We start from the raw sequence: 70772 nt of genomic DNA, 5'->3' as shown, positions 1-70772 counted from the left end.
CCGTCTGTCCAGGCTTGAGTGCCGGATAGACCCAGGGTGAAGCCTGACTTCCAGGTTGAATCAGCAGAAAGGAGTCAATCCCCTTCTGATGGGATGAATGGCATTAAACACTGAGAGCCTCATCTTCTAATCACATTACCTCACCCCAGGGGGTGTTTCCTGGCCCATTATCACATGGCGAGGTTGGCTGGATCTCCATTTGTCACAGCAAACATCAAGCATATGGTAATGGTCCCGTAAAACATGCCCTGTTGGGTCTTAATGTCTATTTAATGACACCTGCTATGAAGGCTCCCATAACTGAACTTGTAATGGGAGATAAGGGGATATTAGATTTTGGAGAAGGAGAATTCTCTGAATGACAGGCTGCCTCTCCCCAGGAGGCTGATGCCTTGCTAGGTGGAGTGGGAGTGGCTGGTATGAAATCACAGGGCCTAACCGCAGGAGGGCTCTAATAGATGGGCTGGCCCAAAGCCCTCTCTCTTCTAATGGGAAGAGTGGGGGAAGCTAAGGCCCTGAGGGAGGGAGGGGGACCGAAATGGTTCCAGTGGGGAAACTTGGAATATCAGCTTGATTTATGTTTCTTCTTACCAGCCACTGATCTATGTTCAAAACGAATGCCAAACACTCTATTTATTATTTGGAGCCGGGAAGACAAACTGAAGTGTGCAGGAGTAGGAAATACCTCAAGGGAGAGAATTTATTTTTCTCCTTCCCAAGAGTTTGAAATCTTCCTACTCCCTTCCTTCTCTTCCTCTCTTCTTTCCTCTGGTGTTCTTTCAGCATCTCTGGGTTTAACCTCAGGTAGGGAGAGGCAGAGTGGATCCTAGAGGACAAAAGAAGCTTTTGGAGAGGAAAGAGGAGAAAGATTTCACTTCCCTTCCATGTCAAAATCTTACCCTTGGAATGTTGGGAGAACACTTAGATCCTTCCTTCCTTCCTTCCTTCCTTCCTTCCTTCCTTCCTTCCTTCCTTCCTTCATCATAAACTGGGTTAAATGCTGAGATGCTTACTATGGCAGACAGTGTTTTCCAAAGACAATTGCATGAAAGCTTTCAGCCACATGCTCTTCTATAATGTGGCCCCATCAAGAAGCAGATCCTAATTCTCCACTCCTTGCATCTCTGTTGGCTTGTGACTAACTTGCAACCAACTGGATGTGGTTGGATGTGACACTGCATGGCTTGTGAGGCCATATGTAGCTTCTGTCCGGTTTCTTGGGATACTTGCTCTAGGGAAACCAGCTACCCAGGAAGTCTGACTAGAGACTCTCGTCAACAGCTCCCAGCTGACAGCCAGCATGAACTGCCAGCCATGTGTGGGAGCCATCTCGCACTTGCACTTGGGGGACATCCAGCCTACTTGAGCCTTCACGGTGACTGCAGCCTCAGCTATGATGTGCCTGCAAACTGCATGAGGGAGACTCCAGGCAAGAACTGCCCAGCTGAGCCCCTTCGGGAGTTCTTGACACACAAAACTGTGAGCAAATAAAACAATTGTTTTAAGCCTCTAGGTTTGGGGGTAATTTGTTACACAATAGTAAATGGAAAACTCAGCCCTTGTACTTGACAGATTTAAATTTAATCAGAGATTGAAGACCCTCAACCACTGCCCCAACTATGACATGATATAGGTGCTTTCACAGGGAAGCACACACGGGAGTTTTCCAGACATCCAGGGTGGAAGGACATTCAGTGGGAAAGGTCTGCCATATGGAAGGGCAAGGAGATATCACAGAAGGCCAGGTAAGTGCCATCTTGAAGCCAGGACCGGGGTTTCTGGCACGGCCCTGAGCTGGGGAGCAGTATACAGTGGGTGTTCAGAACCACTGCCTTAAGACAGCGCATCATCCTAGCATATGAATTAAGCCTATTAGGAAATCGGTTAAAACATTTTCAGATTAAATCCAGCAAAAATATATTAGAAAATAAAATGTAAAATTTACATGATTTCTTAAGATTAAATTAGCAAATTCATTCTAACCTTGCTGAAGCCTCCGTGAAAGTACAGTTTTAGAGCTTCGGGGCCCTTCGATGGAAACTTTGAGAAACTGTGTGGTTGAGGGGTTGCTCTCAGGAGGTTTGCATCTGGGGTTATGATGCAAGCAGATCCATTTTGGGAAGATTTCTCTGGAAACAAGAGTAGAAAATGGTCTGGGCAAGGCTTAAAGCAGGAGGCCTGTTCAGCGTTGGAATGTCCAAAATAGAGGTTCCATGGAAAAAGAGGACAGTAAGGATAAGACAAAGAGTCCACTTGGAAAGACTCCCACCCAACCTTCCAGGTCCCTTTATCCAAGAAGTTTTCATCTGGTCTGAACTGGAAGCCCTCCTAAACGGTCTGCCAGCTCCTTCATCATACCACCGTCACAGTGCATGGTCATCACAGCAACACCGATGGCATTTAACAAATGCTTTCTGCATGTCCAAGTACTTGTTTTCAGTTAGGAAAATGTTCGTATGTATAAACCGGAAATCTGCAAAAGATTGGCTTAATCAAGAACTCTTCCTCCCATGTGAGCAGTCTAGAAATAAGTGGAACAGAGTTTACGTAGGTGCCCAAGGGTGTCATTTGGAAGTCAAGTTCCTTCCAGTTTCTATCTCCATTACCCCAAGTATATAGTTTTATTCTCATGGTCTCAAGTTGGCTGGATGTTCCACATATGGGTTCTTGGCAAGAAGATAAACAAAAAATGTCTCTCATGAAGTTTTGTTCTTCTTTTTTTTTTTTTTTTAAATTCAGGAAGGGATGTCCTCACCAAGATTTCCATCTACTTTTTACTGACCAGAACTGAGGCGTGTGGGTATCATAGCTGCAAGGGAGTCTGGGAAGGTGAGTATTTTGTCAGGATGCATTGCCATCCCAACAAAATCAGGATAGTTATTATAATTTTATGAATGAAGCAATTGAGGGATAGAGAAGTTAAGTAATTTTTTAAGTGTTACATGGTTAATAGATGGAGAATCTGGGAATGGCATGTTTAACCATCTGTCTCTCCTAGGAGGTTGTAAGTGACCTGAGTGCGGGGCCATGTATTTATTCTTTTACTTATATTGGTATATCCTCATCACCTGGCATAATATTAATGGGCTTGATGACCGATTGGATGTTTTTTGATAACCTAATGCAAATCTTTACTCATCTCATAGCTGGATTCCCTGTCCTCCATCTCTCAACAATGGAAAGAGAAATCAGGAAAAGTCTTCACCCCGGCAGGCAATTCCTCTTAACTAAGGTCAGCTTGGCTTTGGTGTGAGGACTTAGTTCTGCTGACTGCCAGCCCAGCCACGCTTGGCTGAGCACACCAGGACTTAACAGGGTCTGAATTGTTTCAAGGAGTGTTTTTAACAAGTTGTAAATGTATTTCATCAAGTCCCATTGCTGTATATAATTGATGCAGCTGATGAAAAGCAATCATGATCCCATGAAACATTTCTGTCTGTTTACATCTCATTTCCCATCTTCCAGAAGGATGCACAAAACACACTTTAAGGGAAATGTATTTGATATTGACATATGGTTAGACTGTCTTGCATTCCACTTCCTCACTGGCTCATGTGATATGTGAAAAAGAAAAAGGCAATTACTATACCTTTTATTTTTTTAAATACCCCCAGATAATTGCCTTTAAGTATAAACAAGGGCATTTGCAAGAATGATTATTTTGTCTCCACTTGGTTTACTTTAGGATAAGAAATATAGCAGACACCTTAAAATATAATTCTTTGCTTACATGTCTATCTCTGTTGAGGGTATGAACAAATGAAAGAACAAAGGAGTAAACCTTCTGGAAAACAACCTGAACAATCTCAAAGCAGAAGTTTTTCTTGTTTATAATGATGCTTGAGTTCATCCAACAGTCTGTACTGGCAGCTGAACTTAAGGAGTGAGAACAGTGAACCTGAACTGGCATGGTTTTATCAGTCAGTTAGTTCTGGACGAATGGTACATAACAACCCCCACTCCCACCAAAAAACACCCTCAATGGCTTAAAACAATAAATAGTTAGTCTTGTAATCAGGGATCTGCTGGATGACTGCAGCGTGGCTGATCTAGGCTGGGCTCAGCTGGGTGGCTCTGCTTCAGGCTACAGGTCAGCAGGGCTTGGCTTCAGGCGCACTGTAGAATCAGATCGGTTTCACACGTGTTTCTTCTGAGGCCCAGTCTGAAGTGGCAGCATCTACCTGGCATATAATCTTTTCAGATAGTTCATTGCAGTGCACAAAAAAAAGAAAGAAAAGAAAAAAAGCAGCACACTCAATCGCACAACATTTAATGCCTCCAATTGCATCATATCTGCTAACATCTCATGACACAAACCAGTTGTGTGGTCAGCCCAAAAGTCAAGGAGTGGGGAGGATCATGTGGCCATGGAAAGTATATGCAAGTAAAATTTTTTACTAAGTACTGAAAGAACTGGAAGGAAAAGTTCAGTCTACCACAACTAACCCGTATTGGTAAAGAAGAGGAAACAGGTAAACGACACAAGCAGGAAAAAAAAAAAGAAGTTGGGAGCAGATCAGTGGACAAAGAAGGGGGAAAATATCTGACACATTTAGGGTACTGAGTCAAAAATTTAGTCCCATGAAAGGGGAAGAGCCACCACAGTAGACTCTGAGCATTCCTGAGGGACAGATCTTAAGGCATCTTAAAGATCCTTCAATGTAAAATGTCACAGTAGCACATAACTTACTCTGTAAAAAATCAGTAAATAAAATTTCTTGAGAGTCATTAAGTATGTTGATAAGAGCAGAGACCAAAAGACTGACGTGGAGCTGTGGATGGCAAGGAGTCAGCTCGATGGGTGGTGGCAGCACCAGCTGTGTGTGGCACTTTCTCCATGCCCGGCCAGCTCACCCCTCACCCAATGCCACCTGGCCTCTGCAGTCTGGACCCACTTTTCTGACACGGCTCTCAGCACGTCCTCAATGAGTTTCTCCCTGCCAAATCCAATGGATACGTGCCAGCCCTCTTATTTTAATGCTCTGTAGCATGTGACATGGTCAACCGTTTCCTTCCTGAAATTCCCCACGCCCTTGGATTCTGCTTGGTGATTCTCATTTCCATCTTCCTCCTATCTCCCTGAACATTTCTTCTCAGCGTCTCTTCCAGGCTCATTCGAATTTGCAAGGAGGAAAATGGTGGCAATGGTGTTACAGGAAAGAAGTGCGTGGCAGTAAATGGTCCCAACGACTTGTGCCTTGGAATCAACTAGTGCCTCATGCTAACAGTGTCTGCTGTGGTATGGAATTAGGTGGATGGTGAGCTCGCCACAGCCAAGGCTGCATTAGAACACTGACCCGCCCCCTCGCCTACAATAATAAATGCAGACAGGAGCTCAAGCCTGTATTGGCATCACTGTCATTTCTGCTTCCTTCTGAAGGAAGTTTGTGGAGTAGACTTTGTACCCAAATCATCTGTGTCTCCCACGCAGCCCCAGCACAGGGTCTGGCAAGTAGTAGGTATGCTTTCTTAATTGCCTCAAGTTAGTATTTCTTGAATACACTGAAGGGAGGGAAGCACAGCCTTGAGACATAAGGTTAAAAAATAGGCCTCTCCCACTCCACGACGACCTTCAACCTACCTTTCCACTCCATCTCTCACCACCCTTCACCTGCCTGCACTCCACTAAAATTGCTCCCATGTTAATCTGAGCTTGCCCACCTCTGCCTTAGCTCCTGAGAATGGCTATTTACTTCCCCACCCTGCCTGCATCCCTTCATTTTTCATGGTTCAGGTCAGATGCCACTTCTTCCAGGAAGCCCTTACTGATATCCCAACAGGAAGCTACTACTTTGCTTCTGAACTCCTGCAGCTCTTTCTCTGAAACTCTTCCGGAGTGTTTATTACTATCCACCTTGTACCACCCTTACTTCTGTCTGCTGCCTACATACATCACCACCTGATCACCAGTCCCTTGCAGGAGGGAGTTTCTTTCAAGTTTGGCTTTTCCCCACCATTTAGCTAATGTTTTGAATAGAGTAGATCTTCAGCAAATAGCTGAGTAATAAACAAATTGGGGTGGGAGTAGCAATCTGGAAGAAATCTGATATGTTCTTCAAAAAAGAGTAAAATTTGTTTTTATTGAACCCATCTCCTCTTTGCAGAATTATTTTGTGGTCTCTTTCATTGAGCCAATTATGTTCATGAAGATGAATTACAACAGGAGAGAACCCACTTGCATGGATTACTGTGTGCTAACTACGTAATTAGGGGCCCGTGTCTAGGAGGGGATTTGGTTGGTTGGATATTTCCATCAGAAAGAAAACCACATTATGATCCATAAAAAACAATGAGCAATGACAATTTCATTTTTATTGGTCATTTAAAAACATTCACTGATAATTCTCCCATGCTTAATAGGCATATGTTTGTTTCCTTCAAAATATACCCATAAACTTGTTGCAAAAACCAGTCTTACACAATTGTTCATCCTCACGTCCATCATAAAACCTAAATGGAAGTCTTTTGAAGACAGAAAGTGCAGAGTTCACCGGGGGGCCTGTGAACAGGGGGTACAAGGGATCCTGAATCAGCAGGTCTCTCCGGAGCAGCCCTAGCCAGGCCCAGTACGAAGGGCTGCATTGTCCTCAAGCCAAGGGAGTTTCCGCACCAGAGGATAAATCCTCTGATTTGCATTTGAATCAGAGCAAGATGAGCCCTGGAGAACAGTATCCCCTTCCCTTTTATACAAAACCAAAAGGAGGCTTTAGATCCTTTTAGGAGACTTGAACCCTAGGGCCAGGTCAAAGGGAGACAGAAGGCAGGCAGTAAGAGCGAAGGACCCTGGCTGGCTGACTGGCTGAATGTTTGCTGGATGGATAGATGAAGCTGAGTTGAGTGAGATTTCCCACATCCTACCCCTTGAGGTTCTGGCAGACACTATGTACCCAGTTCTTACAGAAAGACCAGACTCTTGAGCTCCCAGGCAGGTGATTACAGCCTCAGACCTGCTTCTCAAGTTCAGGAAGGAAAATGCTTTCATGTTTTTTTCCAAAACCACTGTAAGGAAATGATTTCAATCTTCCTAAGTGGGAATTAAATCCTATCCATATGGAATGGGTTTGCTTTTCCTTCTTGCTCCTTTGGGCTACGCAGCTCTGTTTTCTGGCCTCTGACTGACCCCTGGCCCCAAGGTCTCCTTTCCAATCCTGTGCCAAGGCCAGAAAATCATCAAGGATGAAGATGGAGATTGAGGAGCTCATTGGCAGCCTCCCAGAGGGAAGAGCCCAGCTCTCCAGCCTGCAGGACATGCTGGTTTCCCTTCAGAAATAAGATCCATCAATTGACTAGTGCTTTGAAGTGCTGGGGTGCTTGACACGTCAGAGTGTGAGTGTGTCTATGTGTGCGTGTGCAGCAAATGTCTGTGTGTTCCCATTCCTCCCTGTGTGGGAAAGGTGGGGAGAAGGGCAGACAGGGAATGCTCCAGGGCTCGCCCCCTCTCTCCTTTGGAGCATCAGGCAGGGTGGACACCAGCAAGCAGGTGGGCCACTCCTGGCTGAGCCCCAGGTGAAGAAGGCCTCTCCGTGAGTTAAGTGTGTCTGCCACATGCTCAGCAGCGCCCACGCCTTCTCTGGGCCTGAGAGACGGGTTATTGCTCCTACATTCTTGTACCAGTAACCTCCGCTCTGCCGGCACTGCAGTTCCCCGCAGGCAAAGCAGTAGCTGCAGCCTGGCACAGCCGGCTCCCCATCTGCCCTTTCTCTTGTTTCTTATATCCCACTTGGCTCTCTTCTCCTCTCCAAACATTTCCTGTCCGTGACACGCTGACACTATGTAGCAGCCTTGGGACCAGTGATTGTCCCTGTAGGATCATGTGTGTGGGTGGATGAGCCAGAGCCACACACCCCTGCTGACCAGGGATCACCAGAGCACCGGCCTGGACCTGAAGGGATGAGTCGTTCTTCTCTATATCCTTTGGGAGCATGTTTGGAATGACACTCCTGCTGTGGCTTCTACAGTGTGCATTGGTGGGATTGTCCTGAGTGGGAGGAGGGCAACCATAGAGTGAAGAAGAAAACGCTCGCTGTCACTGCTTGGATTCTAGAAAACACCTTGCTTTATTTTAGTCAATGAGGTGGATAATTTTTCTATATTTGTGTGACTTTCCCTTATTGTTCATTTGCTCATGAATGCATCTGATTATTCATTTAGCAAACATTTAGTGAGAACCTAAAGAAGCCAATGGGTCAGAGTGATTCGCTCAGCAACTCAGCACCCTGGTTTTCAAATCCCAGCTCCAGCATTTCCCAATCTCTTTGAACCCCCATTTCCTTATCTATTAAATAGGAGGCGTAAATGTAGTATCTGCTTCATAAGACTGTTCTGAGGGATTCAATAAAATCACATTTTAAGTCCTCCATAAATGTTAGTTACTATCACTGTTGTTGATAGCATTGTTGTTACTATTACTTTGAGCCAAGTGTCCCGGGGGAGCTGGAGAAACAGTGACAAACAGCACAGCCTCCGCCCTGCAGACAGCGCTGTCCAGCTGCCAAGACAGGTAGGAAGAGAACCAATGCCAGTGAGGAGGAGAACGATGAAAATGGAACTGGAGGTGGGGTCCGGCGGAGAGACCCACTCGTCCTGCTTCAGGAAACAGAGAAGCCTCCTTGGAGGAAGTGGGTCCACTCGAGGTGGGCCTTGAAGGACATTTAAGACTTTAATAATCAGAGAGAGGGGAGAAAGATGTTTCAAGGAGATGGACGAGGATAAGCAAGGGCAAAGGACAGGGTGGCCAAACGTAGATGGAAGACGACAGTCACACGGAGGACGGTGCTATGGCCAGATGGCAGAGGGCCTTGACTGCCAAGCCTAGTGGGGCATTTGGGGTTTATTCTATTGGCTGTGGGGCGTGATTCAGCATCTTAAGCAAGGGAGTAATGGGATCCAATCATTGCCAAGGGTACAACTTGCCATTATGAAAGTAAATACGTTTACCCGAGACTCTTGAGAAAATTGGCAGGAATAAGTGGCCAGATTTTCAGCACTTTGCCTGTGTGAGTTTGCTTCCTGCCACAGGCAAAGGGGCCAAGAATAATGATGTCATGGGGGCCATGGGATGCCTCATGTGCAGGGCAGGCAGCCAACTTGCACTTGCCGGACCACGAGGCAGAAGTGAAGAAGAAGGCATTTAGCATGCCCAACTTCCCCCCAACCCGGATAGTCTCAGTGGGCTTCTAGAGATCTGGGGAAATTATACATGGGAAACTGAGGCAGGTGAGACCAATACAAGGCAAACTGGAGCCAGATGAACCTGAGTCTGAATCTTTATTCTGCCACTTAATTAGCTCTGTGACCTTGGAGACAAATTGTACAACTTTTCTGAGGCTCTGTTTTCCTCATCCGTATAAGGGGAATTCTATTTCACAGCGCTGTGATGAGGACTCGGGGAGAATGTGTGAACGTTTTGGGCATATTGCCAGGCATGCAGCAAGTGCTCATCAAAGGGCAGCTGGGAGGAGGGGCTTTGAAAAGGCTCAGCACACCAGCCTTTCCTCCTCCTTCCCCAGCTCCCTCCCTCAGTCCTCCTCACCAGCCGTGCCCTGCTCAGGCTGCTGTCTCTCCGTCCCAGGTCTGGCTAGACAGGGGCAGGAATGAAAAGAGAAGCAACCTGCCTTGGAGGCTTTAGAGTCAGATAAAACCAAACCATATCATGCATTTTTTACCATTTCTCTCCTAAGAGGGTAAAATACATATCATAGATCTTTTTTTTCCCAGGACCTTTGAAATTCTTGCTATGAACGATAAAGCACATCAATGAATTTTCCCATGAATATTTATTGAAGTAGCACTTTTAATACAAAGCCATTTGAAGAGTGAAACTCCACAGAAAATGCATTTTGTGCAGCCATTGATCTTAAAATATTTACTATGAATATGCTCATCCTAGAAATATTACGCACTGCTTTTTATTATCTGCTCCGGGTGAAACTGCAGGGATTTGGGCTAGATGGGCTTTACAAGCTGAACAGCATTGGCAGGATGAGCTTCTGGACTGCATTCAGCTTGCTTTCCAGCCCTTGGTTTGTCGGTTTCTGGCAAATGTTCTATAGACATCTCTGGGATTCATGGCAGATTATGAAGGCGGCCTGAAGATTCACGTGTAACATGTGAGTTCTAAAAACAGATTGTCATAGACTCAGGAAGATGAGCTAGAAGGAACTTAGAGGTCACCTTGCCCAATGCCTTCCCTTCCACATGAAGGCGCTCTTAAAGACTGGATGCCATTTTGCAACCCACCCATCAGACTGGGGAAAGTGGAAGAGTGGGAACTCCCACAGTCCATGAAGATGCAAGGAAAAAAGCATTTCATACATTCTGGTGGGACTATGAATGGTTACAGATTTTTGGAGAGCAGGTCACCAATATCAATTCAAATGAAAATGTCACATACCTTTGAGTCAGCACTTTTGCTTTTGGGGCTCTGTCCTCTAAAACTGAAAGCACTCACATACTGATGTATGTGTAGCATGATGCTCGTTGCAGCCTGGTTTGTAGTGGCCCCAACAAGAAACAGCCTGGGTATCCACCAAGAGGGAAATGTGAATAAATCACTCCCCGATTCTGCAGACTGGTAGTCTTCGGGGATTTTGACTGCTTATTTAGTGATAGCAGGCACCTCCAAAATATGGATATATATTTGTATCTATAAATATCCCAAATATAGGATAAACAAATTCAAAATGGAAATGGTAAAGAGATGAGAACAAAATCAAAGTTAGGGGGCCCCTGTGAACTCTGGCCAGGAAGACAAGGTCATGAGGTCAAAGCCAGATGGCGGCTCCACCACCAGCCTTGAGTAATGGAGAAGAATCGAGCCTCCCACAGATGCATGGACGGTTAGTGGCAGAGCCAGCTCTAGAGCCCAAGTGGCCTCAGACTCCTAGGTCTGGTGATGTCTCCCCTCCTCAGAGTCGTCTCATTCTCCACAACCACGGACCGATGACCCAGGGCACGCGTCACTCAGTGACTCATGGGATTTGGACAGGCAAGAGGTATCAAAAAGGGGTGTTTCTGCGGGAAAATGGCAGAGCAACTGTCAGAGCAGAATATGGCTTTTTAAAGGAGTGAGAATAGATGAAGGTATCTCTGGGTTATTTCATCAGTTGTTCGTCTGCAATCAAAAATCTGCCTAAAACCGTTCGCTTATGGAATTCACTGTGCAGTGCAGCTCTCCAATCTGAAGGCTTGCTGGCACCCTGGGCATCAGACATCCTGTCCCCGACCCTGCGCAGTGTAGCAAAGCTCAACCCGCTGATGACAGCGTGAGAGGCGGGGAGAGGACGGAGAGAGAGAGAGAGAGAGAGAGAGAGAGAGACTGCTTCCTGGCAGATGGTCTTGCTGGGACCTGGAGGGGCAGGAGATGGAACCAGATTCAGGATAATTCTTGATCAGAACTCAATAGCCTCAGAGATGGTCCTACTACCCTTGGCTACTGGGCTATTTGAGGAGAAAATTAAATTATAATCCTAACACACTTTGTACATCTAGAAATTTGTTATCGTAATTAAATGCTAATAAGGTGTGAGAGAGTAAATGGATAGTTTCCTTAAAGATTACACTCCACCACCCAAGGTCAGGTGGAAATGATAAGTAATGTAGTGGTATAGTCAGGTCGCTCCGGCTGAATAAATGCCGTGATGAAAGCAAGGAGTCATTCAGTTCTCTATATTTGAACATCTCATTAGAATCGGTGTCATTCAAAGATGTATTGGGTGGCAAAGAGGTGACATTTAAGGTCTCTCACAGAAAGCCAAGGCTTTAATTATCTGATGGAGGTTAATGTGCCTATGGAACAGGGTAAGCCTGGGCATAACAGAAAACGATGCATTATGCAAAGAGCAGGTCTCACGGGTGAGCCTATGGGGTGGACCGCCCCACCAGGAGGTCTGGCCAGAGTTTTTCTGCCCTGGTGGTTCCCTGCCAGGATGAATGTGGGGACCAGGACAGTTCTCCTTGGTGTAAAGGAGTAATGGCCGCAGCTGGGAGTGAGGGAGAAGACCGCAGGAAATGAATCCCTACCCTCAACAGTAACGTAGGCAGGAGCCTAGTCAGCCTATGGGTCCAGAGAAACATTGTGGAGAGGCAGATGGCTGTGGCATGGCTCCATGCAGGGGAGAGGCCATGGGCAAGCAGCAGCAGGGAGGACTGTGAGGGCCTCGGCTGGACGGAGTGCAGTGGACGGCTGCCTCAGTGGCTCCCAGTGAGCCCCGCTTCGGGTATAGTCCCCTCTCCCGGGTGTGGGCTCAACCTAGTGACTTGCTCCTAACAAATACAATACAGTAAGAGTGATGGGATGTGACTTCTAAGATTAGGTTACAAAACCGTAACTTCTATCTTGTGGACACTGTCTTTAGCTTGCCTCACCTTCTCACTCTGATGAGGCAAGTCACCACACTGGGAGACGCCTTATGGGGAGGCCCACGTGGCACAGAACAAAGGGCCTCAGTCCAACAGCCCACAGGACCTGGATGCTGTCAATGACCCTGGGAGTGAGCTTGGACATGTCCACTCCCAGTTGAACTTTCAGGTGAGACTGCAGCCCACTCAGCTTCTTGATTGTAGCCTCATGAGTGTTCTTGAGCTGGAGGACCCAGTTAAGCTGTGCTGATTTTCTGACCCACAGAAACTCTGAGTTCATGAATATTTGGTTTAAGTTGTGGCTTTAAGTTATGCCTCAGTTTTGGGTGTGATTTCTTACACGATGACAGATAACTAATGCAGTGAGCTTTAGAGTCTCTGCTGATGCTGGGATGGGAGGCTCTAGGCTGCCCAGCAGGCAGACCCTCCTTTCTCTGTCTCTGCATTTCTTACCCTCACCCCATCCCACAGAGAGAAAAGACCCACCTGTCCCTAACCTCACCAGCGGGGCTGGGAGAGAAACCTGCATTCATTCCTGCCTGAGTCAGGGCATGGGAGTGGGTCTGGGGAAGAGAGCCTCCAACCTTCCTCTCTTTGCCACTTATGCAAACTCACTAGCCCTCCTCTACTGCTCTCAGAAGTAAAAGGAGTGGAGGTCTCTATGGTATACCTTGGGGCATAAAATAAATAGGAGGTTTTTATTTAGAAGAAAAAATGCTTTGCTATAATAATGATTATCTTTAGGGAATGTGCTGCAGAACTAAGGAGGTAGAGAAGCCCACCTACCCCAAGGCAAACCAGAGGGAGCCCACCTGCAATGGAGGCTCCCGTGTGGAGCCAGGTGAAGCTCACACCATTAGACTGCCTTCCTGAACAGGGCTCTTGAGGAAAATCCTGCTGATTTTTATCCTGTTCTTCTCCAAGCGTCAGGAACAGATGGTTGACCAGGAACTGGTATAGTAGTTCAAAACAACTCTCCAAGGGGGTTTGGGGGTTGCCATATTTCTTCACCTTTTTTTTTAACCTGTAGCACTAAACAGTTATGGCTGAACTCAGTTCCCAAGATTCTCAATAGGTAGCTGATGGAAAAATTCAGCAACATACTCTCAATTCACAGAGAAAAAAAGCAAGATAGTATATTTGAGGAAGGTGTTTTATTTTCCTGAAAAATTTAAAAAACCAGGTGATTTAGGATTTTCGTGCATCCCTCCTTCTGGTTCACTAAAACTCCCTGTACCTCTGGCTCATCTGCCCCGTGCTTGAGGCAGAGCTTACAGGGATAGAGACAAACTACAATACTGTCTCTGCCTCCAGTGGTTTAAAATCCAGTGAAGGAAATATGTGAATGCAGTTTTCAAGTTAATGAAAAATGTTGGTGAATTGTTTATCAAAATTTAAAAAATGAAGAATGGAAGCAATGAACAAAAATGATCATAAGGGTATTTTATTTCGGGGGGAGCCTGGACCAAGACTGGCTTCTCACGTGAGGTTTGGTCTACTATGATACATTGGTGAGGGCCTGTGCTTTGAGCAGGGACGGAGATTGTTCCTTTTCACCAGACTGTGTAGATGAGATAAACAGAATCTTAGAATGCCAGAGCTGGATGAGGCCTTTGACAACTGCTATTTCAAACTTTTCATTATTTTAATGAGGAAACTGAGATTCAGAGAGAGGAAGACCCTTGTCCAAAGTCACATAGCGAGCAAATGATGCTTTTAGAATAAAATCCAGGACTCTCACTCCAAGCCAGTATTGTTTTGGGATGCTTTTAGGCCACCTGAAGGTATCAAAAGTAGATCTTGTTTTCATGATCAAGGATCTGGTCTTCATGATCTTGGTGGATAAAACAAGCACTTGCTCTGTGTTTCCTCCCTGAATCAAATGTGTACAATAACTTAGCTGTGCCTGAAAACAAGAAGAGAACCAGAGTGGATCCCAAACCAAACAAACTCTGAAAGATAGAAAAAGGAAAGATGAGGAAATTGGCACCCAGGACATTGCTGGGAGCTGTGCCTCAGAGGGCTGGGCGCTCCCACCAAGAGCTGCAGTTGGAGGGCAGGAGGTGGTCTGGGGGAGTTCGCATGGCCATGGGTCGAGGCATCAAACCCGAGACAGCCAGGATGGTTGGTCCTTGCACAGTTCTCCTCCCGTCTTATGAACACACAAATGCTAACATTTTGATGAAAACGCAAACCATGAAAAAGACAGCAAAATCGACAAATGGAAAAACTCACACCCAAAGATGCAGAAGTAATAGAATAACCAGCAGAGAACATTTACATATGTATATTTAATATCCTCAGCTATGAAGGGGCCTCATCCATGAAACAAGTTTTAATCACTTACAGGTCTTGGGAATAAAAAACCATAATTATATTTAGAAGTCAACAGGTTGATTGAAGAGAAGAATGCACACAGTGAAGAGCAAATTATTGTTTTTGACTATCAAAGTGAAGAATTCTCCAAGAACCCAGCACAGTGGGATTGAGAGAGAGAAAATATGTAAAAAGGGCTGCAATGTGGAAACTAGGTTTTGTAGTCCCGGTGTCAGTGTGGAGGAATGCCAGAATGAGGAATTAGAGAGGGAAAGAGATGGCATTATTCAAATCAATAATAGTTAATGTCCTAAAATTAAAGAAAGAAGTCCAGATATTGAAAGGCCCACTATGTGCTGAGCAAGATAAATAAACAGAGAATATAGAGGTGGCCAACATGCGCTGGGGATATTCCTAGTGGGTCTGTTAATGACAAGGCAGTGGACTGGGGACATTAGACCTAATCCTCCTGGATGGTTCTTCAAAACATCTACTACACTCAGTGCCATCCAGTGCGCAGCGTTGCTCTGCAGACCGTAAGGAATGCACTAATTTCTGGACTTGCTCCATGTTGGTGTTGTGATGAGCAGACCCAAAGACGGTCCCCAATGGTCCCCAGTTCCTGGTGTTCATATCATTGTGTAATCTCCTGCCCTTGAGTGTGGGCAGGGTCTGTGACTTGCTTCTATCCAGGCTACAGCAAAGGTGAAGAGATGGCATTCCTGTGATTTGTAATGTACGTAACACTCTGCCTCACTCTGCAGCCAGCCCTGCCAAGAAGCCCACAGCCGTGTTTGAACTGCCTAGGAGAGGCCCACTTACTAAGAACTGTGGATGGGCTGGAGAGACTGAGAGCCTCAATCCTATAACTGCCAGTGACTTAATTCTGCCAACAGTCTGCATGAGTTGGATGTGGTCACTTCCCCAGTCAAACCTACAGATGAGAAAGCAGCCTGACTAACACCTCGATTGCAGCCCAGTGAGATCCTGAAGCAGATGATGCATCTAAGCTGTGCCCAGACTCCTCACCTGCAGAAGCTGTGGGATAAAATATGTGTTGTTTTTAGTTGCTCAGTCTGTGGTAATTTGTTATGTAGCACTAGAAAACTAATTCAGGTGATTCTGGTGAGTTGTGATCTCAACCTTTGGCATGTCTGATGGTACAATGCAGATGGCTGCAGGCTGCATAGAGAGGGAAGTATGTGTGCCTGGTACCACAGCTCTGCATTCCCAGGCATTCTCCCAGACATGCTAAGTGTGTGCCCTGCCTTCCAAAGTGGGACTGGATTGCTGTGTCATCTGGATGTGGTAGCTCTGCCTGTGGCAGAAGAGTTATCCAGGTGAATTGATGCCAAAGTCAGGTGACCAGGCTCTTGTCATTTGTAAAGCTCAGGTAGGCTGGCATGAGATTCAAATGGGCAGTTGTCTGTCAGCAGCTGGAGCTCATGCCTGCACACACATGTACTTATACACACACAAACACTGCCGGGCTCAGGACCACCAAAGATGCTTGTGGATTAGTATCGTTTGGGATCAGGGCTTTTCTGCTGCCTGGGATGTTTGTGACTCAGGAAGAAAACCCTGGGCTCCTTTCTTATGGCAAATTATGGTCCATCTCTCTGACTGCTCTCCTGTGGAAGGGCCTGCACCATCTGAGCAAGTTTTTAAGTACTGGGAATGCTTGATAAATGGCCCTTAAAATTGAATTCAGGTGCCCATGGAAAGTGTTTGCAGTGAAATTAATGGGGTCGCTTCCAAATGAGCTTAATGGCACACTTGCCTCATTTCCAGCAATTTCTTGAGGAGTTACAAGAATGCAGTACTAGGGTAATCGGGTGGTTTCATGGAAGAGGCCTCTCTCCATCCCCATCTCCACCGCTCACCCTCACAGCAGGACCTCGGAGGCGACCCTTTCCCATTTTGAATCTCATTGTTCTCATCTGCACAATAAAGGACCTGAACTTTGGGCAACATTCTCAGAAACTATATCTTCCCACGCCCCATGGAAATGATAATGTTCACTTCACTGATGCACATGTGGAAGTTTGTCAGACTTCATGACTTGTAAGAACACTGCTGTTATGAATCATCGTTGGCCACACCATCGAGCCCTGTATCTGTCACTGCTGATGTCTGAATCTAAAAAACGTCTCAAGTACTGAAGACACCTTGGAAAGTTAATTCATTTAGCTCATGCTTATGCTCACAGCACCAACTAGAATTGTTTTTATTTTTGTTGCCATCAAGATTCTTTATTTTACATAAACAATTGTGCTTATTACTTAGGATGGAACTGCTCGTATTTCCCATGGCACAGGATCAGATTTCTGTTTTTGCATGCAAGAGCTCTGAGGAGGAGCCCAAATCTATCTTCCATCACAAAAGGGAGCACTGGGGGCAAATATACTCACATTGATTCCCTAGGATCCTTGGCTTTCTCTATTGATTTTATACACCTCCATCCTGGCACACTGTGTTAGAGTCAGACACCCCAAGGAGAGTTTGGATATAGGGGGCATAACTCCGTCTGTCCCTCTATCACAGAGCAGGGTCAAAGGGGGGAGGACAGAAGAGGGTAACTCTCAGTTTCATCCCTCCTCTCCTCCAATGGCAGCAGTTCTGCTCTGCCCCGAGCTTGCATGTCCCACTCAGCAAAATCAAAGCTGTATGACTAACCATACCTACCCTCCTTAGAAGGCAGTTTATTGCCCATCAGCTCTTACTTAAAATCATCTCTTGAATGAGGTGTCACCTTCAGTCCAAATAGCTTATCAAAGCATACCACATCATATTCTTCATGAAGAGTTATAGTAAACGCAACAAGGCCATACTTTTTACAATTAAAGATGAGATAGTCCTCTCATCTGCCAAGTGGAGATACTAACAAAGTATTGGTTAAGGATTAAATAAGACAATTGATGATTTGGACTGGACAATCAAGAGGAATGATTTTCTAAGGATATACAGGTGGCTTCACGGTATACTGACTTAAAAATGCTGCTTGTCCTGGCCAAAAAGCACAGCCTCCTATTGAGCATTTCACACTCAGCCCCATTCCTGTAAAAAGCAACTTCCTAATTCTACTAGCTCATACTGATCTGAATTTTGGTCTTTATCTACATCAGCCAGAGACAGAGAATGTCAGGACCCCAGGGCCTTTCAATCCAAGCCCTTTGGACCACTGCTCTGGGCTGTAAGTAATAAAAACTCAACTCAACTTAAACAATAAGGGAATTTATTGGCTCACGGAAGAAAACTATCCAGAGGTGGGGCCAATCCCTGGCAAAGCTTGATGCTGTACTTAAACAATGTCACCAAGTACCTGGCTTTTTTTTTTTTTTTTTTTTGTCTCTTGACTCTCCCTTCAATAGTGTCAGCTTCAGGCTGAGAGTGGTTCTTTTCTTTTATTTAAATATTTTATTTATTTATTTTTAGAGAGAAGGAGAGGGGGGGAGAAAGAGAGGGAGAGAAACATCAATGTGAGAGAAACATTGATTGGTTGTTTCTCAGATGCACTCTAACCGGGGACTGAACCCTCAACCCAGGCATGTGCCCTGACTGGGAATCGAAATGACAACCTTTTGTTTTGTGGGACGATGCTCAACCAACTGTGCCAAACCACTCAGGGCAAGAGTGATTCTTCTCCATGGTCCCAAAATGACCACCATCAAGACTCAAGATTACCTACTTCCTCTTTCACATCCAGCAGGGTGGATAAAAAGACCCTCTACTCAACATTCCCAGAAAAAGTCTTGAAATTCCCTCTGGCTGCATTGCCTTAGCTCACATTGCCATATCTGAACCAATCGCTGTAGCCAGGGAGCTGGAATGTGCTGTTGACTTAGTTTAGGTGATGCATGCACCCCTGGAAGTGATGATAGAGTCAGTTTAACCAGATCATAAAATCCTCAAACAGAAATCAGGGGCTGCTGGGAAAGGAAATGGGGGAATGAACACTGGGCATACAACCAACAATATCCATCACGTCCCTTGTTTTGTGGATGGAAAACTGAGACCAAGATCACAGCAGAGAGGGCTGAGGCTACAATCTTGTCCTCCCATCAGCAGACCATGTATTATTTCTACTCTACTTCTACTTGTTAGGCCAACCTGCCTACTCCTGAGTGCTGATCAATGTGGGCTCAGACCAATCAATTTCTTCCTAAACCTGAACAGACCGGAGGCATCACATTCAAATACCTCCAACAAGTTTCTAGTAAAAAGAAAACAAACCTATGCTCCAAGGATTTTTGCAGCCACAAAGATCAACTCCAGCACTTTTGCCTCCCCTCTTGGGGCCCCCTAAGTACCAGTAGCTCCTGCTACTTTTAAGGGGAAAAAATGCATTCTGGTGTGCAAACATTATTGCATATTCATGCACTCAAAATCTAATTTTAGCTGCAAAAGACTTCATTACAAGATGCTCACATAATTAAGCAGCTTTCTTCCCAGGGTTTGAAAGCCTGTCTATTCTTCTCTCTCATTTCCACATCACTGGGATTATCAGAATGTGTTTTAGTTTCTTAAAATTATACATTTTGGGTTTTCCAAATTAATCCACAACAGGAGATGAAATCCATGAAAATTACGTTTTAACACAGGCTTGTGTCACTCCACAGTCTTCCTATTAAAGATGGAATCTGTAGACAGTCAGGGTTTCACTGTTCATAGGCTCCTGATGCGTTCATCACGTTTCTCCCCTAGATACAGATCTGCTTTTACTCCTTGGCTGGTTGGAACAGTATTCCCTTTATGGAGAAGCCATGTGCTATAGACAAGACCTAACCTGGACATAAACAAAGGAAAGGTGGATCCTCTCCCTGTGCTCCGTTCTCCTGCAGAGGCAGGCCCAGGGCTATGGCTGCTGAGAACCAGCAGCAGCTGGTAGGTCCTTTGCACCTCTTCCCTCCCCTCTTTGCTCAGCATGCAGAAGCACCTGCCAAGTGTCAGGTCCCTCACCACACACAGTGACTCAACATGACCTGGATGCACCCTGACCCCATCATTCTACTCATCTGCATGCCTGGCTAAGGTGCAAGTAAACTATGGGGCCATTGGGGCAGGTAACACTCCACCTGGAAGGAGAGGTCCCTGAGTACCTGGTTGCTAGGAATGTACCCATCCACCTACCAGGAAGCATGGGCTGTGCTGTTACTCTCCTGACTTGTGGGGTGGGGAAGGGTGTGGCTTGGCTGTGGTCCAGGCCATCTGTCCAGCCACACCTCTGCCTTCTCCAGCCCCACGGCTTTTGAGTCTTCTACTTGAAGATCATCGGGGTGGGTGGCTAGGGAGTGAGGGCCATGGCCATGGAGCCAGTCTCGGGAGGAGGCCAGTTTTCCTCCTTTCCATCAGGTGGAACTATGTCTCCTCTAAGACTCTGGGTTTGCTCTGGGGTGCGGGTGTCCAGGGCAGTGTGGGAACCCATGGTGGGTCTCTAGCGCTCCTAGAACTCAGGAGACACAGTATCATCTGGCCTTCACAGATTTGACCGTGGAGCCATGCTCAGCCAATACACATTTACAAAGGCCTTGGTGTTTCCAGCTTTGAGCTGAGCCAGATGATGCTGTGGGAGGGTCTTGAACAGCCTCAGCATCAGTGTAGGTTTGGGGGAACCTCAGGAAGAACTTGGGGGCCACCAGGAGCACAGATGCTCGAGACCAGTCATTGGCAAAACCAAAGGCTGGGGAGGCTTCCCCCTGAGGACGGGTGGCTCCGCTGGGCCCTGCAGTCCTGCCTGCCTTCACTAGGGGTAGCTCTCAGCTCCCAACCACTAACCAGGGAGCAGAGGGTCAGGGCCTCCCCACGCCCAGTTTTCTCAAACCTCTTGCCCCATTTTCTCCTTGTGATGCAGATTGGCTCAAGCTGAGGAGACATCAGATGAAGGGCCCAGCTGGGGTTACTCTAGGCCTGGGCAAGCTGCAAAAGGGCTTTGGGGCTTCCCACCCACCCTCTCCCTCTCTTTCCCCCAAAGGGTCAGTGTGCAATTAGACTCTCTACAACTCTCCTGCATCTTGCTGTCCTGGGCCATGCTCCTGGGTCCGTTCCAACCTTTAGACCTGAGCCCCTGGCCTTCACAGCCTCATTCCTGAGCCCAAGACATGTAGCAAAGGGTGACCCAGGAAGGTAATTAGCATCAACACCTCTGCCCCTACCAGGCTGAACACTAAGCGGCTGTAGAAGGACTGAGTTCTTTTCTGGGGCCCACCTCTGTTCTCACCCACCCACTCCCCTCCTTCTGCTGCAGACTTGAAGAGAGACACACAGCCCATGTCCCTTTCACCTCTTTTGCAAAACACACCAGGTTTTCCAAGCCTCTGAGCCTTTGCACATGCTGTTCTCTTTGCCTTAATTATCCTTCCCCTCTGCTCTGCCAGGATAATTCCTACCGATTTCTCAAGACCAGGGCAAAGTCGCTGAGGCGCATTCCCCGAAGACCCAGGCACACAGCTGACCACTGGGAGACTGCACACACATGTGCTCCTCCACCACTGGGCTTCTTGCTCCGTTTGTGAAGACCCCTCCCCTGGCCCCACCAGAATGAGCCGGGGGTGCAGAAAAGGTGCCTTTCATGTAGTCTTCTTCTCCCAGGGCCAGCACACAGCAGGTGTCAGCATCTTTGGGTGTCCTCCCCGTTTTGTGGAGGGAATGGATGAACGAGTGGGGAGGATGGCAGCACAGCAGAAAAAGAGACAAGTGGCATGGCAGAGAGGCCAGTGACAGGAAGTGGTGGGGTGAGTTAATAGAGGGACAGAGAGGGCTTGGCGCCATGGCCACTGGGGGTCAAGAAGAAGCTTCGGCCATGGCCTTTCCCCCACGGGTCCAGTGTTATGTTGTTGATGGACCATGCAGGTCCCCTTCCTCATGACCCAAGGGCAGGACCCACAGAAAGCAGGGGCCTGTCAAGATGGGTATGGCATCCAGTTGCAGTGATCCCCGAGACCCAACCTTCCTCGGATTCCCCAAGCCCAACCCAAGTCCCCACCTGATGGCATATGGGTCCTCGGGTCTAGTACTCCCCTGAGGCCCAGCCCCCTCCTCGCCCCACTGTCCCCTCACCCTCACACCTTGGATCTGAGGCATGGGGTGAATGCCTAGCTATCCTGGGGACAGCTGGAGAAAGAAGCCAGGCAAACAGGCCCCACTCCAAGGAGCATTCATGTTGGAAGGGGTGGCAGGGGGTGCACAGAACCTGCAGTGGGTCCTGAGGTTGGCGTGTGTGTGACGGGTGTTCCACTCTGCCCACAGTGCCGCCAGCCCATCCGCAAAGAGGGAGGCAGGATTGCAGAGTTCGTGGTGCCCAGTTGTCACACCACACACATTTATAGGATGTCAGGGCTGCATGGCCCGGCAGCAACAGTGCGTGAGCCCACCTCCATGCCCCAGTCCTTGCTGCTCACAGCATGGATGCCTGCCCAGCTCAGCACCCCACAGTCAAGAGCCCTGACCAGCAAGTCCATGCCTGGGGCTAAAGACAGGTAACAGGGGGCCTCCGAGAGCCCTGGAAAACGTGTGTCTGTAAGTGTGAGAGAGGGACAGACTCACAGCCTCTGGGAACACATAACCTGGCATGTGTGTGTGTGTGATTGTGTTTGCAGGTCTGGGAGCATCTGGCACACCCTGCATGGTGTCTTGGGCTTGTCAAAATGGGCACTGTGAGCATGGAGTGGTGTGTCTAAGCGTGTCTGGCTAGGCGTGAGTATCTGTTCTGTGACACTGTGTCTGTCTGAGTGGGCTAAGGGCTTGTCTGGTCTCCCTGCACGTGAGGGAGGCAGCGCTGGGCAAGCCTCTCTGCTGGTAGCACAAGCAGCCTTGTGTTTCAGCGAGGCCACCACCTGAGCACCTTGAGCGGGTGCAGCCCCAGGGGCAGCCAGCTCTCAGCGGGGCAGGCAGAGCAGCCTGGCCTATCATCTGGGCACGTACTCCCTGGGCAGCCCAGCCCAGTTGTGGTCACGGAGGGCCTTGTCTACCGTCCGGATGTAGCCGTTGATCAAGTCCTTCATCTCTGGGGTGAAGGGCTCAGGGTCATGAGGGCGCCGGCCGTGCCGCCGGAAGCTGCCTTCCTTATTGTTCTCCACGCAGAGCAGCCGCTCCTCACTCACGGACACGTTGAGGAAGGCCACCATCTCCCGCAGCGTAGGCACCAGGCTGCGCCGCAGCTCCTCGTAGTGCACGACCAGCAGCCGCTTGCCGTACTTGAGCCAGTCCAGGACGTGCGAAGACCACCAGGATGCGTAGCTGTTGACGAAGTCTGGCCACTCTGGGGAGGAGAGGAGGGGTGCCACGTCAGGGCTGTTGGCCCTTCCGGATGCCCAGGGAAGCGGCCAGGATCTTCCACCACCTACACCCTAGGGCCAACCTGCCCGAATGTCCTGCTGAGAAAGACCTTCTGTGTGACTTAGTGTGAGCAGGGCTGATATCAGGCTGGGCTCTGAAGAGTCCTGAGCTGGGAAGATGTGACCTTGGGTCTGTCAGCCCCCTAGCAAACACGTCAAGTTAAAACAAATGTGAACTTTATGTACCAAGAACTGGTTCTGTCTCTCGTGTGCTATGGATTCCTTGACCTTAGGGATGGCACCTGGCCAAGGAGGCCTGGGCTGGGCCGCAGTGCATGACAAGGCAGTGTTAAAGATGGGTGGGAAACCGAGGCAGGGCATCTCTTTCAAGATGACCCTCGTTCATCTTGATCTTGTCTGTGGCCACTGTGCACATCTAGTGTGGGTGGTGGGGATGCACAGCATGTGTGCAGGTGGCTCCTGGGCCTCCAGGTGAGAGGAAGATGCTGCGCAGGCCAAACTTGCCCTCCAGGCTCCTCCTGTGTGTCTGAGTGAGGGTGGTGCCTGGCTGGTGCTCACTGAGTCTGGTGGGTGTGAGGCCGGTCTCACCTGTGGCACGGTGGGGCAGGAGGGCAGGCAATGAAGCCGTGGAAGGGGCAGCTGCCAACTTCTGCAGCTGACCTACTGCATGAGATTTCTCTTCCAGCAAATTAAGAAATTAGGTGTTTTGCTGGGGGCCGGGAGCAAAGTATGCAAATGTTAAGAGATGCCCCAATGAAAATAGTTTCCAGAATTGAGCTGTGGGAAGGCCTTTGCTTTCTCTCATCTCCAGCACAACCCTATGAGATGGGAACTGCTTTGTCTGTCAGATGAGGGACCTGAGGCTCAGAGGGATGCTGCTTGCCCAGGGGCACCGGGCTGGTGAGGGGCCCAGGAGGGATCAGAGCTTAGCTGGCCTCCATCTAAAGGGGAGTCAGCAAGGGGGATAGGGATGACTTGGGGGGCTGGTCCGGGAGAAGGGTGGCAGGGGAAGGGGAGGACAAGGTCAGCCTCAGCTAATCGAGTCACGCAGGGACACAAGCACAGCCTGCCTGGCCTATGGCCCTACATTTCCTCATGCCACCCACCCTGCTGAGTACAGCTTTCTTTCTGATGGCTTAATTTTATATCGCTCACCATGCCGACCTGTACCTCTGTAATTCATTGCCTAAAGGCTGACTGTGAGTATCCTGAGGGGAAAGACTGTGACCCCTTTCCCTGGGCCCTGGAGCCCTGCCCAGTGCACACAGTAGGACTTCAGTAAGTAAGCGTCAGCAGGCTGACTCCGTGAATAAAGTTGCAGTGAGCCCCAGCCCCCGGCCCCTTCTGCACCTTTGCTCTTCCAGTTGCGGTCAGCTGCGTAGCCCAGGTGCCCGGCGCACTTCCTGTTGAACTCGGCCACCAGGGACCTGTAGGGGTTCCGGATCAGCAGGATAGCCGAGTCGAACATCTCGATCTCCCTCCTGCCACTCTCGTGGGTCTTCACGCAGATGGTGCGCCGGCTCCGCCAGTGGTCCTTCTCGCCCTTAAATCCTGCCCCCAAGAAAGGAGAGAGCCGCCTTGGAGGAAGGCATGGTGGAGCCCCCACTGCCAGGCAGCAGGCAAATCCGAATGCTAACCTGCATCCCTGAGGGAAAGCTGACAATAGGGGCATAAGAGAGGCCCGTGGATGGCAGAGCAGAGGGCACTGGGATGGCTCATGGATGGCTGACAGGAGTGGCCTCCTCAAGACTGACCCTGCCCAAAACAGCAGGAGATGTCTAAGAGTTGGGAAAGATGGCGTCTGCTAGCCAAGGGAGATAAGGCACCTCCCGCAGATCCCCAGGAGTTGGGAGTCAGAGGGCCTGACCATGTCCCATCTCTAAACACGGGAGATGCACACGTTTGGGCGTTTTCTTGGCAATTTCACATGCATATTGCAAATACCTCTGTGAGTCAACTATAGTCCCAGGCATAACTGGATGAAGAGATTAAGGTTCAGAGTGGGTGGGTAACTTGCCCAAGATCACACAGCACCATGGCAACAGAGCCAGGGCTCTCTCTACTTGGCTGTGTGTATCCCTGAGAGGCTCCCAGCTTCCACCCACCTCCCCACAGGAGGAGCAGGATCCCGATAATTATGCACAGGGGCTGTAAGCAGCTATTGTCCCTCCCTCTGATCTCAACAGGGCCCCAACCTTGCATCTATGGAGGTTCTCTACCTGGGATGCCCCTCCCCCTCAGCAGGTCTGGCCAAGGTCTCATCTATGATGTTTGAGCCCGGCCCTGCAGAACCCAGGACCCAGTTTCTGTGAACAGAGCCCTGCTGCCATGGAACAATCTCTCTGGGCTGGGGGCCTGCCTTCTTCCTGGGTTCCTTGGACCAGCACTGGGAGCCTGAGCCCGAATGACTTCCAGCTGAGAAGGTCAGACTCTGCCCGTCCATACACACAGTCGCATATTTATCAATGACGGTTATTGTGTGCTCGTTCTGTGTTGCACTTTATGTCGGGGGTCAAGACCAGACCCTGCCTTTACGCTTACAGTCTAGCAGGGAAATAGCCCAAGTATACTACAGAGCATAGGGGCTCATGGGAACAAAGATTAGGGGCACTAATTAGAGGGTGTAGCGGGATGGCACTGAAGGCTTCCAGGAAAGATACTCCCTGAACCTGGTCTGCTGACCGACCGTATCCCGGCGTAGCTGCGCCAGCCAGCTCTGGGGACGTACTCCATAAACGTGCATGAGCTTATCTTGGGCTCTTAGAAACATAAATAAGCCTCTACCTCTTTCATGAATGGCTGGGAAGCATTTGTGTCTACAAATGCCTGGAAACTCACAAGCCTCTTTTGAATCTGGAAGTCCAGGTTCACCTACTGAAATGTAACATGTTTCAAACTTGTCTCTGCCATGGGCCAAACTCCAAAAGGCTTTGACTCATTCTGTCAACCGGCTGGGAGTTTCCAGGAAAGAGGAGTCCAGCCATGGGCTGAGTGGACGTGAGATCCGGCCTCGGACACTTGAGACCCTGGGTGCCTTTCCTAATTGCTGCCTCAGCCTATGTCGGCAGCGGCCCCTTTCCCGTGTAACTCCAGCCGCATTCACCTGGGGCAGGTTTGGCATCTGGCCCTGGAGCTGCCTTGGGAATTTCACATCTGCGTGTGTGATTGCTCTGTAAGTGCTCTGAGGCCAGCGGCCACCTCTGGCTGGCTCAGCCACATGTCCTGTAAGGCTCAGGGACGTGCAGCTGTGTCCCCCAGCCCTTACATGTGGCTGTGTGGACCAGTGGGCCCCTTGGGGACCAAAATAACCAGCAGTGTGGGAAAGGTAAAGGCCTTCTAGATGAACAGGGTGGGTGGCTCCAGCCTGTGCACAGTGGGTGCTTCCCAGGGGACTAGGCCAGAGCGGGTAGGACCACGTGCTCCACCTGGCCACTTCACCTGCAGGTGTCCCAAGAAAAATGGGGCCTGGTTTGATGGACATTCTTGGCTTTTTCCCAACCAGACCCACGTTGCTGTGGGTGGGTCCTGAACCCACTGACATTCAGGAAGTTTCCGTTTTCTCTAGGGTACTACTAATAGTATCCGTTCCCCACACTGAGCTCTACTCAAGAAACCCAGCTGCTGTTGGCGTTGGTGGTATAGTGGTGAGCAGAGCTGCCTTCCAAGAAACCCAGCTGTCGTAACACTTGACAACAGAGAAATATATTCCACCAAATTTAAGTGCCACTTGACTTATCTGAGGCTCTTAGTCCTTCCACAGCCCACAGACTCGAGCCATTTACGTTCGTTTACTTGGCTTGATAAGGCCTCCTATTTCTACAAGATTAGAAATCATAACACTCCTGAAGATTTGGGGGCCTATTTTAAAAAAATAGCATTTTGATAAACTACCCCCTGCCTCTCCCCCACCAAAAAAAAAAAAAAGGAGTGAGCAGATACAGTCTCATCTAATTATTGAGGGCTCTGAAAAAGAAGGAAAATCCAAGAAATGTTTCTAGAGAGTGAATCTGAGCTACTTTGAACCCAGACTAGGTCACATGAATTTTCAGAGTGTGGTCCTGGGAGGCCTGGCCGCATCACCACCTGGGAGCTTGTCACAAATGGCAGTTCCTGGGCCCACACCGGATCAACTGACCCAGACTCTGAGCGCTCGGCCCAGGAGTCTGCCGAACTGAGCGAGCCCTCCAGAGGCTCTGGCATACGCTGCGGTGTTGAGGAGCACCAAGCCAGCGCTTCAAGGGGCCAAGGGGCCATCTGGCACAGCAGCTGCCTTTCCCCGCTCTCCCGCAGCCTTCGCTCACCTTTGTTGTAGAGAGTCCCATCGAAATAATAGCTCCCTGTGTAGAAGCCGGTGGCGTGCTCGATGAGGTGCCGTGCCCAGGTATTCCCGGCTCCCGGGAAGCTCGACAAAGCCACAAACACTTTGGATTTGGTGGGCAGGAACCTTCTGTCTGTGCACCGAGTGTCTGAAAGCCAGAAGCCGTCTCGGGGTTACTCACCCCCAGACTTGCCGCCAGACTCCTCTAGATAGAAACTGCTGACCCAAGACTCCCACTTAACAGAAGTGTGAACTGAAGCCCAGAAAGGGGTTGGGGTGTACCACCTGCATGTTGGCCGCACGGCTCTGTGACTGGCCAGGGAAAGCCCCAATGACAATGAGGCCTCCAAGCGCTCCGCACAAGAGTGTGGTGCAAATGGGCACCCTATGGACCACCAGCCCCTGCTTGTCTCCATGGTCAATGTCATGGCTACCCGCTCAGCAGAGATAACTCCAGGAGAGGTGGCTAGGGTCACAGCTGGGCTGACCAATGCCACACACACAGGTACAGCCGACAAGGAACCAGCTGGACTAATTTCAGGCAAATGAAATTTGAGCCTGCTCTTCCTCCTGCCCCCATCGCAGGCTGCATGAAATGATCAGGTAAAAGCCCAAAGCCCCACACTGTGCTGGGCCATAGTAGGTGCTCCATAAAGGTGGCAACATCCCTCCCTGTCTATTCTTCCTCCATCAGCTTGAAAGGTCAGCTGGGGCAGACTGGATGCTCACACATCACAGCCCAGGAGCCATACAGGTCTCCAAGCCCTGGGCTGGCTCAGGGAAGCCTCTGAGGCCCCTGTGGCTGCTGAGCTCCCATGGCACCCAACGCCACCACCTTGCCATTGCTATCCTTCCGGACCCTGCCTCTCTGCTCTTCCTTTCTTCATCAAAACACCTTCATCCCAGAGAAATTCACATAAAGGTCAGGGGCTCTTCAAGCTTAGCCCTGCATCCCGTGTCCACCCTGCAGGGAAGGTGGAGGCCTCCTCCATCTCATTATCGCAAGACAAGACCACCCATGAAGATGCTAGTGTTGTTACACAGAAGCCCTTCCTTCCCCAGGGCTGCACACTCAGCCATGGGTAGCATTCCCAAACCCCCAGACCAAATGCCACAAACAGAGGCAGGCACAGGGGGGATGGCCCTTCATGTCTTCTACACCTAAAGGGGAGGCTCACCTTGCACGGGGGTCTGGTAGACCTCGCAGTACTCCGCAAGCCTCTGGGCCTCAGGGTCCTGGCCACACAGCGAGCTGTCGACTGCATCCCGCAGGTTAAACTGGGGAGTGGGGTAAGCACAGTAGCACTCCCAGCCTCTGAGGATGGCCAAGGGGAACTCCTGCCAGACAAGGAGTGAAAGAGAAGTGTCTCCGGTGAATGCAAGGGCCACGCCTCCTGCAGCTCGGGTGCGGGGATGAACACGAGGACGTACTGCTGGCTACAGGGGATCAACAGGGATGTCCGTCCGTCCTTCCAGTGCCAGGCTCTGTGCCCAATCCCAGGGAGACCAACTCAATGACATGTGACTTCTGCCCTCCAGTAGCCCCCAGCTAGCCAGTGACAGTTGACAGTCACAGCACAGTGACAGAGGTGCTCAGACAGAGGGGCAAGTCAAGGGTAGAAGGCAGGGGCAGAGCCTGGGACTGGGCTTTCAAGATGTCTGGGAGGTAGTCAGGAGGGCCGGGGTGGGAGTGGGCACTCGGACAGTGGGATCCACGCAAGAACACGCGTGTGAGGCTCAGAATGGGACAGATAAGCCCACATGGGGCAGTCAGGGCTCAATGTGTCACATGTTTAACCAACAGACTTATAGCCTCGAATGACTTCTGAATTCCCACTAGCTCTCCCTGGAGAGAGGCCCTACCCAACCCTTACACCCGGGTCCACTGCAGGGGTGGGGTTCAAGGCCAAGGCCAGATTCCCACACACCCATCTCTCCAGGACAGGAAGGGTGAGCGAGAGCTGACTCAATTCACCAAGATACTGAGCCCAGTGGGGGCTTCCTGAGGATGAAGGGGCCCTGCCAGCGTTGGGCCAAGCCTGCTCCGGGCTGTCCCTTATGGTTTCTTGTCCTCCTGAGGAGGCTGCGCTAAACCATGAACAGAGCTGAGGCGCTGGCTTCTGGAAGGCTTGGGAGTGAATTTGGGTTCCCAGGCTGGGTAACCTTGGGCAAGGTGCTGAACCTCTCTGAGTTTCCCCACTGAACAAAAGTAATCAGATCCACCTTGCACGTGTATTATGAAGACGAGATGAGAAGGGTCCTAATGACGGCCACACTCCACACTCCCGCATGGGCGTGGCTCATCATCGTCCTCCTCGCCCTCAGCGTCAGCCACGGGCTCACTCAAAAATCCCCCACCCACCTCTCCCACCGCTATTTTTTGACCAGCTACTGCGCACCGGGCACTAGGTAGGCCGTGTAGCCCCATCTCATCTCTGCATCTTGCACACAGGAGACGCGAGCCTGCTGGAGTGTGCAGAGAGGAGTCGGGAGTGTGCGAGTGGGAGGGAGGCTGTGGGTGGAGAAGCCTTCTCACTGCCAAGGGAAGCGTGGCACAAACCTCTTTATTTTTTGCCCACAGCGAAATCTCATAAATAAATAAATAAAAGCAAATCAATAGCGGTTTCTGAGCAGAGCCTGGCAACAGGGAGGATTGCAGAAAAGACAATGGAGGTGGAGTCCCCAGCCAAGAGAAGGCAAGGCAGAGCCTGGGGGAGGGGACAGACTTCGTGGGGGAGGGGAGGAGGTGTTCCTGGGTGCTGCCCCCTGCCCCCCACGTAGGGCTGCTGTTCTAGGTACAGGCTGAGTTCTCTCCTTGGTGAGAGCCTCTCCCTGCCCCCCTCGTCCTTTGTCAAGGCTGAGGGGCAACTTGGCCTCTGCCAGGGCTTTGACCAGAGCCCACGCCCCCATCTGTGTCTCAGAGTGGAGCTGTCAAGCAGGGATGGGGTAGGGGGAGGGCAGACTCTTTCACTGTTCTCTCCTTACACACACCTACCCACCAGCACACACACAATATCCTGCTACACTGGCTGCTTCTCAAGCTCCCAGCTCCATTTTTAAGAGGAAAAACTCTTAAACATTCTATGTGACCATAAGCAAGTCACCTCCACTTTGAACCCTTTGTTTTCCCATCTGTAACACGGACGCACACCATGAATCGGCCTGCCTGCGAGAGCTGGAGGATCTTGTTTCTCTCCGGCCCTCTCGCTAGCTTCCCCTGGCCCACCCTGGATAGACTAGCAGGCTATCCCCAAGCCTTTCCTGGGAGAGGCTTGAACTGGGGATGGGGGTGGGGGGGCAGTTGCTCTGGGTATCCATGGACTTTCATGTCAGAGGGAGGGAGCACTGTGGAGTAGAGAAAGCATGAGGTGTATAATCAAAAGACCTGGACTCCAGTTCCCACGTCATAATTCGGTATCTGTGTGATCTTGGACAGATTAACTGTCCTTTCTGAACCTCGATTTCCTCATCTGCAACATGGGGGTAATAATAGCCCCCTCACAGAGTGCTGGGGAATGAAGGAAGGATAATGCACGAGAAGGACCCCGCCCAGTGTCTACTACATAGTAGGTGCTCCCGTTTTTCTCTCTTAAGACCTTGCCCTGTGCTCTCTGTTCGCCTGACGCTCAGAGTACCAAGGGTTTGTTTCCTGCTGCTCCTCACTTTGGCTCCCCTTCCAAGGCCCCTAAGCTCAGGACCAAGCAAAGGTCGGAAGCCCCTCCCCCGCTCAGCACTTGTGGTCTTTTAGTCTTGATCAGGCACATAAAGAAATGAATTGCTTTGAAGACTCAGTTGCCACAGTGAGCCCCTAACTTGGGGACCAGCCACACCCCCAACCACAGCTGCCCTCAACGTCAGCTGCAGGGACAGTCCAGCACAGGCAGCAGGGGCCACTGGCAGAGAGCAGAGCCGAGGTGACTGGACTTGGCAGTGAGTGGACAAAGGCTGACAAACCCTGTCTGCACACCCAGCTAGACTCCAGCTGCCGGGGACCCCCAGGCCATTTCTGCGTAGAAAGTGAAATGTGAGCCCTGACCCTCAATCGGAGCACCACTGCTTTCTGGAAGTTCTGCTGATGTGAGCCAGTGAGAAGCCATCACAGGAATTGTGGCCTCTGGCCTCTCCGATCACCGCCCACCCTCTCCCACAAAGTCCTCGTGCCACCTCCTCCCGGACCGACAGTTGCAGCGCAGCCTGCGGGAACGAGCAGCCGTGGCACCCGGGCAGCGACGGGGTGAGCGCTCGGCCACCCGACTGTGTCCACAGCTGTTACGGGTTGAATCAGGTTCCCAAATTTCACTCATTGAAATCCTAACCCCCACATCTCAGAAGTGAACTCATTTGGAGATACGGTCTTCAAAGAGGTCATTAAGCTTAAACGGGGCCACTGGGGTGGGCCCCATCCAATCCGACTGGCGTGGTTATTAGAAGAAGAGATTAGAACACGAACACACACGGGCCAAGGGGCCACCATGTGAAGACACGGGGATAAGGCGCCATCCGCAAGCCCAGGACAGAGGAAACCAACCCTATCGACACCTTGATCTCAGACTTCTGGCCTCTGGAACTGTGAGAAAATACAGTGCTGTTGTCTAAGCCACCCACTGGTCTGCAGTACTCCGTGACAGCAGCCCTGGTAGGCTCACACACTAGCTTCCTTTCAGGTCCTGGGCCATCGCAGTCACATGCCAACCTCAGGGCCTTTGCACTTGCAGTCCACGCTGCCTAGAACGCTCTGATCCCAGACACCCTCATGGCTTTCTCCCTCACTTTCTTCACCTTGCCTTCTCTGTGAGCCTCCTCTGGCTTCCCCGGGTCAAGCTGCAACACTCCTCCCACCACGCCCAGTACACCCTGTCCGCGGGCCATGCTTTCTGATATTGTTTCACTGAGGTGTAACAGCGATGCAGGGCTCCGGCCCTCAGTGTACCAGCCAGCCAGTCTGGGTGAATGAAGCCACACAGCATTTTCTCACCCCAGGTTCCTCCATCCCTCCCCAGCCGGCCCTCCCTCCCTCAAAGCAACTGCTCTCCTGATTTCTACCACCACAGGCTCATTTAGTCTATTCTCCAAAGTCCTATAAATAGAGTCATCCAATCTCTATTTTTGTGTGTCTGCCTTCTTTCATTCAGAAACACATTTGTTAAATCCACCCATGTCGTTTTATCTGTTAGTACATTGTTCCTTTTTATCGCTATTATTCTGTGTGTGAACATACCAATTTGTTAATTCTTGCACTTGATGGACACATGGGCTGTTTCTGGTTTTTACCTATTACGAAAAAAGTTGCTGTGAAGGTTCATGTACAAGACTTTGAGTCAATGAATATTTTCATTTCTCATGGGTTAATACCTAAGGTTCCTGCTTCATTTTTCTCCACAGGACTTGTCAGCATTCAACAAACAATGTTTTACTCACTGACCTGTTTATTGCTGGCCTCCATCCCGGAGAGCTTGCGCCGGGACCTCTGCGTGTCTGGTGAGCTTTACTGCATTCTCGAGAACGTCATGGATGCTTAATGAATGTGTGACGGACAACCCAATGAACAAACGAATGAACGAATGAATGAATTCTTTACAGATCCTAAGTTTCCCCAGAGTTACTGGCAATGGATTTGGGCACGGGCCTTCTTGTCATCTTTGCCCTGGGCGTGAGGGAGGAGAAGAAAGCTGCTGCATTGCAGCAACCCCCCCCCCCCCCGCCCAACATCGGGGACCCCAGGGGCCTCGGCTCTCCTGGGATTCCTGTTTAGAGAAGATTTCACCACCATGGTAGCTCTACTAAGGGTGACTAGCTCTGTCTCCCTCCCAGGCTGCTGATGTTGAAGCCTCATGGTCCTACATCCCAAGGCTGGAGACAGGATGCCTCCCACCAGTGACCTGAACCTTTTTGCTTCCTTGAGTGGATTAAACTGTCAAGTTTCTGGGTGTTTGCAGAGCAACGGGAGAGCTGCAGACAGTAATGTGGTTTTATTTACAACATAACCACTTCAGCGACATCACTGGATTCTGAAAACACAGAACAATTTTTAGCCCCTTGAGGGTTTCTAGGACATGATTTCCATAAAAATTAAATATTGATGAATCTTATCTCTCTGCCAACCTACCCACTCCCCTCCTCCCCCCGCCATCCCAGACTTCAGTGAGAGAGAGAGAGTGCAGGGAGAAAGAGAAAATGATTAGAAAAAGCAAGGCAGAAAAAGGAAGGAAGCGCAAACACAGATGCCGGCGCATTTTACTAAAATAGACATGGGGTTAAAGAGGGAGCTACTGAGCTACTGTGTCAGAGAGCAGGGTGAATACACATCCTAATCCTGACTCTTCCCCTCTAGCCTAAGCCTGAGCGTCTAGCTTGGAGCCAGGTCATGTTACAGCCGGGCTGGGCTCTCCGGGTGGTGGGGATCCATGTGCGAAGGCTTGGTCATGGCCAAGGGGTCAAGGAATGGACATGCCAGCAGTTAAGGAGTGAGGCCCCAAGTAGGACCCCTCTACAAACTGGGTCTCATCTCCACCTTCGTTCCTCCTTGAGCACCTTTCTTGGGATCTCCATATTTACACAGAATTCCAGAAACTTCAAAGATCGGCATTTCAAGTTTTGGAAGGAAAACTGAGGCTTGGAGCCTGGCAGTGAGCAGCCCAAGACCTTAGACCATCAGGAGGAGTGGAACAGAGCCAGCTTCCTGGGGTCCAGTCTGGGGCTTTATCACACTCAACTCCTTGGAGGCAAACACATGATTGCATGGATTTTTGGAAGAAATCTGCAAACTAGCCAGAGGTGAGTTTTGACCAGTCTTTTTCTCCAGGGCAGCTCCCTCCCCTCCAGAGGCAAGTCTGACATTCAAAATACAAAAAGGGAACAAAGACATCCACACAGGTGGCTGCATATGGGCCATGAGGGGCCAACTTTTACGTTTGGTGATTTCGGGCAAACGTCAAGTTGACTGAAGACCCGTCGGCTGGTACTGTGATTGAGAGCCCGGGGTCTGAGTGCAGAGTGGGGGTTGTGTGGTTTGGAAAGGCGGAGCCAGACTGAGGCTTGGAGTCAGGCTACATGGTGTCCACAAGCTACTGAGCATCTCTGAGCCTTGGTTTTATCACCTGTGAAAGGGGCATAGCTTAATGACCATAGGCTTTGGAGTCAGCAGGTGTGAGATTACAGGAAGATGGACTGAGTTCTGATTTCTGCATCTGTAAGGCGGGTTTGAGGATGGACTGAAACGCTTGTGAGGTGCCTGTCAGAGGGGAGACACCCAGCCAACTCGGCTGGCCTGAGTCCAGGGGAGGCTAAAGGTTTGGGGTGGGGGCAGGGCCTTCTCCATAAGAAGAACTGACTAACAGTCCCCTTGCATGTGTCCAGCCTCGAAGGGGCTGCTTCAAGATTTGGGGCAAATGTCAGTGTCTCCAGGGGCATCTATGGGATGTTCCCTTGGGCAGTGGCTCTCTGCAGACACTGAGCCCCAGCCAGGAGACCCCCTGACCCTCTCCATGCAACACCCTCCCCGTCAGAGCCAAACACGCATCAGAAAGAAGAGCCCCTTAAACACTGTGGCTCAGAACCACCAAACCCGCAGGATCCCAAGGAGCCTGGGTTTCCGCTGAAAAGGGAGAGGACCAGTCCCCAATCTTGGGCAGTTTCCCAAACATGCCACACACAGCAAAGGAACCAGGGGAAGCTGAGTAATAATGACCATTATTTCATCATCTGGAACACTTGCTGTGCAAGAGACACCCGAATCACAGAACTCTTTCATGTCCACAACGTCACCGAGTCCCCCTCACTGTCCCGTGAGGCATTTCTGCCACCGCCAATCCCTCTCAGTGCACGAGGACAGTAAGGTCTCAGCTATGTGATTCACCAGGATCACAAAGTGAGAAAGGGGCAGAGCAAGGCTCTGAACCCAGGTCACTGTGACTTTAAGCTGCCTCCCCACCATCTTCAGAATGAGAGGCCAGGTGACTCACTGCTCAAACTGTACTGAAATTCTTAAGTGCACATTGAAAATGCACACATCCTTTGCCCCTGCAATTCTCATCTGACAACATAGCCCCCGGAAATAATCATGAACACGCTCAGAGGTCTCCCCGCAAGGGTGTTGTGCTCCGCAGTACCGTTTATAATAACAAAAGGGAAAAACAAGAAAAAGCCTAAAAGTCTGACAGCAGAGGATGGAAAGATCACCGTATAGCTGTGAAGCATGGCCACAGGAGGCTCACGGGACACTAAATGAGAAAAGCAAACAAATGGGAGGAAAGAGTCAATTCATTAAAAACAGACCCACGTCTACCTGTCTCTATGTAGATACAGATGTGTGTGTGTGTGTGTGTGTGTACCTATAATAAAAGACCAAAAGTGTGCACAATCTTATTAGTTGTCTTTCTGACGTGGTAAAGTTAGAAGGGAGTTTTAATTTTATTTCTACATTTCCAAAAATTTCTGAAACTTCTTAAAATAAAACCTGTGTGACTCCCCGCAAAGAAAATAATCCATGTTCATTAGAGACACACAGAATAACACCAACAGGTTTACTATAGGATTTTTATAAGAGATCCAGAGCCACACCCTATCAGGCACCTACCGGAATGACTCTACAGCATGTTGGCAAAGAAAAGAATTCTTAATGTCGAGGTAATAATTCACAAAGCCCAGACTCCTACAGACCCGACCTTGGCAGAGTGTGGGATTGCATGCTCCATGGAGGCAGCCAGTCCACCAGGACAGACGGCATCTGTCGGGGTCCAAGTGGATTTAGGCAGAGCACCCGCCCAGCAGAGAACAAGCAGGCTCCACATTAATACGCACTTTTCCCTTTCACAGGCAGCTGGGTTAGTGCCGCCATTAAATGGCCAAAGAAAATCCCCTAGAGGAAATGTCAATGGGAAAACATCCAGGAGACTAATATTCTCTAGGAAGAACTTATACACCCAAAAGAGACTAAAAGAGGGCAAAAAGAAAGACCCCCTCCTCCCTCCCCCATCCTGTCCCTCCGACTCCCTTCTCGGTAGAACCACCAGCCATGGCTGGCAGATAAAACCTCAGATCACAAGGCATAACAGCTGGTGAAGCTTTCACGTTAGCAACCGATTTACAGATGGTGTTGGATTGCACTCCTCAGCCCCACTGTGGGACCGCACACCCCCACGAATGGTCTATCTGTTTGCACACAAATATCGGGCTTCAAACCTAATCACCCCCAGATCGGAATTGGCAACAACGCAAATGTCTAAGCTCCTCCCTCCCTCCTCGTCCTCACCTCGGTCCAAATAAGGAGGTGATAGGTCCCTGAGTTCCGAGAGTGAGCAGATTTCCTTCCATCTCCGATATGGTCACAGACAATTGGACAAGATCATTTTACTGTGTTTAAAAACACATCACATTGGTCAAGACCCTCTTGCTGGCAGAGAGAGATCGTTAAGAAGCTGGTAATCCCCAAAATGTTCTTTTTCTGTCAAACCACACTCACTCGTGGAGCACCCTGAATCCATTTCCACTAGCTAGCAAAAAACAACAGAGGTTTTATTCTGGGGCTTCAAATAAACCCCAGATGGTTGCTGGGCACTGCGAGGGGAGCTCCCCCTCTTTTCCTGTTTCCAAGCCCCACCTCTCACATCTGCTGCGGTGGGAAGGAGGAGGGGCCAGGACCCAGCCAGACCTAATGAAGCCCTTAGTCCCCTCCCCCAGATTTAGCGCTGTCCCATTTAAAATTCTTCTGTGAGCATTTTCCATCATAAAAGTCTCTGCAAACATTTTCAATGGCTGCGTTGTAGTCCACTGTATGGCTGTGGCTTAATGGAACCATTTCCATATCACAGAACATCTCAGCTTGTCTTTCAGCCAAATTAGGATGAGACGAAGCTTCCACTGGGTCAACCCTGCAGCCTCGGTGCTACTGGCCTCTCTGGGGAGAAAGCGCTTGGCACTTCAGACAGGAAAGTATAGCCAGACATCCCTGACTTTCCCTCTCTCACCCACCCTCCGCATCCAGGAGAGAAGAGAGAAAACCATTCCTGCAGAGGTCGCTGGTCACTGCAGGCCTGGGTCAGCTGGACTTCCAACTGATCTCACATCCACCAGACCTCAGCACCGGAGGCAGAACTTCCTTCTGCATCCTTACCAGACAGGTGGAAAACACAATTGCCCAGCAGGGTGCAGACTCGTGGCGAATGTAGGCCGCGTCTGGGCATTGCTGAGCTGCCCCCTAGGGCAGTGAGTGGTTCTGACCGGGCATGAGGGGACAATCTTGTCCTTCAGGGGACATTTGGTCTTGTTTGGAGACAGTTTGGGTAAAAATGCTCCTAAACATCCTACAATGCACAAACCGATCCTAAAACAAAGGGATCCACAGAGAACACCTCCCCCTCCCCCCACCCCAGGAGCATCCCACCTGCAGCTGTAAAGTGCCACGCTGGGCACACCACAGTGGCTCCCTGCTACCCACCAAAAAACATCTGGACTTTGAGGCAGGCATCCGAGGCCCACTGCAATTTGTCCCCACCCCACCTTCCACACCACACTGTACAGCCCTCCACTCCGGGCAGGTTGGGCTGCTTTCCACCAGCCCCCTCCTGCTCAACAGTTGCCTAGTTTTACGATGTACCCCTCACACCCCTCGTCCGCCTGTTGGCATGGCCCCACATCTTCCCGCTCCAACCCTTCTGCAAAGGTGCAGTCCTCCCTAAGTCCGCCGCCCAGCCTCCCTCACCCCCATCAGGCACAGACTTCACTCTGCGGGTCCTGTCCTAGGCCCTCCCCAGGGGTGAGCTCTACCTCATGAGTGGGGCCTGGTCTCCCCCACTCTGAGCTCTGTTGGCACCCCCACCCCACCCCCCATAACTGTCAGCATAGGTGTTTGGCCACATCTTGCTGCTTGTGTCCTGCCAAGACCGGCTTTCAGCATTAAAGCTGGAAACGGTGACTCTGTTCCTCACAGCTGCAAAGTTCTGAGCGTCTGAACAATGGGACTGGCGGAAACACCCACCCCCTCCTCCCGCCAGCCACTACTGGCGAGGCCAGGAAAAGAAACAAACCCTGGGGGCAAAGACTACTTCAGAGAATCCTAGATGCCCTCTCTTCCCGGTACTGACCTTGACAACTCCCACCAGCACTAGCCACAGCTGAGCAGGTAGCTTGTCCTTGAAACACACAAGGAGAGACGTACAAGGTGCTAAAGTGCAAAATGGCAGAAGAGATCAAGCGCCTGCAGGTACCTTTGGCACACACTCCACTGTGGAATTGCAGCCACGTGGATCTGTGCCAGTAAAAATGAAGACAGGCTGAAAATAGAAGGGGAAGAGTTTTAAATCTTCAAGCTGTGTGTCTGTAATCACAAGGCAGGAATCTCTGGGCCCTCGCGGGCTGCCCCAGAGAAGGCGTCCCCAGAACACTGGGATATCCACCTAGGAGGCTGCTTTGAAGTCTCTGTCCCTAAAAGAAGACACGGGAACCTCATTTCCCTCTCCCCCATCGCTGGTGGGGGCGTAACATTAACATAACCTTGGCCAAGGGCAACACGGCAGTGTTCGCCAACACGGTGAGGACAGGCAGCCTGTGACCCAGCGTCTGTCTCCCTGGAACTCTGTCTCACAGATCCACCGAAACAAAATAGGCCACCCACAAGGAGAGCCATTGCAGCCTTATTTGTAAAAGCAAAAGACTGGAAACAAGCTAAATGTGTAGCAGCAGGGGATTGGTTAAATAAATTATAGGACATCCGTGTAATGGAATAAAAGATTGGGAAAGCACTTTCCTTGCCAATAGGGAGCAATCGCTAAGACAGATTGCCGAGGGAAAGGAGTCCGGTACGGGGGAGAGCGAGCAGCGCGTCCCCATCTGTGGGTTTGTGAAGAGGCAACGCCTCTGAAAGAAGCAGTTGCTTGAATGGTCATAGAATCTCCCTGAGAGTGGACACAGGAAGTCAGGGCCATAAGCTACCTCCGAGGAAGGACAGACACTAGAAGTGGGGGGTGCCACCAGGGACGACAGGAAGACTCTCCCCTCCGGGCACTTTGGTGTCTTTTTATTGTGTTCCATGGGAGCGTTTTACCTGTTAAAAATATTTTACGACACTAAGGACACACGGCAGTGATGTCTATTGTCTGTCATGTCTTCTTTCTTCTCCTTGCTCCTGTTGCCTGCTTGCTTTACCTCCCGGTCCCCCTCCCTGCAATGTCACACAAAGGCAGCAGCGCGAAAGCACAGGGGCGTGGTGTCCAGACTGGGCTGTGCAGCCAGTCAGTCCATGCCTGTGTGTGAACCTGCATTGCCTCTGCAGCAAGCGGGGATCAGAGCATCCCCCTCGGGGTGTGCGGGGAGGGGCTGGGAGGGTGAAAGCAGAGCACTGGTGGGTGGACCCCTAGCATAACACCCCGCACACAGGACACCTCTGCAGGCCTGCAGCCTGGTCGGGCCCAGCCGAGCTCCTCGGACTCCAGTGGGGGCTCTCCAGGGACCTACTCTGACTGCAGGTGTGAAGACAGCCCTGGGAAGCAGCTTGTTTTCTTGCACGCACACAAGCAGGTGTCCCTGCTGCCTCTACCCCGGGCTCTGCTCCCAAGAGGGAGAGAGGGGAAGTAGAGATCCTCAGGCCAGATGTCTGCAAATCAACAAACTGTTCATGGCTCACTGCATGTGTCTTGTGATTCCCTGATGCCCAAGACATCCTTGGCAGAGGCTTCGGAAGTGCTGGACGCGCAAGAGAGCCACTTCAAAGGCTGCATGCGTGCAAGGGGAAAGTGCCCACGAAAGGCTTTGTCTCCACTCACCTCTAGGGGAAGCATCTCAAGCTGAGGAGGGCTTGCTCCCAGGGAGGGGGTGAACCTGTGGAGGGGCAGGCTCCTTCATACCCAACCTCATCTGCCTTCCCTGAGGCCCACTTCCTGTGCCCTTCAAACCACCAGCAGGCTATGGAGCTATACTGACTTCAAATCCTGGCTCCCTTCTTACTATCTGTGTGAACCCAGGCAGAATGCTGAAGCTCTCCCTGCCTCCGTTTCCTCACCTGCGAAATGCAGATACTCACAGCAACTATCCCATAGGGATAGGAAGATTAAATGGATTGACACTTTTGGGCTTGGAACAGTACCTGGCATGGAATAAATGATCAATACATGTTAGCTACTGTGGATAACTACCATCATCTTCGTCATCATCATCATCGCCGAGGCCCTCCTCTCTCCTAGCCCCACTCTGTTACACAGCCAGGTATCACGGCCCCATTAAGGCTGCTGAACCCTGCACACAGCAGCAGCCCCAAACCCCAGCCTAATGCCACAGAGGGCCATTTCTAGGGCTGTAGCATCCAGAGCAGTCTGGAGACTACTGTGCTCCATCCCCGGACCTCACTGCTCTTTGGACAGCCTGCTGGTGTCAACAGCCTCGCTTAGCAGTTCCCAGGTACTGCCTTTTGTTTGCAAGCCCTGCCTGGCCTTGGCCAACGTTCCCGACCCAGAGCTAACACCAGTGGCAATGGCCTTTGGTGCCCCGCCCCGCCCTTGCACAGAGTCAGCTCCACTCCTCAGCCCAACTCCTCAGCCCATGCTGAACCAAAGGTGCCCGCCTGTGTGAACACAGCCCCTGAAGTCAGGTTCATGGCCCAACACCGTTAGCACATAGAACAGAAAATCCATCTGCTGTCCCCAGGTCCCGAGCCAGCATCTTCTTGCTGCCAAACCGAGTCTTAAAACTTAACATCTGACACTGGTGCCAAAAGCTCACGTCGAGAAAGGCACGATCCTTTCAGCTTTTACAACTTTCGCTGACAATTCCCCATCCAGCCTGGAATCACCAGCCCTAGCAACGGGCTCCCTGCGGGGACCCTCAGCGATGTCAGTGGCAGGGCCCGCCACTCCGGGAGCGGACAGATGTCTGCAGTCCAGCACTGGCCCCTGCCCCCTGAGACCACCTCGCATGTTGGAATGGAGTGGATATAATTGGTCTTACTTTCTGGGCACAAAATCCGGAACACGCCTCCACTGTCATATTGGCTTGTATCAGGGAGTCGGGGAAGGCGTGTGTGACGTTCTCCGGCAGTCTGAAGCAGCCCCGGTACGTGACTGTCCTCCCTAGGGAAGAAAAGGGGTTCCAGTGAGAAGTGGTGCTCATGGCTATTGGTGTCTGTCCTGAGAGAAGCTGGTGACTTCAGATCCTGGAACAGGTGTAACCTTCCTCAGGAGGGACAGGTTTCATGTCAGAGAAGGCAAACTGCCCTGGATGGGGTGTGGTTAAGCTAAGCTCCTGAGAGAAACCAGGCACCAGAACCTTGGTCACCCTGGGTCACTGACAAGGGGCCACTTGTCTGAAACTTCAGGTCTTACTATTGCCACCAGCTCTCAGGAGATGGTGTCCTTCCTTCCTTCCTTCCTTCCTTCCTTCCTTCCTTCCTTCCTTCCTTCCTTCCTTCCTTCCTGCCAGCCTTCCTTCCTTCCTTCCTTCCTCCCTCCACAACTTCCTCCTTTCCTTCCTTCCTGCCTTCCACCATCTGGATTGTATACCCATTATGGGCCGGATTCTGCAAGAGGTGACCGGAGAGGCCAATACTCTGGAAAAGTCTATGACTTCCCCATGAACGTGTGCAAAGAAAAGTAGATTTGGATATCTGAAATCCTGCCGCAATCTCTCTCACTGTGCCATTGAGTCTACCACTGTTTTGCTTCCTCCCCGATCGTGAACTCCCACCAAATTCTAGGAATACTCCTTAAATCTGTGTTACAGAGGAAGCCTCTGGCCACAGTGTTCTCCAGATCTTTAGGTGGAAAACTGTCGATCCCTAGTTAGCTTCCCTCGTGCTGAACAAACCTTCTGGAATGTTCCAGCACCAACGGCGCATACTTCTTCCAGTTGCATCCGAGTTTCTCCGGATGGCATCCTGAGTCTCACCCCAGGCTCCTCTGAACACCAGACCTCCTGGTGCCCAGCATCTCTGCCTGCTCCCTCTGCCTGCTGCAGCCCACGACCAGCAGCAGAAACCCTCACCAGCCAGCACCACAGCAGGAGGGCTGTCCATGCAAAACTGCAAAGCAAGACGGAGCCCTGGATCTGGAAGCCCCTCTGACCAACCATGGCACTGGTAGTCTGGACGTCAGGACACCAACCTATTTGGGCACAAATGAAGGAAAGCAGCCTGGTGCCAGGAAAACAGTCCAGGCTGAGTATCTTAATGGCTGGAGGTCAAGTGCTGGCACTGCTGGTTACTAGCTCTGAAACGGCCATGTCATGGACTCTGTTTCCTCACCGACATAGTGCCTGGCAGCCAGAGCTGTTCTGAGGGGCAACATGCACCCACGTGCCAGCCCCTGATGTGGCTGCCCTGGCCTTTGGTGGAAGGGCCTGGGGTGGTGGCTTGTGCTGGGGTCACAGAATTCCTTCCTGTCCTGTGGCATGATCGGGCCCCCGAAGAACAAAATAGCTAGATGAGCTGGCCTGTGGTCCTCAACCAGCTGCTCTAGGGTGGGACAGACAACGGGAGACAGGCTGCGGGGCACGTGACCGGGAGGCTGAGCAGCCTAGGCAGGGCATAGACCGACTGGGGTTGTGGGCATCCCGGCTCCAGGGGGAGGCTGTAACTGGGTCGCCCCTATGCTCCCCACCTCCAGCCCTGACCCTGACACACAGCAGGTGCCCAATGAGGGCTGGGCAGATGAATAAACAACACAACAGGGCATGTGGGGGCCCAGCATACACTGCAATGCCTGAGCCGCTGGGGACGGCAGCCTCAGCTGCCTCTAGACGTCATCACTGAGTGACTGTCGGGGGAGAGGTTGTCATTTAGTGCAGTCTATCCATGTCCCCCTCCCTAGCTTCCCAGGTGACAGCCCCAGGGCCACTTAGGGCAGAAGGAGCCCTTCAAGATGAAGTCAATGATGAGCTGCTCTGTTCCTATCTCTGATCCCAGCCTGGGGAGCACATTCGTGGCTCTTATTCCTGTGAGTGCTCCTTGCTAGGGAGACGCTGAAATTGAACATGGGTAGTCACCTGGCTGCCTCTTGACAGAGATCCCGTTGGTTCATCCTGTTGAGAAGGGAGCGGGCAGGCAAAGGTCAACCCCTGGGCTCCACAGCCCATCCAAAGGGGCAGCTACTACACCGTTTTCAACATTAACCATGGTGTCAAGTCTAGCCAGCTCAGAGCTGGCTATAGAACTACTGGGCCATCTCACCCTTAACCAGTGGGCAACCTCACACACAACAGTGATTGCTGAGTCAGTGGCTAAGCAGGCTGGAGAGCTGGCAGGGCAGCCCAGAGCCCACACATAGACCTGGTCCTGCTGGCGGGCAGAGGAGAGGCACTGGGGGCTGTTGTTGTTGGAACCCAGGAAAACCAAAGATCCAAGAAACCATTCTGGAACATTCTGGTCCTCAGGAAGCCCGTTTGGATGCCCAGGGGGCAGAGCAGAACTTGATAGACCCCTGCCAGGCCTGGCACAGAGCAGGTGTCAATGACTATCTGTGGAATTAATGGTCTCCTTAGTGAATCCGTAAAGAATGTGTCGCCAGGGTTACAACTCCCGTCCCATCCCCAATCTGGAGCCCCTGTGCCCAGATACATCCTATCTGACTAGAAGCACGAAAGCGGGCGCAGCTGGCCGGGCCTGAGCACTGAGCCACTCTCCCTGTCACTCTGGCCCCATGTGCAGTCCCCGTGGTTCTCAGAGCCAGGCTTCTGTGCTGCGTGGCAAACGCTCATTGCTAGGAGAGCCCTCCCAGACACCCCTCTGCAGTTCTAGCTTCTGACCTAAGCCCTCTTTCCCTGAGCTTGGCCCAGTCCTCAAACTAATCCACTTCCTGTCCCAGAGCCCTGTCACTAGGTGCGTGGCCAGAGGCGGCTGTCCTGGGCGCTGGGCAGTGCCTCCGTCACCTACTGCCTCACCCTTGCCAGCAGTGGGGGGTGGTCTCCACACTCTGGCTCCTTCCCCGCCCAGCCCCTCCCAATTATGCAAAGGATGGCTCCCGATGTGCACAGTAGTATTTATTTCTTAAAGGAGCCTTTTAGAATGAGATTAAGTGGATCTGGGGACCATCATCTTGCAATCAGGACAAACCTGAGTTTCAGACACATCTAGTTGGGCCCCCTCAGTTGTCACCTCTATGTGAAAGCACTTGCAGTTGGAATTCCTGGGGTTCTTGCCGTCTGAAGCATCAGTGACTCTCCCTCATGGCTCATTATTTCCTCCTGAGTTCTGTACTTAATTTCTAAGCTTATCTTCAGTAAGAATTTATCTATGGGAACTCTTTTCCCCTGGGTTGGTGTTGGTTTGCCTCTGCCAGCGCCACAGGTGGTCCAGAGCCAATCTTTATGTTGGAGCTTCCAGGACCAGGCGGATCGTACTAATCTGGACTCAAAACTCATACAAATGCAGGCCCGTAATTACAATACAAATTCTTAGGAAGATATTTTTCTCACCTGAAGCTCAGGTCAAAACAGACAAGTTTTCTTTCTATCTCCCTGAACTAGTAGGTGATATTTAAAAAAAATAAATAAAACCTGCAGAGGGCCCAGAGACATATGAAAGGATGCCCAGCATCACTAGCTTTCAGACAGATACAAATTAAAACCACAATGAGATACCATCTCACATTGGTGAGAAAGGCCATCATAAACAAATCAACAAACAAGTGTTGGAGAGGATGTGGAGAAAAGGGAACCCTAGTGCACTATTGGTGGGAATGCAGACTGGTGCAACCACTGTAGAAAACAGCATGGAATTTCCTCAAAAAACTAAAACTGGAACTGCCTTTTGACTCAGCAAATCCACTGCTGGGATTATACCCTAAAAACAGAGAAGCATCACTTCAAAAGAACCTATGCAGCCCAATGTTCATAGTAGCACAATCTACAATAGCCAAGTGCTGGAAGCAACCTAAGTGCCCATCAGCAAATGAGTGGATCAAAAAACTATGGTACATTTACGCAATGGAATTCTACACAGCAGAAAGGAAGAAGGAGCTCCTCTCTTTTGCAACATCATGGATGAAACTGGAAAGCATTATGCTAAGTCAAATAAGCCAGGCAGTGAGGGACAAATACCATATGATCTCACCTATGAGTGGAACCTCATCAACAAAACAAACAAGTAAGCAAAATATAACCAGAGACATGGAAATAAAGAACAAACTGACAGTAACTAGAGGGGATGGGGAAGGGGGATGACAGGGCAAAGAAGGGGAAAGGTCATGAAGAAACATGTATAAAGGACCCACGGACAAAGCCAACAGGGAGGGGAGGATTGAATGTGGGAGGTGGGGGTGGGTAGGGTAGGGGAGAGTAATAGGGGAAAAATGAGGACAATTGTAATTGCACAATAAAAAAATAAAAGCTTCTTTATTATCTCTAAAAAAACTCTTATATTTTATTGATTTTTACTTCAGTGACATCGAATCCCACTTTATGCAGAAGTTCCCATCTGATTCCCTACCCTTGACCAGCTCAAAGCCTCCATCTCTGTCCCATGTGGACAGTGAAACCTCAGCCTGCAGCCACCAACTTCCCTCTGCAGCAACCCGGAGCTGCGTGGCATCGCCTGGACTCTCATCTTACCATTGTGATTTTCAGTTCCCTCTCTTCTGGAGCCATGTATTTCCTTATTTTCTTGCTAGTTCAGTTATGCATGGAAAATAGTGTCTGTTTAGTTGTATCCACCATTTCTAGGTGTTTAATGGCTAGGAAACTTTCAGATTATCTGGTCCACCCCACTGCTAAAAATCTAGGTCTGCCTCTGTCCTTTACAAAGTAGACTGGAACCTAGAGAGGGAAGCGAGCTGCCTGAGGCCACACAGATGTCTGAGACGCATCTAAGCCTAGGACCCAAGCTCCTGACCAGTTTCTCTCTCCTCCCGGGGACAGAGAAAGATGTGCCTCAGTTACGTACTCAGGCAACCTTTGGCACACTCTAATCCCACTCCCCTCTGTGACAAGCCTGCCCAGGGAAGATGATAAGGAAGGGGGGCAGGGTTTCTGTTCCAAGTAATTTGGACTAGGGGCTACAGGCGGGGGAAGGCAGTTGGAGCGCAGGGGACAGGCAGAGATGGGGAGGGGGGCCGGCACACTCACGCTTCCTGGAGCTCGGCTGCAGATCCTCCACCCGGTAGACAGCGATCCGGCCAACACCCCCGCACACGGAACCCTTCTCGCCCTTGCATTCGTGTTTGCACTCCTCCAGCCCGACGCTCAGCACTGGGAGCCGGTTCCCGCAGTAGCACTCTGCCCCGGCCTCCAAGCCAGCGTAGACATAGGACCTGCGGGGCAAGTGAGGCCTGCGGTGAGCTGCCCTGGGCCCAGAGCTGGGGCTGGTGTCCCAATGGCACTGAGTCTGCATCACAGGATGACTGCTGCGTCTGGGGCCAGGATGAGGGCTGGGCCTGGAGCAGAGGTCAGGTCTGGGCGAGGGGGCGGGGTGGGGTCCACAGCCCTCAGCAGGTGGCTACCCTCAGCCCTCGCTCTTGGCCAGACTTCAGGGTCATCTGCCTCGGTTTAGGGAACAGTCCTTCCTTTGTGATAAGCTAACTGAATCAGCCCCATGGGATCCTCCTGTCAGCCCTGAGCTTTGACCCCTCAGGTGCTATCCATGGGAACAGGTGACCGTGTATCCACAGCTGTGCTGAGCTGTTAACCTCAGGATGGGAGGGAAGGAGCCCTAACTGGTGGCATTTGCCAATTTCTGTAGGTGATGTCGAGCTACCGATGATTTAGTAATGGGCTTATCACATTTTCCAAAACTTGAACTGTGCACTCTCGTGAGCCAGCCATGAGCTGGCTCCAGCACACCACTGGTCCAAATTGCCCTCCACATGTTACAAACAGGGCCCTCGGCAGCCTCCTTCCCCCGAGGGTGCTCTTACCCGCCTCTACCCAGGTGTGATGCTATAGTAAAGAAAGATAGCAAATGGAACCAGTGCCGTTTCACACAGTATTTTAACTATGAAAAGAGGCCAGCACTTTGAAACTCCCACCTCAGTGGACCTAGGTACAGAAATCCCAAATTAAAAACCCAAACACCAGCTCCTCATCCTCACTGGGCCCCTCCCTTGCTAGCTGTGTGACCCTGAATACCACTTGCTACCTCTGAGTCTCCGGTTCCTTAACCGTCAGGAGAATAAAATGAGACTGTCAGTCTCAGTTGTAGCTTTAGCTGGACTATAAAGCACACTTCACAGGACCCTGTCCTTTCCTTCTCTGGCCTCAGTTTCTCCACCTATAAAATGGGCATAATTGGTGGTTACCGAGCAGAAGGAGGTGAGGATTTATGACCCAACAAGTATGAAATAATCTATGTGACTGAAATAAGTCAAGAGCACCTCTGCCGACTCTGTTTTACCCATCTGCTGTGTGCGAGCACGCACACGCCTGCACACACGTGTGAACACGTGTGCAGAGAGCACTGCGAGAGCCTTGAGTGCAGGGACCATTCCCTGGCATACAACCAGTGTCTGGTTAGGACTGGGTGAGCAGAAAGAGCAAATCTTGTTATAAGCACAAAAACTTTTCCTACAGAGCTAAAAGGTCCTCAGAGAAATCTGGGTTAAAGCCCTTTATTCTATTTTAAACAGACAAGTAAACTGAGGCCCAGGAAAGGAAACAGACTCGGGGCTAAGTCGCCACAATAAGTCCTTGGCACAGCTGGACTAGACCCCTGGGCTCCTGGCACCAAGCCCAGGGCCCTTTCCATAACCCCTGCCACCTCACCAATAAACTTTTTTCTGGACAACTGGGACCTGACCAGTCAACCCTGATTAGTCACACTCTGCCAGTCAACCGGCAGCTAGAGCGCCCCCTCCTTGTGGAGACTGTCTCTTGACCTCACCTCCAGTGGAGTAGAGGGTCTGGGGCCCCACACTTACCACTCAGCGCAGGCATCCTGGCAGTGGGAGACGGTCATCTTTCTCAAGTCAAAAAACACAGACCCCTTCAGCGTTCTCTCCTGGCCATCATCACTGAAGCATCCAACATAGGTGCCTGTGGGCCGAGAAGCAGAGCAGAGACTCAGAGGCCCAGAGAGAGGGAGGGCTCCCGATCATGGCCGCCCCCATGGAAATGCCAAGGCAACCCCCAGCCCTTCCTGGCCACGGGGGCCTCTCAGGGAAGCCAGAGGACAAGGCTGTGGTCCAGCTTTCTCTGCAGGGCTTCTGGATCCTTCATCCCTGTTCCCTTCCTGCCCCTTTTCTTTGCTGATGGCCCTCTGTCCCCCTAGGCACTCTGTCAGGAGCCTGGCGTCTATCTGAATACCACTCTCTTCCACCCCAACTCAGCAAGTCTGGCTGGGTCAGTACTGGGCTGGCCAAAAAGTCTGTTACGTTTTTTCCATAAAATACAAGACACATTTTTCATTATCACCAATAACTTTATTGATTTGGATATTTTGAGTATGTCAGCTATTTCTTGCTATTGGCTTCTAGTGGGCAGAAGCCAGGGGTGCTGCTAAACATCTTCCAATGCACAAGAGAGCCCCACATCAAAGAATTATTTGGCCAAAATCTCAATAGTACAAGAAACTTTGCAAACCACTTTTGATATGTTCGATCAGTCACAGCACCTTCTCCATACACTGCACAAATCTTTTTTTGTATTTCAGTTGCGTTTTTGAAATAATAAAGCATAATACACCAAAAACATTGCATATCTTCTTCCATCTTCAATATTAAAATGGCTGCACAAAATTAACTAATTTTAATAAGTTTTTTTTAAATGCACACTGATATGACAGCTGTCACAATACAATCTAACAAAATTGGGGTTTTGAATGAAGTTAAAGTCAACTAAGACTTTACTTTCCATACTAGAGCCATCATACAGAAAAAAAGTAATGGACTTTTTGGCCACGCTAATACCTCCCCTGAACCCCCTCATGCCCCCAATCTCTACCTTTCCTAGGCTTGGAGAGGTCTCCCTCTCTCCACTAATGTCCCAAGGGGCAGGTTCTGTCACCTTCTTGTAATCCAGAGGGAAGAAATTAATTGTGGGAACTCTGATCTTAGCTAATATAAATAAGATCTTGCAAGCAGATGGAGCTATTTCAAGAAAAAAAACCTGCTGTCTCAGGAGAGAGCAAGCCCCATCACCAGAGGTGTGTCAGCAGAGTCTATCAGCGTGTGAGAGAGCCATCCTGTGCAGGACCCAACAAGACCTAGGACTGCCGGGTCGGCGCCAGTGCAGGCACCTCTGGCATGTCCCCAGAGGAGGATATGACACCACAAAGCAGTGGCAGGGCTGACCCAACCATACGCAGGCCAGGGGAAGTCTGCGACAGCCCTGCCCTGTTACCTAAGAGAGGGAGATAGCTCTCCCCCTTACGGCAACGAACCCCTTGTGATTCCATCAGCACACACGTGGCTGCACCCAGTGTCTGTCCACAGGCCCACGCTACAGCCCTCCACTCAGGACCCCAGACCCGCAGGCCCTGAAAGCATCTCACTCTCTTTCCGTAAATTCTCAGGACCCTGGAGACCAGCATGGACCACTGCAGAAAGATTTTCCCCAGGTCAGCAAGGGTGAACTGCTCGCCTCCTTGGCCTGCCTACTTAGTATAAGAAAACTAATGTTTCAGAAATTTCTCATGTGTTGCTCAACGAAGAAGAACTTCTATTATAGTTTTCAATTAAACATCCAAGACATAAGCTCAGGGGTTGTTAAACACGTATCACTGTTGGGGAGAAATTAACCTAGAGGTCGTGAAGGTGCCTGGGCTTTAGACCCCTGAAGGCTGAGAGCGGCACGTGCATGCATCTGGGGGAGTGGGGAACAGCGTTGGGAATGGGCCGAATTAGGTTCAAACCGAGGCTCCACCGTGGCCTCGCTGTGTGAGCTGGCATGTGCGGCTTCTCCTGCCGGAGCCTCGGCTTTCCCATGTGTGCAATGGGGCTATGCTCCCACAGAATTCATGGGCTGGTGGTGAGAACTTCATTACGCACAGGAATTGTCTAACACAAGGTGTGGCCTGGAGTGTGCACTCAGTCGTGATTGTTTTTATTGTCAATATATCATGATTAATAATAAACATTTTTAAATGGCTTTACTTCCCTGGAACTCGAATTCTTCATCATTAAAATAGCAACAGCACCACATACATATAAGGCAGCTTGCAATGAAACGAGATAACAGATGTACATCTACACAGAACGACGCCTGGCCATTAACAGCGTTTGAATAAATGACAGCTATTATTATTCTGATCCTACACTCTAACCCGGGACGTGGTGTGATGATGGATCAGCGAACATCAGCTGAAAAATCAACACATTAATAAAAGAGAGAAAGAGAATCAGTAAGGTTCAGGTTCTTCCGAAAACAAGGAGTGGCTAACCAGTCAGCAGCTGGCCATTTGTTGGCGCTGACCAGTCCAGCGGGTGGGGGTGAGCCCTCGCCTGGCTGGCCCCGGCTCAGTCAGTCTGTAGCAGGGGCCTGAGATGCAGACGGCCCGCCTGTCTGCCAGGAGGAGGTGAGTCCTTTCTTCTGGAAAGATAATGAACAGCCTTTCTAACTCCCTGACAGGGGCGAGGATGTGCAGAAAGAAAGGGACTTCCGAGGGACACACTGGGACACATTCTGAGGCGGATTTATTGCTTCGGGCTGCAATGGAGGCGGCGCCTTATTGTCTGTGACTCCACATCTGTTCATTTGCACATCAAAATGGACAGGCCGTGCGGCTATTAATGATGGCTTTGGAGATATTGGAATGTCTTTGGAAATTACTATCAATAAAAAACAAACTGGCTACGGAGAAGTTACTATTTTTCCCCTAGTAAACTTACTGACATTTTATTCCATTATGGATGTTGTCCAAGGTATAATGAAATGCGCAGTGATTGATGGAGCCTCCTGCAGCTTCCGCGGCTCGCAGGATCCCTTTTCAGGAGGATGGCAGGCTGCCCGCGCCTCAAAGAGACGCCCTCTTTGTGTGCAGCCCCGACAGCTGTCCCGAGGGCTGGGCTGGGGGCTACTCTCCACCAATGAGACTGCCTGGCTGCGCAGGGCCCATAGAGCAATCCAGCCCCCACCCCCAACCCAGGGGAAGGGGGCTCCCAGAGGGTTTTCAGGCCAGTGCCCTGCCTCTCCCTTCTTTCTCTGAAGATTTCCAGCCATGGGACACCACCGCCTCTCCCAGAGTACAAATCCTTCCTGAATCTTGGGGGATATTAAAAATATTTAATAACCTATGGGGGGTGGTTACCGACCATTCAGAATTGCCACCATTCAACAATAGAACTGGATCCTGATGTCCCTGCTGTACCAAGCATTGACCCTTCATTTGCGGGGTCATAGGGAGGTTTGTGGGTCGCTGAGGAGGGCAGCCAGAGTGTATGGGGTACCTCAGGGGCTCAGGGCAGTAACCATTCCAATATTTTAACAACTGGTAAGGCCATACTGGTATTTAATGGTTGAACGAACTGCATTCCTTCAGCCTTCCCCGGGGCCCTTCCATCACTTTGTTAAGTCATTGGAGATGACTTAAAGCAAAGGGGCACCCACTGGGTCTCCTGAACATACACACTCCACACCCAGGGCTATAACCAGGTCACCCTGAGCCCTTCCCTCTGCTGGCCAGTCACAATGAAGTCAGGTTACAAAGAACCAGTTGCTTCTGTCTAACAAGCCCAAAGCCCTTTGCACGGGCCTCTACCATGCCCCAGTCGTGCTGTACAGGAATCATCGGGCTGCATATCTGATTCTGCCACCAGACTGAGATCCTGAAGTGCACGGTGAATAGCATATATGCAGACCCAGACATGAATCCTCAATAAGCGTAGATTGAGAGCAATCGATAGAGGAATTGTGGCTAATTTGCCCAAGGTCACAGAGACCAGGACTGGCAATACCAAGAGAGGAATGCAGGTCTGTTTTCAAAACTTGTGCTCTTTCTATGGCTTCCTCTCAAGAAATCCATGTTGCCCTTGTCAGTCATTTACACTTTAGTCTAAATGAGTTGCACTGGTGCAGCCTGCATAGAGACTGTTTCTGGGTGTGTTGCGGAGAGTTTACAGAAATTTTACCTGTATAAAGTGAGCTGCAGACCCAGTTCCTCATTTCTCCCATGAAAGCCTTGCTGAGAAATCCCCCAATGAGGGCTTTGACCTAGATGATTTTGGAAGTAACTCCCTTCCATGCAGACAACAATGCATAGTCCTCCAGTCTACATTTCACTGAGCACTCAGGGCCATCCTCCTAAGGTGAGGGAAGCTTGGGCTCCTTTCCCTTCCCTGGAACCTTCTCAATATCCTCAGAATAAAGCCCAATGCCTGGGCCGGGCCCTCACGGCCCTCCCTGATCCAGGCGCCAGACCTGAATCCAAAGTCCAAGTTCTAAGATAAGCTTCTTGCCTCTTCTCTTTCTAGATCCTACTGAGGGCTCTATTCTCCAACCCCATTTTCTATAGTTAAGAGAGCAGCTCCTCCTGTGATTCTGGGTATAGGACCATGTGGGGTGGTGACAGGGATGCTGAGATGCTGACTGAGCTGTTACCACTCAACAACAGCTGGATGCTTTCTGGGTGCTCCTCCCATGCAGGCTCTGGGACTAGGCCCTGAACAGAGCCTGTAGAACACAGTGCAAAGAGCCTTGACCTGAAGCCAGGCTGTCCCCATGTTCGACTCTCAGCAGTGTGACTATGGCAGGTGTGATCTGTGTCTGCCTGTGTCCCCCAGGCCTTGCTGCTTCCAGGCTGCACCGAGATGCATGCCCTTCCCTCATTCTGAGTCTCCACCTGCCCCATAACACACCTTTTATTGGCTGTCTTCTCTTCCTTGCCTCACTCTCACTCCCTAACAGTGTCCCTGGGGTCACATCCCAAAAATACAAGGGATTTGGAACCCTGGTTTCAGGGTTTGCTTGTAGGAACCCAAACTAAAAGAATGACGACCTTGGGGATTTACTTAACTTCTTTGTGCCTCAGTTTCTTCATCTGTAATACTGGGATACAATAATTGTACCCATAAATAGCACATTTACAGGTACACAGGAAATGTCATATGAGTTAGCTATTTTTATTAAATAATAATAGCTGCCAGTTACTGAATGCCAAATAATATACTAGGTCCCCCAGCCTGGGGGTCCTCGGCTTAGGTGTACAACAGAATCTCCTGCTGGGCCCCTGCCCCAGAGCTCAGAATTCAGCAGGTCTGGGAGAACCTGAGAGTCTGCAGTTGTAGCCAGCTCACCAGTGATGCTGAAGCTACTGGTCTGGGACCCCAGTCTGGGAACTACTGCTCCACATTATCAGGCTTAATCCCCACAACAACCCTGGGGTACATATCTCTCGCTCCACTTCAGAGGGGCCTGGAGAAATTAAACAACATGTACAAGGTTAGTCAACAAAATTGTGGCTAAGCCAAGATTCAAGATGAGAACTGTCTGAACCCAAAGCCTGAGCTCTAAGTGACCTACTCACACTTCTTGGCCCTGAGCCATGTGGAAGTCCAGCTGGTGAGTGAGCAAACTCCAAAGGGCTTCCTATCACAGGCCCTTCCTGTATCCTGCAGAGCAATAATCTGTGGAGGCCATGGGCCTACAGTGCCTACTTCTCAGCTGCCCCAGGGGCCAGAGAAAGGGGCCACTGGTTCTGTGACCCTGAGAAGGGCTCCTGAGAGCAGCTCCGAAACACGCCAGGGGACCCAGGGCTGAGCACCTACCTCTGCTGCTGGTGGCTGGCCTGGGGGCCTCAGGGCCTAGGGCGGGCAGCCCCTGGGGGTCGCCCATAAAGTGGTGGAACCAGCGGCGCCGCAGCTGACGCAGCTCCGAGTTGCGGCTCCGGAGCCAGCGGGGTCCAGGCCGGGGCCGGGCCAGGGGGCTCTGCAGCATGTCTACGCCAAGCAGCAGCTCCGGGCTGACACGGGGGTCCTGCAGGGCTCTACTGTCCAGCAGGCCCACACCCAGTGCCATGGCGGCCACGGGCAAGGCCTGCAGGGAGCCAGGTGCCCGGGGACCCTGTGGCAGGGCCACTCGGGCCCGCTGCAGCAGCAGCAGGCTGCCGGTCATCAGGTAGGCGGCCGTGAGGAAGAACAGCAGAAACTGTGTTCGGCGGAGAAACTTCTGGAGTCGGAAGAAAGGTTTGGCCATGCCCCTGGGAGGCAGGGCTCCTGGCTGGAGCCTGAGGACGGCTCCTAGCGCCCGGGTGGGAGGGAGGCCTGGGCCTCCGGAGGCGTCATCTCGGCATTGTGGAGCCAGCCTGTGCTTTTCTGGGGCTACTGCTCCTTCTGCCCCATTTCCATCAGGTACTCGAATGACACCATCACTTATCTGCGGCCACTGGGCCCTGCAGCTGCAGCTTCTGCCTAAGTGTCACGACCTCCGCCATCCCTGAGCTCTATCGACCCTCCTCTCCTGGCTCAGAGATCTGGAAAAGCAGAGAAAAAGCACATAGATGAAATAGGGTCCACCACTCCCACTGCTCCAGGGTCGGGAGCCCCTCACTGCTGGCTCTGTTTACCCAAGGGGCTGGCTGTGTTGCAGGAGCACTGGACAGAGAGCTGGGTTCAAATCTCAGCTCTGCCCCTAGCCAGCTGTGTGACATCAGGCAAGCTACTGTACTACCTGGGCCTCAGCTTCCTCACCTCTTGAATGGGAATAACACTGTCCCCTGAGCAGTAGTGAAGATGCAGTAACGACAGCGACACAGAAGAGGGAGAGCAGCAGCTCTGTACCGAACCCTTACTAAGTGTCAGGTGCTCAACTAAATGCGTTATGTATTTTCTCACTGAATCCTCCCACTGACCCAGCAAGGCAGATACTGTAATATCCCCACACTACAGATGAAGAAACTGTGGCAAAAGGAGGCAAAGAAACTTTCGCAGTCACACAGTTGGTAAACAGAGGAGCCAAGGATTGGAGCAGTCTGTACCTAAGCCCGTACTCTGCACTACACAGACAGCCCAGCCTACAATGAGACACCACCACGCAGAAGTGCACCCAGCCCAGCGCGTAAGTACACAGTGGGCGCTCAATACATGTGTGCAAGCTGTCACTTCCCAGGGGCACACTGGCACTACAGACTCTGTTTTGGAAATTGCTTTGCAGGGGCTGGTCAGCTTTAACTCAGGAGTGGGTACAGGGGAGGGACAAGACTTGCATAGTCTTCCCAGACTTCCTGAAGGCCAGTGACACAGGACAGCCCAGGGCCCTGCACCTGCAAACGGAGGCTGGGGCGCCTGAGGCAGAGCAGGCGAAGGGCTCTCAGGGTGGCCCTCTGCTCCCAGGACTCAGCGCTCCTGCTGAGCTTTGGTTCCCATTGGCGGGGCCTCTGAAGTGCGCTGTAGGGGTTGGCAGAGGCCTCCGCAGCTGCCTCGAGCTGGGCTGCTGTATGAGGAAGGCCCTCAGCACAAGGACACGCTTGTCCCAAGAAGAAAGGCTCTGAGGAGCGTGACTAAGCCACTGCCCGTAACTAACATGGCCCGGGACCCCCGCCAGACCCGCGCGGCCCCTCAATGGCTGCTCTGTGCGCTGGGAGCAGCCGGCCGGGTGTGAGAGGAAAGACAATGTTTGGGCTCTGTGGCCTGGCATTCCAGGGGCGAAGATCCCGAGGAGCCCAGACCAGCATGACCCTTTCTGACTGAACGCTGCCAGCTGCCAGGTTCTCAGGCCTCCGGGTGGATGGGGAGCTGGGGATACTGGGCGGCTGGTCCTTTAGCTGGAGTGGGGGCAGGCTGGGTAATCAGCAAATGAAGACGGAATTAAACTCTGAGTCAGAAAGCCATTTCAGACGGGCATCCAGAGCTTTTATTTTCTCTCGAAGCCGGTGTGTGCCAGGCCCACCCCAGCCAGCTCGTCAGATTTGTAAAACCACAGAGAAAATCCCAAGAAATCCTGACTGATCTCCCTGTCTCCAGCTCTGGCCCCTCCGATCCATCCTCCACAGGGCCGCCAGGGCGATCCTCCTTAACACGCAAATCTGATCACAGCGCTCCCCTGCTTCAAGCCCCTTTCAATAGCTCTCCATGGCTTTGGGGATAAACTCCAAGCTCCTTAGCACAGCACACAAAGCCCCTTCATGATTCAACCCATCCGGTTCAGCTCTTGCCAGGCCCTTTCCTTCGGCTTCCCCATCATGCATTCATGCGTGTGCACACACACAAACACACACAGACACACTCACACACCGCGGTCTAGCACAACTACCACAGCACATCTGTCTTGGTGCCTTTGTACCTTCTGCCTTTTAGGTCTTTTCCTCCCTCTTTGCCTAACAAATCCCTGTGTTCCCTCCGAGGCACAGCCTGGGAGTTACTTCCTCCGAGAAGCTTTCCCAGACGCCATCCAACCACCAGTGTGGGACCCTCTGTCTTTCCACAGCCCACAGCTGAGCCCATCCCAGCACTCACACCCTGGGAGGATTTTGATTGCCGTCTACTTGTCAGTCATCCTGGGAGGACTGTGATTGACTGGAGGCTAGAGGTCAAAACCCACTCACTTGGGTAACTCTGGCCCCCAGTGTGAGGCCCAGCAGTGGAGATGCTCGGAGACGTTCGTTTCTGAATACATTTTTAAAGATGAATGATAAGATAAATTGACAGGCAAATCCTGATATCAGAAACCTGCTCCTGTGGGGTCTTAGGGCAATGAAATCTCAAGTTGCACTAACCCAGAGCTGTGGGCGCTCAGCCTGACAAGCAGGAGACACGGAGCAATGCAGAAGCACAATTAAATAAGGCAGCTTAACACAGCTGAGGTCTTTCAGACACATGGAAGTTAACAAGGTGCCTGAGGTTTATCTGTTATCCTTTCTCAACTGTGACTCCATGAAGAGGGGTTTCCGGGGCTGCTCACAAAGGGCTTCTGGTCCCAAGACCAGGATTCTATCAGCACAAAGTCCTGCACAGTTAAAATTGAGGGGAGAAGGAAGGACTCCTGCTGTGGAAAGGAAGGTCCTGATAAGACAGAGCAGAAACATGGGCAATGGATTAATAGCTCAGAAGTGTGAAGATGTGGTGTGGACCCCACCGCATCTCGTACATGGGACTGGGACACAGCTACAAGCTGGGGTGGGCACAGTGGGTGGGCCGTTATCAGGGCCACAAGGAGGACTGTACTGATCACATCCAAGTGCCCCAAGGCCTTCCAAAGTCCTCCCCAGAGCGTCCCCTTCCCTGAGGGGCTGCCCTGGTCTAGGGAGGGGAACACTGGGAGTGTGGGCAGGGGTCAGCTACTCTTAGGCCAGAGCTCAACGACTCAGGCCTCCTACAGAGCCGGCTGCCACTCGGAACTTTTGAAATCACAAAGCCGATTCCCAACCCAGAACCCCTGCCGTGGGCTGCTGGGGGCTGCCTGCCCAACGCATTAGGACCTTGTCCCCTGCCCTGGACTTCCGCCATACTTCCCACCAATATTACGTTTGCCAGCCACCCCCACTCTCTGCCACGCGACCTCTCCTCCCAGCTGGCTGCCCCTCCAGAGCACAGGTCACACACGATTTGCCACCACATCGCCAGATCCCAGCACATAGCCGGCAAGGCAGGGTCGGCAGCTGATTGCAGGGTGGCTGAACCTGGAGATGCTGGGGTGGGTGGGTGATGGGGAGCATCTGCACGAGGGCTCACAGCCAAGCCACGGGGTCAGCCCATCAGAGAGCAGAACTCACCAACACCGGTAGCGGGCGGGGGTGGGGGGTTGGGGGGACACCTTGTCTGGCCTGAATGCACCGGCCCGGGAGCCCACAAGCTGTGCCCACTGCGCCCCAAAGCCAGGGGCCTCTTCATCAAAGCAAACCTGCCTTGGGAAAATCACCGCACAGGGCAGAGCCCCAGGCTCCTCCTCTGTCAAATGGGGATCAATCGGCACTGTTGTGGGTTCAAATTGGGGAGCAATACTCCCGTTGCCTACACACCATGGCAAACATCGGTTGTGAAGCAGAGAGGCAGACAAGGAACGCTGAGGGGAGGCCTGCAGTGGCTGTGCCATGGGGGAGACCAGCACCCTCCTCTTAGCCCCCTGTGCCCTGGGGGCGCCCAGCACCCCATTCTTACTTGAGGCTGGTCCCATGCTAAGATGGCTGTCAGCAATCGCCTTATTTTTCCTCATCACCATTTATTAAGCACTTGCAGTGTTAATAAACAGGTTAGGCTGCCTTGGATACTTTACCTGCACCATCTCATTCACTGCATACACTCCACCGAGGCAGGTGCCCTGGTTACCCACCCTGAGAGCCGAGGTCTCCGAAGCTCAGCTGGGTGACGTGCACTGCCCAAGGTCAGAGAGCGGGGCCAGCACCCAGACCCAGGCCACCAGCTTCAGAGCCGACCCCGTGCCTACTAAGCTTCCTGTCCTCTCCCCACACCAGCTCCGGCTTCACACGAGGCAAGATTTATTCTCGAAAGTAGTATATTGTGCCTCCATGAGCACCCTTTTGGAAACATGCCAGGCCCAAACTCCCAGACATGGTGCTGAACACGGCATCTTCGAGCCAAACCTCCCAGACGCTGCCACCCGCGTAAGCGTCCCCCCCTCCTGGACCCTTCCCTTCTGGGACCCTGGGTCTTTTCTCCCTAAACCACACTTCCTGTGTGGTGCCTCCCTTCCAGGAACCACGCAAAGTGCTTCAGGGGGATGATGGGGTGCTCCACCCCTGCCAGAGGCTCAGGCCTTGTTGGGAGGGGGTGCCAGGGCTGAGTACAGAGTCGCAGGCTGGACAAAGTTGGACACCCTCTCCCGTGCCCAGCAGCTTTCTAGAGGCCACGTGTCACCCCAGAGAGGGGCGGGCCCGAGGGACGGAGACCTTGAGTTTCCTCTTAGGAATGAGAGGAGAATAATAGGGCAAAGGGGCTTCTGGGAGTCTCAGGGAGGGAGCAGGAGCCTGGCTCAGGTAGGGGTTCAGACAACCTGAGCCCTCTGCTGCTACATTGTTGTTATCTGGGTCCCAGGTAGGTGCTGAACATGAAGGAGAGGGCGTATTGGGCAGATGGCACCTGCCTCTCACCTAGGTGTGGGGGTCTGAGACACTGAGCAGGTGCGGGGTGGCAGCAGCAGGGATGGGCAGGAGAGGAGAGCAGAGGAGGGGAGAACAGAGGAGGGGAGAGCAGGTAGACCCAGGGGCCTGTGGGCTGAAGAAGAACCTCAGAGCTGACCCAGGCCTGACCAGTGGCCCCTGGGGTCAGTCACATGACTCTCTGCCTCCCCACCACCCCTGGACAGAGACAAGCAGTGGCAGGTGAAGGGAGAATGACCCCAGAAGCATCTCAGCCACGGTGACCACTGCAGTGAGAGCTGTGACCTTCAGGGGACTCAGAGCCATGAGCCCTTGGTGAGGTGAGAGCCATGAAGACGAAGGTACAGGGCCCAGCATGTGGCTCTCCAGACTGGGGACTGGGTGCTCCGAGCCCCAGCCTCCATGACTGGCAGCCAGGGGGTGGGTGTCGGTCTTCGGACCTCACAAAGCCACACCAGGGAGCCCCAAGCTGGGCTCAGCACTCTGAATTACCCCTCTCTGTTTTTTCCTACCCCACCAAAGTCTGCCTCTGCCCTGCTTAGGCACAGCACCTGCATCTGGACCCTACCCACCCCAACAGGTTGGCCACTCCCAGTAGCCTAAGACAGCTTTCTAACACAAAGAACCAATGCCACAGCCTGCAATGGCTCCCCAGGACTCAGATGGCCAAGTTGAAGCTCCTCAGCCTGGCATTCAATGGCCCTTCTTGGTTCAGTCTCCCAGCCCCTTCCTTTCAAACACTGCTTCCAGAATGCAGTCTCCCAAGCAGCGTCCCCTGGCCAGCATGAGGTGCTTTGCGCCCGCTCATACATGTGTTATTATTGGCCGTGGATGCCTGAGCCCCGTCTCGTGGCTCTGAAATTCACCATGGCCATCAGTCACTGTGGCATCAGCTCCAATGCCACCTCTTTCACGATGCCTTCCTCATTCCTGGGACAGAGCGGCTCACCAGTGCTAGAAGGCAAGGCTGGATGCCTGTGAACTGGGCCTGGTCCTGCCTGGAGTCTGGACTCATTGCTACTCTGCCTGTTTCTCCCCCCAGCCTGTGAGTCCCTTGCAGATGTAGTCAGTGCCTCTGCCCACTGCTGAGTGGGACATGGGATAGACACCCAGGCTATCTGTGCCCACCAGCCACCCTCCATTGCCCAGGGCCATGCCACCCTCATCCTAGGGTCCCATGCCTCTGGGTCTGGGAGACTCAGAAAGAGAGCAAAGGGCCCACTAAGTATAAATCTACTGGACCATGGGCAGGATACCGTCTGGGAAATGGGGATGGGGTGGGGGTCCCTAACTTGGAAGAGACAAATCTTTGGTATATGTGATGCTGAAGTGAGCACAAAAGAGGCGAATCTTTGGTCTTCTGAACTTCAGAGCTTAAATGAAAAAGTCCAAAGTAAGAAATGTTGCTAAAAGATACAAAACTTACTAGTAAGGTCAGAACTCCACTCAATGCAAAGGCGCGAGGATCCTCCATCGAACCACTGCTGAAGTTCACATAAATAAGGATAAATGTTTTTGTGCCTCGTTAGAGATTGCAAGGTCCTTTCACACACCATCAAGTGCGCTGCATCAATGAGCAGATCAACAAATGAATGAGCGACTGTCCCACAAACTTGTGACATCGCAATCATTGTCACCCCCCTTTGACAGATGAGGAATTTGAGGCAGAAAGGGGGCCAGTTAACTTGACCAAAGACAAATAGCTATTTCTAGACTGAACTCAAATTTTCTGATTCTAAATTTGTGGTATCATCTCCCACATCACATGGCCTTTCTTTGCTCAACACCACAGACACAGGTTCTTCCCCGCACCACGCTAGGGGCCAGGGCTGCAAAGAGAGAGAATACCACTGTGGGGACTGGTGTTTTCCCTTTTTGGTTGGTTGATCTGGAGCCCAACCCACCCCTGAAACAGCCAATCACATCCTCTTCTGGGCTCCCTCTGGGTCACCTCTTTCATAGAAGCCTATTTTGTTCCTACGATTCTCCTCCTCAGTGGAGCACTCTTGCGGGTTGCCTAGACCCCCTTGAGTGATCTGGACACACCTGGGCGAGTGAGTGGAGCACCCAACCAAAATCAGCCTTCCCCTTCTCTGGCCACTGACTGCTGTGCCTACAGGCACTGGGATGAGAGACTCATGGTAGGAGAGGGGACCCAAGACTCCTTTGGCATTCCTATCATCAGAACCTGCCCTCTTGCCCCCTCTCAAGCCAAGACAGCCGCCCTCCGGTTTCCAGCAGCAAGAGAAGTGGAGGGGAGAGACCTTAACGGCCACCAATAGGTGCGCCGCACTTTATAGCTTACAACATTAATCCAGCCCAGTCTTTCCTCTACTTCTCACGTCCACGCTGGGAGGCAGAGTTCCTCCCTGGCCGTGTTCTCCAGAAGTGCCACACTTCTGATAACTTTGCAGGCAATATGTCAACATGGACTATTAAAGCCACATGGAGAGATTAGAAGAAATAGTATGAAAACAAGACAATGAGCCCCAAGGAGAAGGTAGTCAAAGGCCATGTTCCTGCACTCACTCCCCAGATGAGCGGGCCTGCCTCTAGCCCAGCTCTGCCTCTGCTGGCGGGTTTGACTACCAAGCACATGGTACAGGAAAGACCTTGAAGGCCTAAACACTGAGCTGCCCCAAAGTCCTTAGCCTTGACCTCAGTGTAGTGTCAGAGGGAGAGTCAGGGGACTGGGATCTGAGCCACATGGGAGCACAGACCAGGAGTGTACACGAACAGAAGCACCCATCCCCTAGAGGTCCCGCTCAGATGTGATGCAGTCTGGCCTGGAGGCTCTGTATTGCCCGTCCAGGAGACTCTCCGGGGAACCAGCTCTGAGCCTTACTGCCCAGTGCTGGGCCTTGACTGACTCAGCTGGAGGCTCAGGCTTTCGCAGCTGACCAGCTGGTGGCCCAGCAGATCCACTTCTGCCTGGTTGGGCAGACCGGAGGGAAGGGACGGGGGCTGGCCTTCTGCCTGATGCATGCTTCCCTTCCAGCCCAGTATGCAGTAGGCCACAAGACAGTACCCCACAGGGCGCCAGCGCCCACTAACCCCCCAATAAGTCATTCCTCCTTCCAAAGGCGCCGTGGAAATGGTCCTGCTGAGGACAGGAGTTTGCGGCAGTGGGTGAGGACCAGGGGCTCCTCCAGGGGAAGATGAAGTGCCCAGGCTCAGCCCACCGGCCCCGTTGCCCAGCTCACCAGGCTCCTTTTAGCAAGTGTGCTTGGGAGACCAACACACGCTCCCACAACCAGCATAGCTGCTCCTCCTTGTAGAACGAAGCCCCAGGCTCTGGTGGCCCACCAGGGCACCTTCTCCACGGACTCTGAGAGCCAAGCCAAGGGCATCGAGGTAGTGAGAGACATCACCGAGAGACATCTCCCCCTTGCCCTCTTTTCCGCACCTGAAAGCATCAGGTGAGGCGGCTGCAGACAGGGCAGGCCCAGCCAGCTTCCCCTTCCTCTGCTTCACTCCCCAGCCGCTCTCATTTTCTGTGCCCAATAACCGAGGCAGTTCAAAGGAGGAAATAAAAGGCCCCCACTTCCTGATCTCAGCCATGGCAGGGTGTCCCAACCTGGAACGACCCAAATGCCTCTGGAAACTGCAGCATGCTGTTCCAGCGACAGGAGCGAAGACAGGAGGGACGGTGACATCTAATGTTGTTAGAAAGTGCAGTGCAGTTCTGAGTCTGTCTGTCGTGGGAGCAGCTGGGGACCTGGCAAGTGTGGGCAGCCGCTGGATCCCGGGGCAGGGCTGTGGGGCTGGAACGGGTGCATCCAGCCTTCCCACGGCCCAGGCTCAGCAAAGGGACAGAGATCCCCTCTCTACCCCCGCCTCCTCGGGGATGAGCCTGCAATGAGCAGGCACCCTCCGAGAGCAGAGATGCCCCGGAAAAGACAACCCTGAGGTTACCCAGAGGCAGGGTACTCCCGCAGTCGCCTCAGTAAAAAGGAAAAACGCAATTAGCAGCCCTCAGTCATGAGTTTCTGTCCACACCGGGGAAGATGCAAAGCTCTACTCGGGGTAGATTTCGGGACAAAATACGTACGTTTCTCTTTAGCCTCTGCCTCCGCTCAAGTTCACCAAGAGCAACCCTCCGCTGACCGGAAGCATGGCTTGGTAGCGGAACGCGAGGGAGCTGCTGCTGGGTAATCGCCTCCTCTTAGGAGAGGTAGTGCGCACCCCAGACCGCGTCCTCGCCCCCTCCCCGGCACCAGATCTGCGGGCCCCTCCGGGAAACGGACGGGCTCTCAGTATTCCGGGAACGGGACTCGGCTTCGGCCACTGCCTTGCGCACCGGCCCCAGCCCGACCATTCCGGAGCGCTGCCCGCCCCGCGCGCACACTCACACTCTCGGCCCCCGAAAAGCGCCCCCCGCCAGCCCGCCCGGAAGCCGGAGCAGGTGCAGTCCCGCCGCGCTCCCGGCCGCGTCTACACAAACTTGTTCGCCCGCGGCCGGCCGGGGGAAACCCTGCCCGCAGCGCGCGCGGGTGTCCCGGTTGGGGCACCCGGGAGACAGGACTCACCGCGATCGCGGCCGGCCGGGGCGCCCGCCCTGGCGGCCACGCTCCTGCCTCCCCGCAGCCCCGCAGTGCCCAGAGCCGAGCACCCCCGGCGCCCGCCCGCCCCTGGGCGGCCCGCGGCGAGCGGCCTGACGCGGCCCCCGCAGAGTGCGCCGCTGCGGGGCCCCGCCGGGCTGCGGACGTCTGGGCTCAGCCGCGGCGGCAGAGCGGCGGGCGCCAAGCGGGCGGCGAGCCGGCGGGCGGCGGGCGAGCGGGCACCGGCTCTGCACATGCTCACTCGCGCGGCCGGGGGACAGCGGCCGGCCGCCGCCGGGTCCTAGAGGCGCCCGCGCCGTCGCCCTCCCGCCGGCGCGTGGGAGGGGTCGCGGCTTGCCACGCGGGGGCCGCCACCTGCCCCGGCCCGCGTGCCAAGCGAGGACCGGGACGCCCAGGCTCATGCACACGCGCACTCGCGCACGCACACAGCCGCACTCGCTGTGTTTCACACACCGGGAGCATGCATCGGCGTTCACACCCAGACGCACGCAGACGCAGACACACCGGGCACTGCCACCCGAGGGAGCGGGTCGCCACACTCACTCCGACTCAGACAGACAGGGGCAGGCAGGCGCACACCGTCTGATACAAACGCACGGAGTCACCGCTTCACACTCTCTCACACACACAGCCACACGCGCACGGGCTCCGTCCCGCTCACTCAGAAGCACCCTGGGGCGCCGTGGCAGGCGCACACACACCCCGCCACCCCGCCGGCAGCACTCCGATACCAACACACAGTCAGACACACTTGGGTCACTGCTCCACGCCGAGCTAGCCCCCGAAACCCACGTCCCTACCCACACTCACTGTCTGAAATAGTTCACACGGAATCACCACCCCACAGACGGATACGCTGACACTATCCCCTTGCCTACACACTCGGGGCTCTGCCGCCAGCCACTACACTGCTCCGCACCGACACTCGGCGACAGACCCATGCCCTGGTGTAGTCGTCCACAGGGGCAGTGCCACACGCGAATCCACTGACACTCTTACGTAGAGAGTTACACTGGGTAGGGCACACACACACACGCCGAGAGGGCCAGGTGCTGGTGCGGACGCACAGGTACACGGCCACACTGCTACACACGATCCCCCTTCTTTAAATAAGGGTTGGGTACAAACCGAAGGATCCAACCTCCACGCCCCACCCCTGCTCTTCAGAAATCCCCAAGCCGCAGTGTCACCCCTGCCCTGACAGGTGTGTCAGCTGGGCCCGGTTCTCACCCAGGGCTGGATGTGAAGATGCTCATGCAGGCTGAGGACCGGCAGATGCTGCGGGAGCAGGTGGCGTGGCTCTAACCCTGTCTTTCTGAAAGCAAGTTTCATGCCTCTGACTTCCGCTAGGGGCAGACCTGCTTGGCAAGGCTCACAGGGGCCTTTCAACAGGTGCTGGATGGCAGGGAGAGGATTAGCCAGGGGACCAGTGGGAGCCACGCTTTCCTGTAGGTCAGCTAAAGGGCGCCCAGAGAGAAAAGGGGCTTGCTTAAGTTGACAAAGCTGGTCAGGCCAAGCACCAAAATTGAAACAGCTCCCTCAAGGTGAACGTCGGGTGCTCTGGGACTATCGAGGGCACAGGGTGTAAGAGACACATCCTGCGCTGCCCCAGCATTCTTGGCTTGCAGGAAAGCCCCGTGCACACCCCTTACAGAGTCCGTGCACATCCCTTACGGAAGGTGGGGTGTGTGTTGCTATTATTGTCAACAAGAATAACCACAGCACGTCTGTGCAGTGCGTTTGGATTTTCAAAGCCCTCTCCAGGACCTGCTGCGTAATTTGCAGAGCCTGGTGCAAAATGAAGATGTGAGCCCCTTGTTCAAGAATTACTAAGAATCTCAAGAGAAAAGAGCAGAACGCTAAACCAAGTGTGTAGCCCTTCTGAGCACGGGGCCCTGTACACTGCGTAGACCTTTGCCTGTGAAGCTGGTCCTGACTCTCTCATGCCCATTGCCTCACTTCAGACTCACAATAGGTGGTGGGTGCTTTCATGGGCCCACTTTACAGATGAAGCTACTGAGGCTCAAAGATGAGCGAAGCCTCAGGCTCCCAGCAAGTAAACCCTGGGAGAACTAAGGCCCAGCTCCTCTGGGAGGTCTGGCATTACCCTACAGCTACCACTGGGAGAGAGGACTCAAGCTGAGGAGTTGATGAGGCTTCCACAAGGGAGGAGAGTTGTCTCAGGGAAAGAAAAGAGAAGGCCGCAGGACATCTGTGCCATTTCTGTGGTCACCCTGCACCTGCTTTGCAAAGCCCTCCAGGGACACTTCACATGGCCTCGGAGTAGAGGACAGGTGGGAAGGAGCGCCTGGTGCCTCTGGGGAGAGATGTTGAGAAAGGAGGTGCATAAAAGGAAGTAGTTGAGAAGGACTTGGGACATGCAGCCCAGGCCACCTACAGTGTCAAAGTGGCTGGGAGTATTTGGGATGAGGCCCTCCTCTGGAGCAATGGTGACAGTTAAGAGGCTACGAGAAGGCCACCTGGACTAGGCCTGATAATGGAATCACTCCCAACCACAGTCCAACTCTCTGCCACAGCTCCTCTCTCTACGTAGCTGGGACTGTTTGATATGCATTTGCGTATCATCTCTGTCTATATCCCAGAAGCAATTGTGGGAAGAAATCTTAACATCACAGGGGCTTCTGTGGTGGTCCCACGGTGGTGCTGATACATGCCCAGTTACTGCTGAGCGATGCACTCTCCTACCTCCCCTGCAAGTCTGGGACTCCCCTGCACGTCCCATCTTCCTGTGCGTGGCTCTCCACTCCATCTGCTCCTCTCCTGCGGCTTCCAGTGACTGGATCCCAAATACTCACATTGCTTCCCAGCTTCGTGTCATATGCTGGTAAGGGAATAAAAGGAGTTCTTTGGGATCAGTTCTGCTACTCTATCCGGGAAAATTAAGCAATTTTTTCCTGGTAGATTTTTAATGGGGAAGGTCTTTCTAGTGCACCGTTCCTGGCCCAGGGTATATATTTAATGTGATGATTCTTCCAACTGGTGATAGTTAACTCTGACTGGACCTGGCACGGGGTCTGATGTGGCAGATGCTAGAACAAGTTTTGTTGGATAGGACTTACAACTTCCTGACCCCACCATGCATGCTATTTGCCCAAAGGCAATGACAGGGGTTGTGGGCAGGGCAGGTGAGTGCAGATGCCTGTTGGTTGGGTTAGATGCAGAGTTTGTGGGATCATTTGTCAGCTAGAAGTTGTAAGGGTGCTGGGGCGGTAAGTAGACCCTGGTGCAAGAGAGCGGCAGAGCAGACACGCTGCTCCGTTCCTCCCGCTCCCTGGTGTGCACCAGTGGGCACGTGTGTGTGCTAGCAGAGGATGCACCTTACCTTTGCTCTATTTTTATGAATTTCCCTGTAAGCCACTCATGAAAGGTCTTGAGCGTGCAAGTAGTTCTCTGAGTGAAGCTACTGGAAGCACCTCAAACTTATAGCATGGATGGGTACATTTGGGGGTGAATAGATTGGTGTTACACTTATTAGTTTTCTGTTGCTGCATAAGAAATGCAGCAGCTTAAAACAATATCCCTTTATCTCCTCAGAGCTCCTGTACACCAGAGTTTGGGGTACAGCTCAGGGTCTCATTAGGCTGCAGTCAAGGGTCAGCTGGGCTGTGTTCTCACCTGGAGGCTTGACTGGGGAAGAGTCTGCTTCCAGGTTCATCTGGATTGTTGGCAGAATCCTTTCCTTGCAGCTGAATAACTGAGGACCTCAGCTTCTTACTGATTGGCTGGGGGCCACCTTCAGTTCCTAGCAGTCACCCGCAGTTCCCTGTGACATGGCTGTTTGCTTCCTCAAGGCTACAGGAGAATCTCCACTCAGCTAAGATGCACACACGTATATGTGTGCATCTGTGTGCATGTGTGAGTGGGGGGGTATAGAACTGTTCAGAGCTTTGCTGTCCTAGAAAGTGTACGTCTCCATGCATCTGCCTCCAGCTGAGCGTGACAGGGGAAGGCGCTGTTACTTAGGAAGAACACATGGATTGCTGGCTCCTATGCTAGGAATTTTACATGTGGTCCTTTACGTAATCCTCCTCCCAACCCTATGTGCTATGTACTGTTTCAGACCCATTGTAAAGATGAGAAAGCTGAGGCTCACAGGAGTAAGTAACTAGGCCAACATCACACAACTGCAAAGTGTAGAAGCTCGGCTGAAGCTCAGGTCTGTTTGGCGTCGAAGGACCCCATCCCCATGGGCTCTAACCTCGTCACCCATGTCCACCTACCTGTCCATTCCCCCATCCCACTCATAGGGCACACAGGGACAGTGGCTGCTTCTCTGTCCTGAGAAGGCTCTGGCCTTCGTCCCCTCCCCTCTACAGTCTTCTAAAGGCCAATACGCACGTGCTTGTCCTCCTCCTCCGATTATGAAGGGATTTCATGGAAAGGATGCTGCTGGCTCGTCACCAACAAAGGATGTGGCCCGTGGCATTGTCAGAGCCCAGAGAATTGGGGGAGAGAAGGAGGGAGAACTGTTACTCTCTGAGACATCATTGAGCAGGATCAAGGGATCCTCTGGGGAGACGGAGAGAAAGAGCCGTGCTTGCACCCCAGTACCAGATGCCCCACTTGTGGGCTCACCCTCGGGAGAAAACTGCTCCCGAGGGTGGCAGACGTAGGAGTAGAGGAAGGTGAAGTGACTCAGATACACAGAGTATTCCTCCGTGGTGCCTTCTGCTCCCTCTTATGTGTGCACCCCAAGGGGAACCAAGGGATGGAGATGCTAAGAAGCAGAGATGCAGTGGCTCAAGGAACTCAGCAGAGCAGACAGGCTGCTCCCCTCTAACAGTGTGACGGTGTGTGCTTGAGCAAGTTCCTTCACCTCCCAGAGCCTCAGCTTCCTCTTCGGCACAATGGGGACAGCGGGCCTGAAAGGTGACTAGCCCTGTGGGGTCCTCAGCCCGAGCCTCACATCTTACCTGCATGACTTTCTTTCTTCCTTTTCCCCTTTGGATATGTGATCACAATTTGTACTTGTTATACATTTTCATTAGGGCACCTAGTGGGTTAATGTCTGCCTCTGACACTGGACTCTGAAACCCACGGGGAGGGGCTGTGCTCAGGTTCACAAACGCTGCTTTCCCAGAAACTAGGATAGAACCTGCCACTGGGCAGGGCCCTGTAAGGAGGTGAGCAACGAATGGTGCTCGCGCTCCCTCCTGCTTCGTCCCAGCCACCTGGGACTGTGTGTGAGGCAGAGAGGTGCACCTGGTGTCTGGGAGGGTGGAGGACTGGAGGAAAACGGGCAGAGCTGGGAACAGGTGGGACCTGGGGACATGGAGGGTGTCTGTATCATTCAGATAGGCCCTGCAGATGCTGCGTCCACCAGTTTTGGCAGCTCAGAAGAGCAAGGTATCCTTTTGGAGGAATAGAAGTGGAGATTGAGGAGAACACTTCAAAAAAAAGACACAGGTTGATGGAGAGGGTGAGTGGAGGAGAATATTCCAGGACCAGGAGGGGATGGTGCACATCTGTCGAGGCTGAGGCAGCTGACATGCTTGGAATGATCAGGGAAGGTGAGAAATTCTCTGTGGTTGGCAAATGGGTGGGGGCACGAAGCTAGAAGTGTATTAGGAAAACCTAAGGAATTTGGCCTTCATCCTGGAGCTAGGTGCTGGACAGCCACTGAAAGTTTTTCGCCAATTGGTGAAAACAGTGCCATAGGGAAGGATGAGGGGTGGTGGGTCCTGACCATCCTCACCAGTGCAGCCAGGCCTGCCGTTACCATGGCAACCAGTAGCAGGGAGCGCGAAGCGGGATCTTTTTGTTTCTATATGTATGAGTTTGACCCTCAGGATTTTGGCCCGAGTTTAAGACAAATAGCTGAAGCCGCCTATTCCCCTTGGAGTCCCCAGGCGAGTAAGTAGTTTCAGCACTGTCCCAGCAAAGCCAAGGCCTGGTCTGCAGACCCAGCGCCCCTCCTGGTCCCCCTCTACCTGGGAGATGACAGAAGTCAGGTGTGGGCCAGGCGAGGATCTCTGACCAGACTCTACCCAGTTCTGAACAAGCTCCCAGGAACAGGGAAATGGGAAGGGACAGCCAGTGCCAGGAGTCACTAAGACTGTCACCTGGATTTCCAGGCAGATGAAGCTAGCTGCAAGCGAACGTGGCACTTCAGAGACACTCTTGCCCCAGCAGGAGCCACTGAGACACACTAAGGCCTCGCCCCTACTTGCATTCCTGCTCCCGTGGGCCTGTGCCAGCCCCCACCTCCCTCAGCCTGCCTCCTTCCTCCCAGATCAGGCTTCCCAACACTGCGTCCAGTCGCAGCCTGGCCCCTGCCTCCCAGAGCCATCCTTTGTAAAGACAGACCTGGCTCCTCCACACCCGGCCTCAAGCACCTCTTTACCCATCACTATGGCTGTCTCCTGGGAAGAAATAACCTTCTTCAGCGCTTTTTAAAGATAACCTTAAAAAGTTTGCTTACAATAACACTCAACAAACGTGGGGTCAGTCTCCCAGGCATAATTAATTATTCCACCTGTGTTCAATTTCTTTGCCTCCCTTTATTTTTACTGACAGATCAAAGGGTTTCAGGCTACCACATCTTTCCCCAAACAGACCTGCTCTTCAAAACAATCTATACAGTGTCCTGTTGGTTACATGAGAGACTTCGGAAGGAATCTTTTCTGGGTGAAAAATTGGAGAAAAATAACCTCATCTTATATGTGGGCATTTACAGTTCTGAAAATGCAGATCTGGCTAAGTCACACCCCTCTTCTCAATCCTGCAAGGTCCTGTAAGATAAGCTACAAACTCCTCAACCATGCCAGGCCCAATGCAGCCAAACTCATTTTCCACATTTTGCCAGCCTTGCCCAAGACATGACCCTAACTTCCTGGGTTAAATCATCTGGCACAGCTGCCCAACCCAGTTTATTTGCATGATTTTAGTTCCAAGAAGACCCATTTCCAAACTCCTTTCTGAGATAAAAAATTATCTTAAAGTGCAGGTTTGTATCCCTGTGGTTGGACAAGGCCGGGTGCGGTGCCGGTGTGTATCCCTGTGGTTGG

The 70772-nt window shown here is 51.9% G+C and overlaps 1 protein-coding gene across 5 annotated transcripts; it reads right to left on the bottom strand.

Moving 5' to 3' along the window:
- Positions 1-13308: 13308 nt before the first annotated feature.
- On the bottom strand, positions 13309-63901 carry WSCD1 (WSC domain containing 1). Of its 5 annotated transcripts, XM_053911553.2 has the most exons (10): positions 63712-63901; positions 60609-60746; positions 53898-54601; positions 48117-48231; positions 46330-46514; positions 41224-41345; positions 28467-28626; positions 27272-27436; positions 24321-24521; positions 13312-22933 (listed from the first exon to the last, which is right to left on the bottom strand). In XM_053911553.2, the coding sequence occupies exons 3-10, from the start codon at positions 54322-54324 to the stop codon at positions 22581-22583; spliced, it is 1728 nt and encodes a 575-aa protein (XP_053767528.1). In that variant the 5' UTR covers positions 54325-54601; positions 60609-60746; positions 63712-63901; the 3' UTR covers positions 13312-22580. The 5 variants fall into 5 exon arrangements, with proteins under 5 accessions (XP_071075410.1, XP_053767530.1, XP_053767528.1 ...); XM_053911552.2 differs by lacking the exon at positions 60609-60746; XM_024565174.4 differs by lacking the exons at positions 60609-60746; positions 63712-63901 and adding an exon at positions 63234-63539.
- Positions 63902-70772: the final 6871 nt, after the last annotated feature.

The sequence above is a fragment of the Desmodus rotundus genome, chromosome 9 (genome assembly GCF_022682495.2).
Source record: "Desmodus rotundus isolate HL8 chromosome 9, HLdesRot8A.1, whole genome shotgun sequence".
Classification (NCBI taxonomy): domain Eukaryota; kingdom Metazoa; phylum Chordata; class Mammalia; order Chiroptera; family Phyllostomidae; genus Desmodus; species Desmodus rotundus.
This window is presented reverse-complemented; position numbering and strand designations above follow the sequence as displayed.

What these genes read in the sequence shown, in the direction of transcription:
- WSCD1 (XM_053911553.2), bottom strand. Translation starts at nt 54,324, where the DNA reads ATGGCCAAACCTTTCTTCCGACTCCAGAAGTTTCTCCGCCGAACACAG. An exon ending in GCCAGCCACCAGCAGCAGAG is followed by an intron (nt 48,232 to 53,897) that starts GTAGGTGCTCAG and finishes CTCGGCCCACAG; the next exon opens with GCACCTATGTTGGATGCTTC. An exon ending in TGGGACTCTCTACAACAAAG is followed by an intron (nt 24,522 to 27,271) that starts GTGAGCGAAGGC and finishes TCTTGGGGGCAG; the next exon opens with GATTTAAGGGCGAGAAGGAC.